The sequence below is a fragment of the Xyrauchen texanus genome, chromosome 23 (assembly GCF_025860055.1).
Source record: "Xyrauchen texanus isolate HMW12.3.18 chromosome 23, RBS_HiC_50CHRs, whole genome shotgun sequence".
Taxonomy (NCBI): domain Eukaryota; kingdom Metazoa; phylum Chordata; class Actinopteri; order Cypriniformes; family Catostomidae; genus Xyrauchen; species Xyrauchen texanus.
In genome coordinates this window covers 15,921,775-15,979,092 of record NC_068298.1, presented here as the reverse complement: position 1 = coordinate 15,979,092, position 57,318 = coordinate 15,921,775, and the positions used below count along the sequence as shown (strand labels likewise).

The 57,318-nt window shown below is 38.5% G+C and overlaps 2 protein-coding genes across 2 annotated transcripts in view; both read left to right on the top strand.

The window, feature by feature from the left end:
- fat1b (FAT atypical cadherin 1b) overlaps positions 1 to 15,144 on the top strand; it is a 42,104-nt gene extending 26,960 nt beyond the window's left edge. Inside the window, exons 14-27 of the mRNA XM_052089115.1 lie at positions 1,682 to 2,071; positions 2,165 to 2,379; positions 3,366 to 3,503; positions 3,639 to 3,782; positions 3,918 to 4,106; positions 5,244 to 6,045; positions 6,123 to 6,254; positions 7,965 to 8,116; positions 8,508 to 8,961; positions 9,173 to 9,326; positions 9,441 to 9,551; positions 10,109 to 10,710; positions 11,635 to 11,727; positions 14,279 to 15,144. Coding sequence (XP_051945075.1) covers positions 1,682 to 2,071; positions 2,165 to 2,379; positions 3,366 to 3,503; positions 3,639 to 3,782; positions 3,918 to 4,106; positions 5,244 to 6,045; positions 6,123 to 6,254; positions 7,965 to 8,116; positions 8,508 to 8,961; positions 9,173 to 9,326; positions 9,441 to 9,551; positions 10,109 to 10,710; positions 11,635 to 11,727; positions 14,279 to 14,673 — 3,971 coding nt within the window. The 3' untranslated portion in view covers positions 14,674 to 15,144. The remainder of the gene's footprint in view (positions 1 to 1,681; positions 2,072 to 2,164; positions 2,380 to 3,365; positions 3,504 to 3,638; positions 3,783 to 3,917; positions 4,107 to 5,243; positions 6,046 to 6,122; positions 6,255 to 7,964; positions 8,117 to 8,507; positions 8,962 to 9,172; positions 9,327 to 9,440; positions 9,552 to 10,108; positions 10,711 to 11,634; positions 11,728 to 14,278) is intronic.
- A 16,755-nt stretch (positions 15,145 to 31,899) lies between these two features.
- LOC127617095 (melatonin receptor type 1A-A-like) lies at positions 31,900 to 57,054 on the top strand. Its single transcript, XM_052088979.1, has 2 exons — positions 31,900 to 32,089; positions 56,186 to 57,054. The coding sequence occupies exons 1-2, from the start codon at positions 31,900 to 31,902 to the stop codon at positions 57,052 to 57,054; spliced, it is 1,059 nt and encodes a 352-aa protein (XP_051944939.1).
- Positions 57,055 to 57,318: the final 264 nt, after the last annotated feature.

Below are 57,318 nucleotides of genomic sequence, written 5' to 3'. Positions count from 1 at the left end.
GTCAAAGGCAATTACAACGGACGACTGGGTAACACAAACAACTAGGTCCGCTTTCATTGCACTAATGAGCATATGAAGTATGCATTTGTGTATAAAATGCAAATTAAGGCAACAAGAAGCAATCAGATTTCCAGCGTCCTGACATGGAATAGACTAGAGGTCTGCGTGGGATGTCATTTTCCATCCTCTTCCCGCAAGTGCTCTGTTTCAACCAACTCACAACTTATAATGATATGCTCTTCCTCAATTCAGGTTCTGAGCAAAAATATTATCATTACTATTATTATTAATATTATAATAAAAGAAAGTATGTGAACAAAATAGCAAAGGGGAGACAGGGGATATTTACTGTAGGGATCAAATCTTTTACTTACTACATTGAATATTTCTCAGGGCAGGTTAGAAATAAAGAAAGTTTTCTTCATAGCCACATACCTTAAAATATTGGCTCCAAAAAAAAGCTATTAAATTTTACCAAGGAAAAACTATACAGTTAATTAAAAACACCATGTGACAACACGCCCCAATAGTGTGGTATGTTGTCACATCATATGGGACAAGACGTCACAATTGAATTTGCAACTAAACCCATGGCATTGGTTTAGTGTGTACTTAATGTGAACCTATTTCAGACTTTTCAGAAAATGTAAGAATTAAAATAATTATGAAGCATAAAACGATTGATTACAAAAATAAATGTTTTCATTGTTTTTGCCAGCAAATATGAATAAACAACTAATAAATTGCATAGTTTTATGACATTTAAAACATATGTGACAACCTGCTCTGATACAAATGCAACATGCGCTGACCTGATTTTGAACATATTGAACACATTGAAACCTTTTGGTACCCAGAAACTAAACAAACAAAAAATGTATGATAGTGAAAATTGACTTTAGATTGGAGAATTCACAAAAATGTATCTAATTTAAAAGGGGTTTGAATTAGGTGTTTGAAACCAACATACAGAACCTCTGTGTAAGACTGTTAAGGATGGGCAAGGAGGAGGCGAGAACCGGCTTGACGATGTAAATCATATTTTAATAGTAAACTTAAAAGACAGCATAAACACACACATGACGGACATGTCCGTAAACGATCTCTCTCTCCCGCACGGTCCCCTGCAGTCAGACTTTAACCCTCATGGAGTCATAATTAGTCTAATACGGGACTGGGTGCGTAGGATCACGACCCGGCCCCGCCCTCCGCCCTGCCACACTCTGCTAGAGAAAAAACACATTTGTAAAATTGGACTCCAATCTTATCTTACTACAATACAGCCATATGACAACTTCTTCATGTGACAACTAGCCCCAGTCTCCCCTATATGCCTCTTTATTGTATGCTGCATTTTTTTCATTATACATTTACATACATTATACATTTATGCATTTGGCAGACGCTTTTATCCAAAGCGACTTACAGTGCAATTATTACAGGGACAATCCCCCTGGAACAACCTGGAGTTAAGTGCCTTGCTCAAGGGCACAATGGTGGTGGCCGTGGGGCTCGAACCAAGGACCTTCTGATTAACAGCCCTGTGCCTTAGCTACTACACCACCACCAACTATAACACCATGTCATGATTCAAGAGGTCCCACAGAATATGTGATACTCCACAGACACAGATCTTAAAACACACTTTTCTAACTTTTCTATCTTAACTCTTCCTCTCCAGGGATGAACGGTAAAATACATTACTCATTTGAAGACTCTGCTGGAGGTCTGTTCTTTATTGAGGAGAGCTCAGGGATAATCAGTTTAAAAAGATCCTTGGACAGACAGACCAAAGCCACACATGTACTGAGGGTGCGTGCCACAGACCAGGGCTCTCCGCATAGACTCTCCTCACTGTGCTCTGTGGTTGTGACTGTACTGGATGCAAATGACTATCCACCGGCGTTTGAGCACAGAGACTACGTTTCCACAGTCCCTGAGGATGTTGCGATAGGTACTAAGCTTCTGACTGTTTTTGCTGCAAGTAGGGATTGGGAAATTACTTCCCAGACAACCTACTCTATCACCAACGGCAACAAGCAAGGAGCTTTCAGCATTGGCACACAGTCAGGTGACACGCATATACACACTTTTCCCTCTGCTTGACAGTTTTGTGTGACTCTACTGTGGCTATGCGGATTCTAGTGTATCTTTGTGCTTGCAGGGGACATCTTTGTGATCAAGCCACTGGACTATGAGGTTTCTCCACAGCATTACCTGACAGTGAAGGCCACCGCCAGAGGGAAACAGTCCTTCAGTGATACAGCTACTGTTACTGTACACCTCCTTGACATTAATGACAACAGCCCTGAGTTTAGCCAGAACGTCTACTCGGCAGTAATTAGGGAGGACAGCAGGCCAGGGAGCATAGTGCTGACAGTAAGTGCTTTGCATATGTTTGCACTGAAGCAACACTTTATCTTTAAAACGTTATATATAGTGTGGGAAGTTAAGTTTAAGCCATGTTTTAGGTTGTCTCAATATTTCATTTTTGTTTGTTTTAAGTATTTGTGGACCTTAATTGACAGCAAACTAATTTTCTCAGAAAATGCAAATCTCATTCCCAAGAAAAAAACAGTTATTATTTCTGCAGAAGTTAAGAGAGTTTGCTGTCAGCCAAGGTTCCCTACAAAGAGACTACACCAGCCTGGTCGAAAGTATCCTATTGTTCAACATAACAGTTTGGTATGGACAACTGACTTTGGCAAATAAAACAAAACTGGGTAGGATTGTTAAAATAGCAGGAAAAATTGTGGGTGCCAGAAAAAAATCACAGGGTGACTTATACATTATTATGAGTGCACAGAAAGGCCTTGTCAATCACAAATTACGTAACACATAATCTTAATCATGAATTTCTGGTTCATCCATCGGGATGACATTTTAGGATACTGAAGTCCACAAATTTTATTTATAAAAAATCCTCTGTTCCATGTGCAAAAGACATCCTTAATAAAATAAAGTAGAATTCATTAGAGTATCATATTTTCATATTATGTATTTTTTTCCTAACGATTGTTGTATTCTATGTACTATACCTGGAATGTATTTTCATTGGTGTGTTGTAAATGTAATTGTTTGTGTTTTGTCGAAACCAAAGACACATTTTCAGCCATGGCTGGACTAAACTAAACTAAACTAAACTAAACTAAACACAGCAATGCACTAAAACGCATTACATTGTTGCTGCTGCATAGTAACGTCCTGGCAGCCACCCTAGCATTGTGGTGGTGAGTTTTGGGAAAGCACCACTCAAAATTCTAGTTATAATGATACGATTGTATTTTGATTATGTCCCTAAAACAACATAAATAATTAAGACATATGGTTCATGTGAGATAAACCTCAAGTCTAATGATCCACAGGTACTAGCAAGTGATTTTGATGGACCTTTAAACAACCAAATCTACTACTCCATTACGGACAACAACCAGACTTGCCCATTCATCATGGACACAGGCAGTGGTGAACTGAAAGTTGCCCATCAATTGGACAGAGAAAAGGTAAAACTTCATGACATAGCATCCCTTGGCATGATCTTGAAATTATGTGTCTTGTCAACATACTCCTCATTCCATGCAAAAGCAAGAATGGCACCTGAAGTTTTATCATTTCCATCTGTCTTCTCATTAAATTAGGTAGCGGGGTACACTCTGACAGTGCTGGCCTCTGACAATGGAATTCCCCCCAAATCCAGCAGTGCTGCAATCAACATGGTCGTGTCTGATGTGAATGATAATCCCCCTGCCTTCTCTCAGGCTAACTACAGTATCATCATCCAGGCAAGAGAACCCTCTCCTATAGAGTAGAGCAAATTAAATTATACACACTCTTTTACTTAGTGCTTAGCCTAGACCCTAAGCTTAGGATATGATCATATAGGTCTGTTTGAAAGACTCTGTTTCTTTGTTCTGTAGGAGAATCTGCCCTCAGGTGTCAGTGTGCTACACCTGAATGTGACAGACAATGATTCCCTCCAAAATGGGCCTCCTTTCTCCTTTAGTTTTCTGAGGGGTGATGAGAGAAACACCTTCAGTATTGACCAGCAGGGTGTGATCAGGACTGCAGTACCATTGAGAAAGGGCCAGCACATACTGCAAGTGCAGGTTTGAGCTCAATTTGGTTCTTTTAATTTCTCTATGGGCCTCTTTGCTTCTTTTTGAATGTGTTTTTGGTATACATGGATAAAGAATGTGAGGATGGTGGCCTGATTTTCATCAGAATTATTAAAATCTATGTAAACCTAGGAAATGCATTGGTGTTTAAGTAAAAACACTTTATTAAAATCAAAATATACAGTGGCTCCCAAAAGTATTTGGACACTCAAGTAGTACTTAAAATGACATAACGTCATTGTGTTAGATAACAGAATCTCAAACGAAGTAGCATTTGCAAATAAATGACAACTTTTAGCCAAATGGTGTCAAGGTAATTTTTGGTGAAGTTATAAAACATATGTTTTATTTAAAATGCTAGGTTGGGCACTTGGTTTCTTATTTTTATATCTAATACAATGACATTTATACATGTTTGGATTGTGGCTTCTTCCAAATAATTTTTTTAGCTACTTAGTGGAATATTTCATTGTAGAATGGGACTCAGATTCATGTGTTGAAAGCTCCCTCTTGTGTTAAACAAGTGTCATGGCCAGTTTACATTGCCTGGTTCTTTAGCTGCTCTAAAAAATGGACAGAATTTAGAAACTACCCAACGATTTATAATAATGATAAATATTAATAATAATTACAACCAATTATAATAATGGTAACACTTTACAATTAGGTTCTATTAGTTACAATAATTAAAGCAATCTAGGATGATGATTTATTACATTGTACATTTAGTACATTGTTAATTAATGTTCATTCATAATACATTAAGTAATGTTAATTTATACAACTTTTTGAATAAATTCTGTAAACGTATTAATCATTTGTATTTTTATGTTAGCTATTGCATGTTATATTAAAGAACCTTGTTGTAAAGTGCTTCCACAATAATTCGAATTGATTGTTCATTAAAATGTTCTATTATGCTTAATATATATGTATTTTATGTACATTTAAATACGGATATGAAAATCGAGTATTTTAAAGTTTCATGAGATTTCTAACTATTTGATTGTACATTTGTACAACATAATCTCTTATGCATTATGTACCTCAATAAGGTTTGTTATTAATACAAATTATCAAAAAAAATTTAATTAGTTTCAAAGTAAAAATTCTGTATGCTGATTTCAGGTGTCTGACAATGGCTGGCCCCCACTGAAATCAACTACATCTGTCAGTGTGCTTGTAGTACAATCAAGTTTGTATCCCCCATCTGTGCATTCCCTGGATGTTTTTATCACAATCTTAGAGGATGAGTACTCAGGAGGCATGCTGGGAAGAGTCCAAGCCACAGATCAAGATGAATATGACACACTCACGTTCAGTCTGGAGCCTCAGTCAAACAGCTTGTTTACTGTGGTTGCCACGGATGGCAGATTGCTGGCCCTCGAAAGCCTGGATGTTGGTCATTACCAGCTCAATGTCTCAGTCAGTGATGGCCATTTCTCAGCCTCAGCCAATGTCACAGTGCATGTGCAGCAGGTCACCCAGCAGATGCTGAACAATTCTATGTCTGTACGCTTCACTGACATCACCGCAGAGGATTTTATCCAGAACCACTGGAGAAACTTCCAAAGAGCGGTCCGCAGTGTTGCGGGGGTCCGTAGAGGCGACATGCAGCTGATCAGTCTGCAGACTGAAGAAATCAGTGGCAGTCTGGATGTTCTTCTGTTCTTTGAGAGATCCGGAAAAGGTGCCAGCTCACTAGAAGCCCTCTTTCAGAAGATCAACTCTTCCTGGGAAGCTATCAGAGAGATTACAGGACTACATGTAGAGAGGGTTTTAAACAGCCAGTGCTCAAGCTTTAAGTGCCCTGGTAACATGTGCAGGCGAGTGGTTTTGCTGGACCAGACCAGCATGTCTACATTCAGCACTGCCTTAGTGAGCTATGTCACACCTAGACACCACATTACAGCCAAATGTCTGTGCAAAGGTAAACTATGTTTACTTCATACATTCTATATTCTTTTCATTAGATGGACAAAGTTGTGACATTTTATGGTTTTTCAGATGGAAAATGCCCAAATCTCAAAAAGGGCTGTGTGAACAATCCATGTCCAGAGGGATATGAGTGTTTGTCAGGCATCACAGAAGACAAGCACAAATGCATATGCACGGATGGTACCAAAGGCAAATGCTCAGGTAACCTTAAACATCACATTTACACACACACACACACACATATATATATATATATTAGGGCTGTCCAAAGATGACAATAATTCATCACAACACAATAATTTGTGTGGATGACACACATACGGTAGCAAACATATTGTATATGTATTTTATAAATATAATATGAAGACACTGGACAGAGATACATGTCTTGTAAAACATTCTTACTAAATTAAGAAGAAGATACTTAAGAGTCTGTTTTTCAGCCACTGCACCAATGTTTTCAGTCCACTGAGTTATTGTAACGATGACCACTATTTATAAGTATTAATAATAATGCTAGTGTTCTCCAGTAAAATTACATTTCTGATTTGGTGTCGGAAAGGTACTTGGAGAAAAGGTTTTTTTAGCATTACTAATGGGGCTGTGGGGGTAAATAAGGGGGTAAAAAAGTTTAAGAGACACTGAAATAGAGTACCCGTCATAAGTGTAAACTGATTTGTTCACAGCTCTCTTAATTAATAATTATTTGTAAGAATTTAGTGGTTAAATTGTTGTAGTAGTGTAAACACATTTATTAAGTAAAGAAATAAAGGGTTCATTTAATTATCAACCATTTGCAGATTTAATATTTATGTGGAGCAGTGTTTACACAGGTAATTTATGATACAAGGATGTTTCCATAATTAATGCATGGAATGACAGCTTCTCTTGAGTATGATAAGTGAGATATTTGAACAGTTAATCAACTTGAAGTAAAGTGTGTTTCCTCAGCTGAGAAATAACTACCCTCCATTGTATCCTTAACAACAATGTCAGTTATAATTATCTCTAGTTCCCACAACCACATACAGTATGTCATTTTTTATTATTATTATTATTTTATTTTATAAAAAAAAACAATATCTGCCAAAATCCTGGACAATATCTACAACAATTATTACTCTGTTAACTATAGTAAATTCATATTGGATCTTCTTCGAACAGTATAAGAAGCTTTCAGAAACGTTTTCACAACTTTCTTCCTTAAACAAACATGAAGGCTAATACCAAGTTTCCATATTTTTATTGTGGTACAGTAACTGTAGTTGTTGTAACGGTGACTTTTATTCTTCTTCAGAACACAAGTGAAGATTTTTAGAAGAGTATCTCAGCTCTGTAGGTCCATACAATGCAACTGAATTGTGACCAGAACTCAGGAGGACCAAAAATGACATAAAGGAGGCATAAAAGTAATCCTTACAAGATCAATATTTAAGTCCTTTTTTGCTATCAATCTCCACATTTGACTAGCACCAACCAGTGGGTGGCTAAATGTGAATGTCACTTTCACACCAAAATGTGAAAGTGAACATGTAGATTTACAGTTAAAAAAGGACTTAAATATTGATCTGTTTCTCACCCACACCTATCTTATAACTTCAGAACATATGAATTTGACCAGTGGAGTCTTATGGTTTACTTTTATACTGCCTTTTGGGCCTTCAAAGTTCTGGTCTTGCTTTTTGAGGACCAACAGAGCTGAAATATACTTTTAAAAATATTTGTTTGTGTTTAGCAGAAGAAAGAAAGTCATCCATGTCTGTGAGGGAATGAGGGTGAATAAATGATAAGAGAATTTTCTGGGTGAACTATCCCTTTAATGTTTTAAAGGTGTGAAAACCAGGATCCATACTTATCAATATGTTATTTTAATTACTCTGGTTCTTACTTTATTTTACTCTTTGCCCTAAGGAGGAACTTCAATGACATTTAATGAGAGCAGCTTCATTAAATATGGCCTGAGAGAAAGCACTAGAGAAGTGAAGCTGACGCTTTGGTTGAAAACTCTCTCAAGAGTAGGAACAGTCATGTTTGCCAGAGGAAAAGGCCACAGCATTTTAGAGGTATATGAGAATGTTAAATGACTAATTGTTTTATGTGTTTAATAACAAAAAAAGAGATTTACATAAATATTTAGATTAAGCCTTATCAAACCAGTTTTCCTGAGAAGTCAACACCCTGCTGAAAAATCTGCTTAATCGAGCCAAGGTGGTTAGCTGGTCAGGCTGGTCTATTATAATGGTTTTAGAGGCCAACCAGCTAAACACCAGTTTGGCCAGGCTAAATGGTAGACCAACTAAAACCACTTAAAACCAATACACCTCCTTAAGATGGTTTAAGCTTTTTATTATTGTAGGGTAAATGTTTTTGTATCTATGAAATGTTTTGGTGATTACATTATTATTATTTAATTTTTTCTAATCTGAAAATGTTCTCATCTGGTTTATTTTGTAGATAGCGGGAGGCAGACTGCAGTTCCAGTTTGACTGTGGCTGGGGTCTCGCTACAGTTTCTGTACACAGTGTCCTGGTGAATGACGGACAGTGGCACATGGCAGAGCTTGAGGTGAAGGGTAACCATGCCAGGTTGGTCCTTGATCAGCTCCATTCTGCATCGGGCATTGTGCCCGGCCCTCTTCACTGCCTTAACCTGGGTGACCAGGTGGTCCTGGGTGGACACACTCACCATTCCAGACGCAATCTGCCTGTATCAAAGAGCCTACAGGGCTGCATGGATTCAGTCGTGTTAAACGGACAGAGACTCTCCTTGGACTCAAATGGTTTATCAGGGGTTGCCATTGAGGACATGGTTGGAGTGTCTCCTGGCTGTGTCTTCTTCCAATCATCTCCAGACTGTTCCAGCAATCCCTGCCTCAATGGAGGGAGCTGCTTAATGAGGCAGAATGGAGGTAGATCGAGCCCCACATAGATTAATTAATTTGTATAAAAGAAATAGTCCACCCCAAACATTTTATTATGTCATTTACTCATCCTCATGTTATTCCAAACCTATTTTTTATTTCTTCTGTAGAACACATTTTAGATGTCATATTTGATAAATCCATATCTTACTCTCCATATTATACAGTATGAAAAAGTTATTTGGATTTTCCCTGGCAGGTTATTCCTGTAAATGCAGAACTTTATATACTGGGACTCACTGTGAGGTCAATATAAGTCCTTGTGACTCCAATCCCTGCCTGTATGGAGGAACCTGCATTCAAAATAACCTGGATTACAACTGTAAATGTAGAGGCCAGTTCTCAGGTCAAAGGTACTGTGCTTTCATAGTGCAAGTGATTTAAATTTTTTGTAATTTGTTTTGCATACAGTTGACCTGTAGATGGGACAGAAGTATACCCAATACTGTAATTCTGTGTGACTGCAGGTGTCAGATAGGACCATTCTGCAAAGAGAACCCATGCCGTAATGGTGGGAAGTGTATAGACAGTCTTGATGGACCCATCTGTGAGTGTGAGCCAGGATTCAAAGGAGAAAGGTCTGATATGATTTACTCAGCATCTGGTACATATAATGGTATTTTGCTTATTGTTGGGGAATAGCTAAAAACAAGACAATAACTGACTGACCAAACAACATTTTCAGTAGCGTGACAGTAGTTCAGCAGTTTTCAAAATACTGTGTACCTTTAACATCAATGAGCTACTTTTTCCAATGAGTGGGCAGTACATAATAACACTACATCACTGATTTTGATGTCAGAATGTCAACTCAGTTATACTGTATAAATTAGGTGCACATTACCTAGTTGTATTCAGTGAAAAACTCATCTGTTTAAGTTTGATGATGTAACTCAGAGTGCAATAGTATGGTTTCGGAAGTAAAAATCTCATCTTTTTCTTCCATAGGGGAATTGATTATTAACAATAACGTTTAAACCTTTAAAAACAGGACTTGTGTTGAAGTACTTTATGTAATCCCTACTTCCAGAATCCAAAAAGCTTTTTAAAATATATATATTGACTGAACTAATAACACTGAATTTGTTCAAGTGTGCTTAACACAGTTTTTCTAAAATATCTGTTAAATTTTCAGGTGCATGATTGATTTAGATGAGTGTGTGGACAGGCCTTGCTTTAATGATGGCCGTTGTGTCAACACGCATGGATCCTTTAACTGCTCCTGCTCGGTGGGCTTCACTGGGAGACTGTGTGAGGTGGACACAGAAGTCAGGAACCAATTTGTGACATCGTCTTGGAATTCTTGGCTTGGAGAGCTGGTTGGAATGCTGGCCATCCTGACAGCCATCTTTGTATTGGCACTTCTTTTCTTAATAGTGTGGAATGGCACGTGCAAGCCCCGGGAGAAGGATAAAGACCCTGACAAGTACAATGCTGTTGATTCTTATATTCAGAGGTCCAATGTATACAGCCAGGCCCAAAAAGGCTCCTGTGTGGTTGCTCCACCACAAGTCCCTGTACAACTCATCTCCTACACACCCAGCATTCCTGGAGAAACCCGAAACAACCGATGCTCCATTCCTGAGATTTCAGGCTTTACACCAGATCCACTCTTTGGTCTTCGGAAGACTGTAGCTGTGTGTAGTGTAGCTCCTAACTTACCCCACTACAAAGCTTCCCATTCTTTATCTGAAAATGATTCCATACAGCAAACAGACTGGGAGGAGGAGTATGATGGTAAGTGCAATATGAACCTTTGTTTGGAGGCCATTAGGCAACAAAAATCTGTTTTTCTTAAAATTAATTCATAATAGTGAAAATAACCATCAGTTTTGCAATTTTGTTTGGTGGCCTTAGTGGCACAAAAATGAAGCACTTTACCTTAAAGGAATGTTCCAGGTGAAATACAAGTTAAGCTCAATTGATAATATTGATGAAGGCTCTTTAGCCGCAACATGTCGGTGGTAGCTTTTTTAAATGTAAAAGTATCCCATTGTTTTAATAAATGTTTTTTATCCTTACCCTAGATCCCATGTGAGTGCCTTGCATTTGTTTTTTCTTTGTGAATGCCTATCCCTTCTCCATAGGAGAAGGGGCATATGTAGCCGTCACACTTCCTGCTACAATTTTTATTTTTATTATTCAAATACTCATTGTTTCAAAAGTATGGCCACATGTTGAAAACATTATACTTGGTTTAACTTGATTTAAGTGTTATATATCACTAACTAACCTTATAAAGTTATCTACAATATTGCAACTTTGTTGTCATGACAATGTAACACCGGTAAACTCTGTAATCCGTAGTAGCAGAGGTAAATCCCTAAATTTATCACTCTGAATTCATGTTAATGTGTTTAATGCTTACATTATGTGGCTAGACCTTTGAAGCCATGTGTATTTTAATGTTTATGTTCTGTCCACATTCACTTCTATTTAAGTGCCTTACTGAACCCCACATTTTTGTCTTTTTATATTTTTTATAATTGATGTACAATTTATAATTTTTTTTTTGTTGTGGTAATCAACATTATGCCACAAATGCTGTCGATTGAGCATAACTTGTATTGAACCCAGAATATTTCTTTAAATCTTAGCAATTATTCTTCGTCGTGTCTCTCACAGAAATACTGTTTAATGGTTTTATATTTATTCTTTCAGAAAAAGCCTTTTTAGCAATGGACGACAGTGTTTCTCATGATGATAGAGGACTTCGGTCGGTGCGCTCTCAATCAGAATTCATGGATGACAACAGTAAGTTGCTAAATGTTAGCAAAACATTTTCTTTTTCAATTGAGCAATGTTTTCTTTTGTGCAACACACACTGGTGTATTAACAACCTGTAATGACATCAGCCCCCATTTGGATTAACTCTGGGCACAGACCCTGAAATGACTCAAAGAGGTACCACAGTGTACTGTAAGTCTTATTTATGCTGTCTTGAATTTTCTGAGATTCCTGCTATTAAAATGAGTCTGGTATGTTTTTGCTAGAAGTGACATTTATGAATTAGAGAAGTAGAGTATTAGATACATTTTCCACCATCGGGCTGGACGGTTCTGAGCACAGCATTTCCACATTTTGGCACAGCATGATTATAAACCATTCCCTGCCTTGAATTCTCTGTATGGTTAGCTAATCGTACTTAACAGTTCTCAGCCATGCTTGTTGAACGCTTTAGTACATGGCACTCGTTTAGTGTATCTTCGTGATTGTTTTATGATGGTTTAACTAGTATTGTAGACTACATTTATTTTTCTACATGCCTTTTTCATCAGGGAAGTAGATTACTAGCTCATTTAAACTTGAAATACATCACTATATTCTCATTTACTATTTTCATATAATACTTCTAAAATATATTGTCAATAAATATCCTTTGTCTGGGAACTATTACCTTTCTGCGCATTCATGTCTGGCATACACAAGCCCTCAGCAAATTATGGTAAACCTCGTGCCTTTTTCTCTTTACTTTACTTTTTGCAATGTGGTCTGTGTCTTTGCTGTTTGTTAGCAGAGTAAACTCAGGGGAAAATGCAGTCCTAAAAACTGGAATATGCTATCATCCTCCATTGCACGCTGCACTCGCTGCAATGTTCACCTCTCACGGTGTCTCCAAATGATGGATCTGTTAAGTATCACAGTGGAAAAAGAAATCTTAACCATTTCAGCTGGCCCGGATCAGTGTGGAACGGTACAGTTTGCGATGAGAACTGTTTGGCCCGATGGTGGAAAAATGGCTTGTGTTGTCTTGTGTGTGTTTCCTTTAGACTTTAAACTGTATAGTCTTTTGTCAGATACCCACAGAGTCGTTAACAAAATATCTTGTGAACATTATCAAAATCTGATTAGATACTTCATCAATTAGTATGTTTGATCCATGAGGCCTTTTGTGATTTAATAAATGACTTCTTTATTCTTTATTTTTTCAAGCCTCCAAAGTTAAACACCCAATCAAACCATAGTTTTGACATGGTGACAAAAAAGGTATATGTTACATTTCATGTCATGTTGGTGGACACAATTATCAGCAATCTGCCTGTTACTCAAACTCACTCCCTGCTTCGAACCCTAATGCAGTCAATATGTTTTATTACTCAATGTTTGGCACCTTGCAGGTTCATTTAATAATGTAAGAATATCGTTTGTTGACTTGTCAACAAAAGATTCTCATGAGAATCTCAGTTTTCATTTCTGCATTTATACTTGTATATCATACCTTTCATGCATGCTTTATTACCTTAGCAAACTTGGTTACACTTCACAACTTCTGTGTGAATAGAAGGGTCCCTATGAATAGGCACAAGTTCACTTCTAATGCATTGCCATCAATCCCAGGGGCACTTTGATGTTTAATCTTCTTTAGCTTGGAGATTAAAACAAGTTCTTTAAAGCCAATGCACTGAGATCTTTCTCACAATTAAAGATTAATGAGCTTCAATTTCAAAGCATGCCATATTGTCCAACAATATATGTGACCTGTACTGAAAAGTGTGTGCTGTGCACCTGTTAGTAGCTGTGAGAAAGTGCATGATGTAACAATTTAAAGTGACCTCAAAAGGTATTTGGAAGTCACTCTAAAAATGTCTGAATGACATTGCAATAGATATCAAAATATTAAAGCAAGTATCATTTATTTTTAAAGAAATATAGCACAACCACTCTTTTCAAGCAAACAACTTAAAGAAAATCTATCATTTATCTATCTATCTATCTATCTATCTATCTATCTATCTATGTAACAATTCAGATTTAAATATATTGCATTATTGCAGCAAATGTGTAATGCATGGATTAGGCAATACAAATGTGGATTTAGAAGTTAATATATTGTTTGTTGTCATTGAACATAAGCTTACAGTCATCAGCAATCCATTTTGCATCTGAGTTGCTCAGTCTGTTCCGTTCTCACATTACGCATTTTGGCTTTCCGTTTGCGCTCTTTTAAAATTTGTTATTTTGTCATAGTTGTCAGTTTACATACAAATGCCTCAGACAGACGCTTTGGAACATCTCACTATTATATAGCATCATTATATAGCTGCAGTACTTGTGAGAACAAACACTTAGAGACTTGAATTGCTCCGATGGCAGGCAATCATTTTATAACAGAATTACGTAAAGGTCAGGGGGCATGATTTATCATGTAAATTTTTAATGCATTATTTATTTTATAATCTAAATTAATGTGTTAAATATACAGTCCTTTTTATATTTATTAAATAAATGTGTAAAGTTCTATATGATTTTGCCTTAGTGTAACTTGAAGAATCACATTTTGAAATTGGATATGTTTGTTAAACAGGCTATCACTGGGACACCTCAGATTGGATGCACAATGTTTACTCTCTTGGAGCCCAAGGTTTTCTCCAGTATGAATTTGTGCAAATGCACACCACACCAGACTTTCTTGACATGGAGTATCTTTCTGGAGGCGATGATATTGAGAACTTCCTGCCAATTCCAGATAATCCTCTTCATGATGAAGGGCCTACAGTTCCAGAGTACGTTGAGCATTATGTCAGGCCAGAGGTTGACCAAGTCATCCACCCAACAGCAAGGCCAAACTCCATGCCCTTCACTCAACACCATAGCTGTGACTACTCACATGAAACAACCATTGAAATGCCTCAAGGCACACCATTAGCACCTGTTGAATTTCGGGCAGGAACACCTGATTCCTCAAAAAGTCCTGTGTGAGAACCCAGGCACCCTGCACATTTCAAAACTCTATCCCACAGGTATGCCAGCCAGTGGTTAGAAATGACAGTGAAATACATGATTAAGCCTAGGCTGGTACCATCACCACAGACTGTGGGGGGTTTTTGTGCTCCTATTTGAAACCAAAATTAGTTTCTCATGCAGCACCATCTGTCTTAATTCCTCATGTCAACACTCATATGGTAAAATATGTCACTCTAACATGCCATTCTAGATTGACTAGAAAGGTGCACTCAGTTATACTTTGATTTATATTGCACTAGCTGACATGACAGTGGTCTTCTTCTGACACCTATTAATGTGAATGTTTCTGTAAAAATTTTAGATGTGTGCTATTCACAGTCAGCCATGATTAATTTATTTAACGAGAAAAGGTTTGCAAAAAAAGGGGAGATGAAGTGAACAATATATAGCTGGTTGTATGAGATTAATATGTCAGCCTTAAAGGAACAGTTCACCCCCCCCCCAAAAAAAATCTGGATTTATTCATTATTAACCTTGAAGAATGTTCACATAGATAGATTGTATTTTCCATACAATGGCAGTTCATAGTGACCAAGAACAGTCAATGTTTCAAGTTGGGTGTAATTTACATCAAACGTCATTGGTTCTTGCATGTCTCATAACCAGAACGTCATGAGGAAACAAAAATCACAGAGTTCACCTTTGAATGACTGAATGACTTTGTTAAGGCTGACAAGAGTAACTGAAATTTTGTCATAAATACAAATGTTATGGTCAATGTGATGATTGTACAGGATTTGGTATGAGTTGAGAGTGAGACAAACATAACATTTCTAAATAATTATTGTTTGTAAATGACTGGTGTTCATACATTTGCTTCTTCTTTACACAGTTGGCAGTTATGTGTTGTCCTTTTAGTGCTGTGTTTATTCTGCTCTCTCTGCAGAAGTGACTTGTGTTGATGTTACAGTATATACAAAAAATAAAATATTTTTTAAGACATTTGATCAAAATATGTCTAGTCTTTTTGTACTTGACCATGAAGTTTCAAGACTGTACTATTACAACAATTACAAGCTGAACAATTACAATACACATCAGGCAACAGTAGCAGAAATCCATCTCTTTGTCCATATGATCACATCTGATGACCTTTTTCCTACATAAAACATAACACGGTTCACCTTGTCCATGAGCTCATTGAATGCAAACAAAGAGTCTCATGAGGGGCGTTTGAACTTTTCTAAAGCTGTGAAATTTGCACTTGCAAAGGTTGATGATCTGTGGCTAATAGCAAAATGTCTTCAAAAGGGTTGTTTAGGCAATAATGACTAGAAGGTAATGTACTGCCATGGTTGCCTTTTATTGCATGGCTAAAACAGGAAAGCATGTTACTCTTTTAGAACACACAACCACAAAGTTTTACATATTTTAAAAGTTAATGTTTTAGAATTCTCTGTTCAAATTAACAGCTGTATGATGCACAGATGTTCTACCTTCTAAACTAAGAAAAAAATGAATAAATCAGTCAACACATTTATTGCATACAACAGAGAGTAATTCAATATCAGTTAGAGAGGTACATGTTGGTTAATTGTAGGTAAAATTGGGAATTTGTTCTCATTGACGGGAAACCCCATTTGATAAGCTGTCATAAATATAACTGCAATATTTGTAAGACCGCAGGGCTGCTTTGGTAAGACAATTGTCAGTTATTTTAGTTTGGCAAGTTAATGCACTTCAACAATTCACTATTTGTTTGATTCAGTTAAAATGTCATTAGCCAAAATGCTTCAAATGAGGCAGAGACCTATATTTATGTCACACATCATTAATGAATGGTCTGTGAAGTTCATGGGAGGCAACTTAATCTCTTTTAAACACACTTTTGAACACTAGAGAGCAGCATACTCCAATAAAGCTGCATGAGCAGCAGTGGCAGTTCTGGCTTACATGGTGCCCTATGTGAGATCCAATGTGGCGCCCCTCCTTAATATCAACAACAACCGTTTCAGAAATAGATCAATATTTAAGTCCTTTTTATGCTCTAAATCGCCACTTTCACATCTGAAATTCACATTTGATGCCTGTTTAGTTTCACTTTCATGTCTGAAGTGGAGATTTAGAGTAGCAATTTATTAAATATTGATCTGTTTCTCACCCACATCTATCATGTCGCTTCTGAAGACATTTAACCACTGAAGTTTTATGGATAACTTTTATGTTACCTTTATGTGCTTTTTGGATCTTCAAAGTTTTGTCCAACATTCACTTGCATTTTGTGGACCTAGAGAGCTGAAACACAGCTCTGGGGGGTACTGTAGGCCGATCAGGTACCCTCTCCTGCCGCCCAAGGCGGCTGCCTATATCACCCATATCAGGATCTGCTACTGATGAGCAGGTACGCTGCCATGACAAACAGCCCACTACTATATGGAATATAAGTAGAAAGAAACAGCGTAATCATCTAAATTAGTTGATTAAAAATCCAGATCCTTTTAATTTGATGATAATAGGAGACATGCTATAATGCCAACAGCATTACTTATACAGTATACTTTAGGGAAGACAGGTCTGCTACTACACTTGTGCTTCTCTTACAAATCATTGTATGAGATAGTGACAGCACTTAAATGCTTAGGCAAGTTGTGACAGGCTGCCTGAGGGAGAGAACAGTATATGTGCGTGTAACAGTGTAACAGACTGACCTTGCCTGATGCGGTCATGTGATTTCATAATTTGGTCCATCCTGATCCTAATTACTTTGGGGTCAATTAGTTAAAATTAATTGCAAATATGGTTCAGAAAATTGCAAAGATGGCTCAGAAACCTAAAATGTATTTATTTATTTTTTTGCAGATGACACTTGATTTGATCTTTTGTTTCTTTTACTCAATGAAATGCGTACATTTTGATGTAAGTTTCCAAAAGTGCCAGAATACTTTTTGGGGCCACTGTGAATGTGTAAAATAAGCTACTTAAAGGAATTGTTCACCCCAGAAATTAATATTATCTCATAATTTACTCACCCTCATGCCATGGACTTTCTTCTGCTGAACACAAATTAAGATTTTTATGAGAAAATCTCAGTTTTGTAGGTCAATACAATACAAGTAAATGGTTTTGAAGCTCCATAAAGCACATAAATGTAGCATAAAAGTAATCCATACAACTCCAGTGGTTAAAGCCATATCTTCAGGAGCAATAAGATAGGTGTTAGTGAGAAACAGATCAATATTGATGTCCTTTTTTTATATATATATCCCCAATTTGGAATGCCCAATTCCCGATGCACTCTAAGTCCTTGTGGTGGCATAGTGACTCACCTCAATCTGGGAGGCGGAGGATGAATCTCAGTTGCCTCAGGGTCTGAGACCATCAATCCACGCATTACGTGGCTTGTTGAGCATGTTACCGTGGAGATATAACCCGTGTGGAGGCCACACACCCCACCGAGAATGAGAACCACATTATAGTGACCACAAGGAGGTTACCCTATATGACTCCACCCTCCTTAGCAACCGGGCCAATTTGGTTGCTTTGGAGACCTGTCTGGAGTCACTCAGCATGCCCTGGATTCGACTTGTAACTCAATGGGTGGTAGACAGCATCTTCACTTGCAGAGTTACCCAGGCCCCATTTATATCCTTTTTTACCATAAATCTCTACTTTTGAAAAACCCCGATCAAAAACCCCGATCAGATGGCGATATGCAGCACATTTACGGATGAGCCCGATCAGATGGCGATAAATTATGCAGCACATTTACGGATGAGGCACTGAGGTCTTTCAGATGAGACATTAAACCAAGGTCTTGAAGAAATGTGTAATGCATTATTAATATTATTATTAAATGCACAAAGAATGTGAATTGACAAAAAAATATAAAAAATAATAATAAGGTGGAAGTAAAAGTGAAAGTGGAGATTTATAGTAAAAAAGGACTTAAATATTGATCTGTTTCTCACCCACACATACTATATCGCTTCTGAAGACGTGAAGTCGAATGGATTACTATTATACTGCTTTTCCAGTGCTTCAAAGTTCTGGCCACTATTCACTTGCATTGGAAAGTCATGCACATCTTGTGTGGCATGATGGTGAGTAGATCATGAGAGAATTCTTCTTTTTGGGTGATCTAATCCTTTAAGTTATAACACAATCTCCAGATCACCCTCAAATGTAGTTTAAAGTAAAAGAAAAAGAAAAAAGAAAGTAAAAAAAAGTTGTGTAATGCATTACAATTAAAATTCTTGTAATCAGAGTTAATTTATTTAAAAATAAAAGTAAATTAAAAGTTTTAAGGAAAATTTAAGAAATTAAGTTCTTCTCTGGAGTTACATATTTTTCTAGAATGATTTTATTTATGTAGAATACATTCAAAATATGAATTATGTTTTCTGAAATATGTATTATAAAGTAGCTTAAAATGAAATTAATAATATGATAAATTTTCCCAAAAAATAATAAGGAATTTAATTAACATTTTTAGAGATTTTCTTTTTTTATTACATCTTTTGAGTAACTTTCCCAACACTGATCAACGAACATTTTCATTTTGACCTTTGAGTGCCAAATCACCGCACAGACTTCACACCTTCACACACACACACACATACACACATACACACACACACACATGATGAAATCCTGTTTAAACTCTGTGTTTATACATAAAGTAGTCAGTGTTCTCCTACTTGCTTCAAAGGTGTGCTCTTTTGGGGGAATATAAAAAGATAATAACCGCTTCATTGCAGTTTTGGTTGCTCCATGCTTTTTCCAGGAAAAAATGTAAATAAATAAATGGATTAATAAACTACAAAAGCTGTATTCCAGCCTTGAATACCTATTGTGCTTGTTCAATTCAGTCATTCGAAATGTAATGTACCACCCAGAGAACATAACAAACAAGACAACTGTTCCTTGGGTTGTTGTAGCAATAAAACAATTGTGTTTGTAAAATGAAAATGACCCAACAAGACACACACCCTTCTACCAAAATGTCACTTGAGATGATCCTGTAAATTTTCCATTCAATGCCAAGATTTAGCAACACAACAACATTAGATATTCTGAAAGTTGTGCTTATAACAAAAAGTCTGTTTTATTACTTTGTGACCATAAAGGTATAGTTCACTCAAAAATGAAAATTCTGTCATCATTGAATCACCCTCAGTTAGTTCTAAACACATATGACCTACTGTGGAACACAAAAGGAGATGTTATGCGGTATGTAAGTCTCAGTCACCATTGACTTTCATTGAATCTTTTTCTTTTTCATTCAGTGCAAGTGAATGGTGACTGAGGTTATCGTTCTGCCTAACATCATCTTTTGTGTTCAATTATGTGTATACATATATAATGCGGCTTCATTGCTCATAATCATTGCACAATTATAACATAATGATATTTTTAAATAATGATATGTTATAATGGTTATCTGAAGCCTAATATTTGCATTCCTACTGCATTTCCAGTTTTTATGAACATACATACTGTATGTTTGATTATGATTATTGGTAATGGTAATGATTAATGGTGACTTTTCTCTGCAAAACAACACAAACAATGCTGCAAGTAACTTTTTTTTTGTTTTTGAGAAAAGCCGCTGCAAAGTCAGTAATTTTGGCTTGCAACAATCAGAAAATTGGGCGAAATCCTGGTAGGACTGGGATGTGTGTTTCAAAGCTTTAATCGATACCATACATGTCTTATCCTTACAGACACAACAAGATGAGAAAATGGCAGTTTCGCTGTGCTCAGTTATTGTTAATTTATCTACTTTGTTTAATCTACTTTGTTTGGCATTTCTACAACCTCTCTTCTCTCTCTTTCACTAAAGAGTAACCCCATCCATCTTCCTAGGTGACCCTCTTCACTCTCATTATCTCTTCTTCATTTCACCATGACCTCCTTCTTCCCTTTTTCTATCCAGTAACCGATATCCTTGTCACACTCTTTCTGTCTTTCATTTCTCCTTTCTTTCATACCATTTAGCTTGGCCTAACAATGTTCATTACTACATGTCTTTCTTTAAACTCTACTGATGTAGTCATTGTTATTTCACTGCAGCTTCATTTAAACCTCAAAACCCCATTAGGTGCTCCCGAAGCATTATGGCTTCATCTCTATGCACAGAATATGACATTTCTCTTTTTGGGTTCACTTCTCCAATGAGAATAAGGACTCACAGTTGCAACCTGTGGCTCTGAAAAGTGTTGTGGCTCTGAAAAAAACTCACTCATGGCTATGTCATAACGAATCATATATATAATTAAGCTGAATATGCTGTCTGTTCCTTTACAGATTTGCGGTTGCTCACAAAATTTGGTTAATGCCTGGGGTAGAGAGTTTATGTACACAAACGTCAACATTATCAACATTCACATAACTGCAAGGGCATTTTCTATTTTTATGTGCTCACATGGTCATTCGTTTAAACTGTTTTTCCAAGAAGGTCTAAACGGTCTTTGTAATTTACAAACCAAATGTTCTCTTATCACATTCAAAAAGTTTGTCAACATGATCATATGTCTTATTATCTGTTATGTATACCTTGTCTTGTTCCACTGTTGCCCTTTTGTTTGCCATTTTTGTCACTTTTGCACTCCTTAGTTTTCACTTTTGTCCCTTGTTTAACTCCATAGTCTCCTTGTTAGCGTTCGTGTTCCCTGTCATTGTTTTCACCTGCCCTTGTTAATTTGCCTTTGGTTTCTGTTAATCACCTTGTCATCTAGTTTGTGTTCTGTTTGTTCATTGGCCCCTTTGTCCCATGTTTTTGTATTTATATCCTGGTTTTTGGTTCAGTCCTTGTCTGTCGTTGAATGTTTGTGAATGCTGTTACCCTGTCCAGTGTTCCCTGTCCAGTGTTCCCTGTCCAGTGTTCCCTGTCCAGTGTTCCCTGTCCAGTGTTCCCTGTCCAGTGTTCCCTGTCCAAGTTCTCTATTTATGTTTATTTCCCCACTGAGGGTTTTCCTTTGTGTTTTTGTGAACAATAAAGTAAGCTGCATTTGGACCCTCAACCTTCGTCTGCCTTCATTGCCTTACATTCGTGACAGAACGACAGACCACCATGGATCCAGCGGTCTTACGTGCCAGATACCACCTGCTTTGCCTGAGGCAAGAGGACCGTCCGATTGAGGCCCACGTCTGCGACTTCCTTGGTCTTGCGGCTGTTGCGGACTTCCCGGACACCTCCCTTGTGGTTTTCTTCAGGGAAAACCTGAGTGGCTGGCTGAAGGAGCGGCTGCCGCCGGCATCACGCGGCTGGACTCTCCGCGACTTCCTGGAGTTGACCTTATTGTTGTGCGGATCCCCGTTCACTGTGGGCCATGCTGGGAAGGACCCTACCTCCCCACCTACTGTGGAGACTCTTCAGCCGTCCCAGGCTCTCCCTGTTACGCCTGCCCCGGTGAGCGAGCCAGAGCCCACGCCTGCCCCGGTGAGCGAGCCAGAGCCCACGCATGTCACCGTCAGCGAGCCGGAGCCCTTGCCAGCGAATCTGAAGCCACACTGACCAGGAACAGCGTCCCAGCTTCTCCAGTCGCATCAGCCTGGAGGAAGAGGAGAAGGGGAAAGGTCTCTGCTCTCCAGCCTCCGCCTGCTGCAGCCCCATGCCCTAAACCCCTCTTGGCTTTGCCCTCATCGCCCAGCGAACCCAAGCCGGCGCATACCACGGTAACCCAGCCAGCGCCTGTGGCCTCGACCGTCCCTGAGCCAGCGCCTGTAGCCTCGACCGTCCCTGAGCCAGCGCCTGTAGCCTCGACCGTCCCTGAGCCAGCGCCTGTAGCCTCGACCGTCCAAAGGCCAGCGCCAGTGGTCGCGCCCGTCCAAGAGTCAGCTCCTCTCGAGCTTTCCAGAGCTCCGCCTTCCGAGCTTTCCAGAGCTCCGCCTTCCGAGCCTCCTAGGGCTCCGCCCCTCAAGTCTCTCGAGTCTTCCAGGGCTGCTCCTCCCGAGCCTCCCAGGGCTCCACCCCTCAAGCCTCTCGAGCCTTCCAGGGCTCCACCTCTCGAGCCTTCCAGGGCTCCACCTCCCGCGGCTCCGCCACCCGAGCCTCCCGCGGCTCCGCCTCCTGCGGCTCCGCCACCCGAGCCTCCCACGGCTCCGCCTCCTGCGGCTCCGCCACCCGAGCCTCCCACGGCTCCGCCTCCTGCGGCTCCGCCACCCGAGCCTCCTACGGCTCCGCCACCCGAGCCTCCTACGGCTCCGCCACCCGAGCCTCCTACGGCTCCGCCACCCATGGCCCCGCCGCAAGAGCCACTCCCGGCTCCACCTCCGAAGCCTCCCTCAGCCTCGCCTCCGACGCCTCCTAGTTCCCTCCTGGGCCTCCCTCGGCTCCGCCCCCTGGGCCTCCCTTGGCTCCGCCTCCTAAGCCCCCCACGGTCCTGCCTACGCCTCCTTCGGCGCCGCCTCCCAAGTCCTCCTTGGCTCCGCCTCACGCGGCACCACTGGCCCCTATCCTGCGGCCACCACCCAGGACCCCCATGCCTACCCACATCCCGTGGTCAACTCCCAGGCCTCCTGAACCTGTCCCTGCCCTGTGGCCAGCTCCCAGGCCTCCTGAACCTATCCTTGCCCTGTGGCCAGCTCCCAGGCCACCTGAGCCTGTCCTTGCCCTGAGGTCAGCTCCCAGACCTCCTGCACCTGTCCTTGCCCTGTAGCCAGGCCCCAAGCCTCCTGAACCTGTCCTTGCCCCATGGCCATCTCCCAGGCCACCAAAACCGGCCTCTATCCTGTGGCCTCCTCCTAGGCCCCCTGAGCCGGCCCTTGCCTTATGGCCAGCCCCCGGGCCATCTAAACCTGTCCCTGCCCGGTCGATACCTCCCTGGCCCCCTAAACCTGTCCCTTTGTGCCCCCATAGACTGCTTGCCTGTCCTCTCGGCCTCCTTGGACTGCCCTCTTGCTCTTGTGCCCCCCTGGTCTGCCTGTCTGCCCCTGGTGCCCTCATTTTGTTTTTGTGAGTTTTTGTCCTTGTTTTTTTTTCTTTAGGATCATCTGGAATCCGATCCTTTGAAGGGGGGTGGGGCTCTGTTATGTATACCTTGTCTTGTTTCACTGTTGCCCTTTTGTTTGCCATTTGTCACTTTTGCACTCCTTAGTTTTCTTTTGTCCCTTGTTTAACTCCATAGTCTCCTTGTTAGCGTTCGTGTTCCCTGTCATTGTTTTCACCTGCCCTTGTTAATTTGCCTTTGGTTTCTGTTAATCACCTTGTCATCTAGTTTGTGTTCTGTTTTGTTCATTGGCCCCTTTGTCCCATGTTTTTGTATTTATATCCTGGTTTTTGGTTCAGTCCTTGTCTGTCGTTGAATGTTTGTGAATGCTGTTACCCTGGTCTATGTTCCCTGCCCGAGTTCTTTGTTTATTTCCCCACTGAGGGTTTTCCTTTGTGTTTTTGTGAACAAAGTAAGCTGCATTTGGATCCTCAACCTTCGTCTGCCTTCATTGCCTTACATTCGTGACATTATCATTATTAAAGAAATAGTTAACCTAATTCTGTCATTATTATTATTGTCAAACAACCTCATGTCATTCCAAAAACAATTATAAATCTGCTACAACCCAAACTTCATTCTGTCCTTACTTTTAAACAACAACAGCACTGACTAAGAATTAACCTGCAATATACTTTAATTATTTATTGATGGTCATGGTCTTGTATCATCTTTCTCACTCTCTGTAATATGAGCAAGGATTCCTTGTATTTGAACACTGACAAAGTTCAGAACATAATTAAACCACACAAACCACAAAGTACACACATACCTCAACGTGTAATCTTTTATTTCTATGAGGAAAACCAATGGTAACTCAGAGGTCTGATATCCACCACCGTCCCAGATCAAGCGTGTACTATATATATAATGCTATTGAAACTAATAATACACTCTTAAGTTTGACACTCAGCACATGGCTTTGTCCCTCTTTCTTTTTTGTTGTCAACAAAAGCAGAGGTTGACAAACCAAAAGAGAAGGTTTAAAAGAATTTGGCAATCTGCATCATCATAACTTTGGACAGCAGATCTTCTAGGAATCCAGGCTGTCAGTTCCCATCTGTTTCACAATACGAAAAAGTAGCTAGCATGACATGAAATGATGGCTGAGGTGTTTAAGTGGAAATTGAATTGAAAATTACATAATAGAACTTTAACGTGCAGAAGCTACTATATATTGTCTATTGTGTATATTGTATAGTTTTCTTGAGAATTAAATTTGCAGTAGCTACAGTAGCATGACATTAATTGATGATTGAGGTCTTCATTACATACTACAAACTAACAAATTAGTACCCCTTGAAGTAAATATCGACATTGTTGATGTTTGACTGTGTGTGAGTTTTATATATATATATATGCCTGGTTTCCTATTTGCTCATATCTATAGTATTTGTCACATTGCAGAGATCAAATGCAACCTTTTTTTTTGTTATATAACTGAGCAAAGGGAAATGAATTATTTGTAATTATTCTCTCTCTCTCTCTCTCTCTCTCTCTCTCTCTGTAAGTTATTATCGTAAATATGTATGGTAATACAGTAAAATAATAAAATGTTTAATGCAGATGCACAAAGATGTTGAAACTTTCCCCTCTCTAGTGTGTCCTCTGGAGTAACCAATACCATGGGTGAAGTGTATTGACATCCAGTGTTAATGTGTTCTGATAGGGTACATAAGGGTGAGGGTACATGCCAATAAATGATAAGATCTGCAATAGTGATGAATGAGCTAATGCAAAATTGTATTGGATTCTTTTTCATTAAATTGTCTCCCAGAATCCAACTCATTAATCTGTTCCATTTCAGATAAGATGTTTTTTTTTCCTTCTGTGACTTCAAGTGTACTCAACTGGTCTTGACCTGGATGAAAAACATAGCCCAAAGTGAAAAAGTCAGTTGATTGTTGTCAGTTGTGCATCCAAGTTAAACTGTCAAAAGAGCAGGAACAATTCAGTCAAATGTAATCCTTACTGTTTTATATTAAATAGCAATATAGAAGTAAACAACAGATTTATATAATTACATGGGATTCCTAATATTCACACTGACTCAAGAATTTACCAGATGGGAAAAAGTCTAATTAGTGACGTTCAGTATTTAAACATGATATCTCAACCCACAACCACGAATCATAAAGAGCATGTTATTTATTAAGAGCAAGAGATCTATTAAAGTACTTTTATTATGAAAAACTGAATTTTCCTTGATCTTAGTTAAACAACAAACAAAAAAAACATGTTTGATGTTTGTGTGGTAGCACATGTGGCTCTGCATATTCTTCCAAATGATCCCAACATTAAGAATAAGTGGCTGAAGTTTCTTTTTAATAAGGTTGTAGATCTTGTCAGTCTGACAGTGTAATGATTACCATGTCTTGTCTCACTGTTGCCCTTTGTTTGTAATTTTTGTCACTTTTCTACTCCTTAGTTTTTAACTTTTGTCCCCCTTGTACTTCCATAGTCTTCTTGTCAGCCTTCGTTCATTGTTTTCACCTGCCCTCGTTAGTTGTCCTTGGTTTTAGTTTATCACCTTGTTATCTTGTTTGAGTTCTGTTTGTTCATTGGTTCCCGTCTTCCTTTGTCCATGTATTTAAACCCTGTCTGTTTGTTCACTCTCTGTTGGTCGTTGTTTGTGAATGTTTGTTTCTGGAATGTTGTCAAGCCTGGTCTGTGTTCCTTACCCGAGTTCTTAGTTTTGTTCGAGTTTTGTTTCATCGTGTTTAATTCTGTTTCGTTGTGCTTAAGTTTCCTGTTTTCCCATCGTGGACTTTCCTTTGTGTTTACCTTTTATTTCTTATGTATTTATCTCAATAAAAACCGCGTCTGGATCCGCACCCAGCATAACAGACAGTTTGTGTGGCACAGTACAGTGCATATTGTTGTGTCACAATGTAAAGCAGGCTATGCAAAAATGCTGCTTTGAAGTAAAGCTTAATACTAATGGCAAAGAAGCTATTCAATCATAACGCAGGGGATTACATAGAAGTCTTAATGGCAAAGTAGCAAAAAGCATCCAACTAGTTGTAAGGCTCAGAGAAAGGGTGGGGGAAAAACAATTAAAACAGAATGTAAAATTACATTATGATGGTCTTTGGTGCAACAAATGAAAAAAGTAGCATATTGTGATAAAGGTCATTATTTTCCATAATGTAGTGATAAAAATTAAACTTTCATATATTTTAGATTCATTGCACACCAACTGAAATATTTCAGGTCTTTTATTGTTTTAATACTGATGATTTTGGCATACAGCTCATGAAAACCCAAAATTCCTATCTCAAAAAATTAGCATATCATGAAAAGGGTCTCTAAACGAGCTATTAACCTAATCATCTGAATCAACTAATTAACTCTAAACACCTGCAAAAGATTCCTGAGGCTTTTAAAAACTCCCAGCCTGTTTCATTACTCAAAACCGCAATCATGGGTAAGACTGCTGACCTGACTGCTGTCCAGAAGGCCATCATTGACACCCTCAAGCAAGATGGTAAGACACAGAAAGAAATTTCTGAACAAATAGGCTGTTCCCAGAGTGCTGTATCAAGGCACCTCAGTGGGAAGTCTGTGGGAAGGAAAAAGTGTGGCAAAAAACGCTGCACAACGAGAAGAGGTGACCGGACCCTGAGGAAGATTGTGGAGAAGGACCGATTCCAGACCTTGGGGACCTCGTGGAAGCAGTGGACTGAGTCTGGAGTAGAAACATCCCTGCATTCCCCAGGTCAAGCCACTTTTGAACCAGAAACAGCAGCAGAAGCGCCTGACCTGGGCTACAGAGAAGCAGCACTGGACTGTTGCTCAGTGGTCCAAAGTACTTTTTTCGGATGAAAGCAAATTTTCCATGTCATTCGGAAATCAAGGTGCCAGAGTCTGGAGGAAGACTGGGGAGAAGGAAATGCCAAAATGCCTGAAGTCCAGTGTCAAGTACCCACAGTCAGTGATGGTCTGGGGTGCCATGTCAGCTGCTGGTGTTGGTCCACTGTGTTTTATCAAGGGCAGGGTCAATGCAGCTAGCTATCAGGAGATTTTGGAGCACTTCATGCTTCCATCTGCTGAAAAGCTTTATGGAGATGAAGATTTCATTTTTCAGCACGACCTGGCACCTGCTCACAGTGCCAAAACCACTGGTAAATGGTTTACTGACCATGGTATTACTGTGCTCAATTGGCCTGCCAACTCTCCTGACCTGAACCCCATAGAGAATCTGTGGGATATTGTGAAGAGAAAGTTGAGAGACGCAAGACCCAACACTCTGGATGAGCTTAAGGCCGCTATCGAAGCATCCTGGGCCTCCATAACACCTCAGCAGTGCCACAGGCTGATTGCCTCCATGCCACGCCGCATTGAAGCAGTCATTTCTGCAAAAGGATTCCCGACCAAGTATTGAGTGCATAACTGAACATAATTATTTGAAGGTTGACTTTTTTTTTTTTTTTTGGTATTAAAAACTACTTTTATTGGTCGGATGAAATATGCTAATTTTTTGAGATAGGAATTTTGGGTTTTCATGAGCTGTATGCCAAAATCATCAGTATTAAAACAATAAAAGACCTGAAATATTTCAGTTGGTGTGCAATGAATCTAAAATATATGAAAGTTTAATTTTTATCATTATATTATGGAAAATAATGACCTTTATCACAATATGCTAATTTTTTGAGAAGGACCTGTATGTACTGTATATGACCCCTTTAACCTTGAAAACAGCAGAATGTATAGTTTGGCATGTTTGTGCTGTGCACAGGGATGGGCAGTATTTCAGATACATGTATTTAAAATACGTATTTGAAATACAAAATACTGTTTTGTATTTTAAAGCCTTTGGAAAAAATCAAAATGTAATTTGTATTTAAATACATTTAAGATGAGTATTTTTTTATTTTCAAGATGCAGGCAGTTTTTTGTGTGCGCGATCCGAGACTGAGTGGAACGCTGTCAAATAGGCCTACACTTTTGACTTTAAAGGCCCTTTCACACGTGACGCGGCAAGTGCTGATATCAGCGCACAGTTGCTGCTTTCTCTTGTAGCTTTGTGCAGTTTAAGTCTTGTTTATACTTTCGGAATTCGAATGGCTATACGCCGCGAACCTGCTTACTACGCACGCTCCTCAGTAAACCGACGAGGCTTTTATGCTTGACGTGCTCACCGTTGTGTAATTCTGTGAAACGACAGGGGGCGACTCGGAGTAATTGTTCTCCAAACCACCAAAAAGCAGCAATGAGAGGAAGTAGTACGTTTGCCGAATAATTTGTCAAACACTCGTCTCATGAGAAGTTTGTGAATAAATGGATTTCTTCACATATAAACTGATTAGGTTGTGGGTCATTTTGAAAACACATGTGAAAAAGTACACACACTTTATCGAAAAAGTACACTTCTTAAACCCTCACCAAATAATCAAGTTATTGAAATTGTGTATTAGAACAAAACATATTAATATGTATAACACTAAATTGAACAATACTGTCTTATATGTGTTTTTTAATTCATTATTTTCTTTTAATTAACGATTGTATTAAACACTGACCATTACTTTATTAATTATTTCTGCTATGCAGGCTCATTTTGTGAATGTATTTGTAATTGCCTGCAGGGAAGTAATTGGCACTTAAGAAGAGAGAGAGAGAGAGGTTATGTTGACAGAATGACAGAGAGACCAGAAATGAGGTAAGGAATTAAAAGTCAGTAGGCCTGTGTAGTTTCTTAATTGTAATTGTAGTTTCTTAGTGTAACCCATCCATACTTCAAAATGCGCTGGCTACCCCAACAATTGTCAGAAAGAAAAAAGAATTAATGAACTAGTGCTCCAGTCAGCAGCAGACCTTGGGCTTGTCACTGAAAGCGAGTCAAGTTCAACACCTGCTGATGGTGATGTGGAAGACTTTTTTGTCTTTACCGAAGATGTTGAGGTCTCTGGCAAGTCTACACACAGCAAAGCTGAACTGGAGACATTGCACTTCCTAGAAGATCAGAGGAAGGATTTGGACATCTTGAACCAGTATCCACTTATTAGACAGCTGTTTGTGAGGTTCAACACAATCATTCCCTCTTCAGCTCCTGTAGAGCGCTTGTTTTCCTTTGCGGGTTTAATCAATAGGCCACACAGACGACGCCTTAAACCCAAACTTTTTGAAAAGCTGGTGGTGCTAAAGGGTTTGAATAGATGGATGTCTGAAACATGTCTGAAACACACAGGTACACCACCTGGAGGAGTACACCATCAGTTATTTAAAATATAATTGACTTTGTGTTATTGAGTTCTTGTTACTGAGTGCGAGGTAATGATGGTGATAAAACATAATAAAAGATGTTTGAAATTAGTTTTTTTTTGTAGTTTTGTATTTCCTACAGGGCGGGGGAAGGGAAGAGGTATATAAAATGAAAACGAAAGTTTCTAAGTAGTTGCACACATCTAAATAATTGTTGGCATTCAGAATAGGCCCAGACAGATTTCAGCCTAATAGGGATGCCTGCACTGAATCGCCAATTTCACATGTATTTTGTGAATTTTCAAAATACAAAATACTGTATTTGTATTTAAATACATTTTTCCACACAGTATTTTGTATTTGTATTTAAATACATTTTTCCACACAGTATTTTGTATTTGTATTTAAATACATTTCCATGTATTTATGCCCATCCCTGGCTGTGCATGTGTATGAGAGAGATACAATTGCTACCATAGAGGAAGGGATATTTAAAGATGCTGGCGCCTATCAAATGTCCTTAAATGCAAAGCTAATGCATGGCGCTGAGCCAGAGTCCAAAGAGTATTTGGACCATATTACTCTATGACGAATACCTCTAGCTGCATGTGCAAATGGACAGCTGCATGGTCTAGAGGTTGAAGGGGTGGTTTATTATTGCTTCATATATGCTTCTAAGCACTGCCAGTTCTGCCTGGCAGTTGAAAGATTCCTTATATTTTGAGTCTTTATATTGTGATACATTATTGAGCATATTTCCTTTTACCCTATTAATACAGTTTTGGAAATGAGCATGAAAAATATGGCAAAAGATGGTAAACTCACACTATTTAACCCAAATAATAGACCTTACTAATAAATATATTATGAATTTCATATTTACATTACAAGTATGTTTCAAGACACAGCTAATGTGCTTGATGACAAAGACATGCTGGTCACAATACACGATGCTAAAAGTGAAGAATAAATTAAAATTATGGCTATTCAATAGATAGTTATACGGTTTGCTCTACTTTATGCTCAATCAATAGTGTTCAACGCAGAACACAATAAAATCTCCAAATTGTTCTGTATGTGTGCAAGATAAGCTACGGGAACAATGATAGCTAACACATGATGTGATCTTTGTTCTGTATATTTAATGACCAAAGTTGTTAAAGTTTATTTAAAACGTCATATCGCTTTGTCAATCCAATCTACTTTGATTTTAAATTAAGCCTTAGTAACATAACATTGTTATGTATCAAGCAAAACCCTGATATGACAAACGAATTCCTTTAAATTGACTTTTAACTGACACTTTTTGTACAAAGTGACTTACATTTATTTACATTTACATTTATGCAATTGGCAGACGCTTTTATCCAAAGCGACTTACAGTGCACTTATTACAGGGACAATCCCCCAGAGCAACCTGGAGTTAAGTGCCTTGCTCAAGGACACAGTGGTGGTGGCTGTGGGGATTGAACCAGTGACTTTCTGATTACCAGTTTACCAGACTTACAGTACACCTATTACAGAAAAACTTCCCTGGAGCAAATGTCCTGTTGAAGGACAATGGCTATACCGCTCGACACTTGTTTTATCTCTTGAATTGATCGATTCAGATGTAAATAAACCACGAAGGACCAAAAAATAATGAATGAACACGTATAAATAATCGCAAGTCGATTTGAATAAAGAAACAGCTCATCCTTCTCAGACCCAAACTGAAAGCCGATATCGTTTGCGTCCACAGGGGAGCAGCATTATTTCAGCAATCTCCAGACAGCAGAGGAACCCAACAATGGGAATTTGAGAAGAACTTAACTTGCTGCCTGATGCCACATACCAACAATCTGATGTAGATAGAAAGCTATAGAAGTGTGGACACATGTCTGTGCTAAGACCTCGAAGGCATCCGCACCATCGATGAGCATAGCATTATAACAGACCTTCATTTTACGCACGTTTACGCAAACGCAATAACAACCCACAAAAAGTTTTTCCAATGGAATAAAATACTGTGATTTATGGCGAGGATTATTGAAGTGAAGATAAAATGAAAATAAATGGCAGCCGATTGATGAACAGTTCTTCGCTAAGCCCTGCCGAGATCACTCTGAATCATCATCCTCCCTGGGTTGCCACAACTTTGGGGAGCTTTCTGATCTTCACTATCGTGGTTGATATATTGGGGAACCTATTGGTGATCTTCTCCGTGTACAGAAACAAGAAACTCAGGAACGCAGGTAGGCTAATAGTTTTTTACCTTCAACCTCACACAGATTTCCAGTGGACATAAATCAGTGCTGCGTTAAAAGAAGAAAGATGCACATAAAAAAACGAGCGCAGCTTTGAGATGAACATTTGAGATGATCAGACCAAACTTTCTGAAACTGAACTTTATCCGCTTAAACGTTCTAAATGTTCTTTCTTTCGTGAATGCATTTCTATTAAGCAATCGCTGCTAGAGATGCACACACAAACGCCTTATTAAAGATTTATTTTACTCATTTGAAAGACGCTACTGTCTCACTCGATCGGTATTAAACATCTTAATTATGTGGGCCTTTTTGTAATCAGTAATGTTAAACAACGCTGAAACATGAAGTGATATCTTTCAATAAAATTCCAGAGATGCGTTCACGACATGTGCACATCTGAACAGAACGATTCCAGTGAATGTACTAATCAAATCTTATTACAGTCAGATTCATAAGAGTCTGTTCAGCACATCGTCAGCTGATTGTGTGTGATATTAGATTTTCTATAACTAAAGCATATGGAATAGATTGGACGCAAATGTTTTGTATTGACAATTTAGACACACTGGCAGTACAAAGGGCCGTTCACACCAAACACGTTCTTGAGCTTAAACAATATAATAATGATAATAATAATAATAAAACGTAACGCAACACCAGAACGCAGGTGTCGCGAGAAAAGCTGATGCTCTTTAAACTTGACGCTGAAAATATAGCGAAATGCGGTCAAAGACGTCAATTTAGCCTATGTTTACATGGCGAACTAAGAACGCGTTTGATGTGAACTGCCCCCAACACGTTATTTACACGCTGTTTACTATTAATGGTTGTGGGAAGTGCACATTTCTTAGTCATTGTTACTGCTCCACAATGTCATAGGCTAAGTATTATGCAGTGCATGTGTTTTACTCAGTATTTACAAATGTAAATACACAGCAACATTTGTAACATGGTGTCGTGTTTTATTCCTCAAATCAGAAAGATTTCTGACTCATACAGGAATCTCTGGCTTCTTACTCAGTTAGCGTCGTGTCATCTTTTCTGTCATTCCTGACAGGGTAGCCTTTTTTATTGTCCTGAATCATATAAGAGATTATTTTTAGAGGCTTCAGGTAATTGGCCCAATATCAAACAAAACTGAGTGGATGGAGTGCTTATCATCGATGTGACACTGATACAACTGCCACTGTTTTTGTGTGTGTGTGTGTGTGTGTGTGTGTGTGTGTGTGTGTGTGTGTGTGTGTGTGTGTGTGTGTGTGTGCGTGTATGTTTTTTTGCCAGTATGTTCCTCAACCGTAACGTCTGTGGCACTTGGGTGAGAACTACAACAGCACTACTTTTTTTTTTTTAATGGTGAAATTGGTAATGATGTAGATTGTCCAATGCTTATGTACCTACAATACCTACAGTTGCTTAGTTTACTGTTAACATTCTAAGTTGTCAGTGTTCAGTATTGAGTTATTCTAATGAAAAATTAAATGTGTCATTATAAAGTGAACCTTAAAATGTGCTTCATGAGGTAGCATCTAAATAACTTGTTTGATTCAAGTCTTAAATATTATTTAACATCACTGAATCAACCTGAAAACATAAGCATCAAAAGACATTTAAAGGGTCAGGTAGAAATAACTCCTTTAGGTAAACATTACAGGTTGCCATGTTTTACAGTGCAGATTACATTTGCATATTGATGTTATTATTACTGCAAATGTAATTAATTATATTAAACTGTAATATGTGAAACACTGACATGTATCGTATTACACTGCAGTTTAGTGTATGCCTTCCAGTCAATTATGACAACTTTTCTTCTTGTTTCTCCAGTGTTACACATCTTGGTTGTAATGTTCTCAGTTATGGAGTTGTGGACATAACAGCTGCTTTAATAACACTTTACAATAAGGTTCCATTTGTCAACATTAGTTAACATGAACTAACAATGAGCAATACTTTTACAACATTTATTTAAGTTCATGTTAATTTCAACATATACTAATACATTTAAAATATCAAAAGTTGCATTTGTTAACATAAGTTAATACACTAAGAACTAACATGAACTAACAATGAACAATTGTGTTCTTATTAACTAACATTAACAAACATTAATAAATGCTGGAAAAAATATATTGTTCATTCTTTGTTCGTGATAATGTATTAACTAATGTTAACGAATGGAACATTACTGTAAAGTGTTACCGCTGCTTTAAATAAAAGGGTTAAAAGTTTAAATGTTAGCATATTATAGTGTAAACATATATGCATTATTATAATATTTCAGTCTAAAACATTTAGGAATTTGAATGTCACGTGCGCTTAAAACAAAACAAAAAATAAAGTTATACATTTATGTAATTAGATCATGTTAAAGTTACTGGATATAGTTACAGTACATAAAGAGTTATATTGCAACAATTATTATTAAACTACTATGCTAGTTATCTTAAGTAAAATTCATCATCAAGTGTAATTTTGTAATTCTCCGGCTACAACGATTTATCAATTTCAAACATTCTTGGTCAAACTGATGTAACTGTGCCAGAAAATGCAGACAATGCTGAATTAGAGAGATTAGTGTTCTGGCATTGACATATGTTTTGTGATGTTTGCTCCCACTGAGCACAGTGCAGTATGCACTCTGATTAGTGGGTCAAATTAACCCAGTAATTGTTCCATTAGCATCATTTAATGTGTGCTTCATTATGTTTCTCACTACTGAAAAAGCCTCCCATGGCCTATTGTGAAGCTCACTTACCCAGTGGGAATATTCAGTTTGCAATCATTCCGCCATAAATGCAAAGTTATAGTAATTTACAAACACACATATGCACAACTACACAAGCGCACACACATTCCCCCTTGACTGTTCTTCTGTGCTGAAACAAAGTGGTTCCTCTGCCCCATTATGGGCTATCTGTTTTATTTAATCCTCTCAACCTTAAAGACTTGATCTGCTATGGCACCACTGTCTGTTTGGATTATTCAGACCAACCATTCCCTGCTGATAGGTTAGACCCATTTCAACACAGCCAGTGTACCTACATTATCCAGTTGCCAATGAGACTGTACCCCTGCCCCTGATGTTGTACATTATGCATATGATATGACACAAGACAGGCAGACGGTCCCATATCAATAATCCCAATGTTTAACGTCGTCTTTACTGAGACACAGATAGTTCCCTTTTGACTTTTTTTAAAGTCTCTGACAGTGTAACAGAGCCCGGCTTCTTTGTGCAGCTCTCATCTATAACTACTGTTCTTTAGTTGCACTGACTTGGCTTATGAGATGATGTTCACTGTTATTCACAGAGGCTGTATGAGAGGAAGAAGAGCACTTTCAGCTGGCACTTTATGGGTGGAATGAGGACAGGAGTCTTTACTGTGAACACTTGATTTAAAAAAGCTTCTAAAAATCATGTATATGTGTTTGTTAGGGCACATACTGTAGATATAGACCTATACAGAAGTCTGATAAATGGCAATATATGAACATAAAGATATGTGCGTATTCAAATTCCACTAATATTTGTGAAACTGATATCTTTGTAGAATTTTTTAAATAAATGTTGCATATATGAATGTGACTTCTTTATATCTGTGAAAATGTAAACACATTTTCTCTTGTTCCCAGTCAGCCCCTGCCTACTGTAGTTCAAAACCTGCAAGATTCTGTTTTAACACAAAACGAGATATTTAGCAGAATATCAGTATTGCTTTTTTACAAAAAAGGTGTTTGGTGATCCGGATTGTCAAGCTCCAAAAAGGACAAAAAGTAGTTAATATGACTAATGCACTGCATTCCAAATATTCTGAATCCATGTGACCAAAAATTAAGACCATAAGTGTGTATGAACTGAAAATGCTGCCAAATCTCATTCAAGCAATTACACATTCAAACCAGGTTCTTTTGTCATGTGTGGTTAACTGAAGGAAAAAAGTACATTGGTTTGGAACGTCAAGCTAATGTATGCACTAGACAGTATTATCAAACATCATAATTTTTGATGGAAATCAATATAATAACTATTAAAATCACAAAGATGTACATGCACATATACTGTAAACCCTTTTTTAACCTCACATTCACAAGTCCTGATATCACACTGCATTGGCCCATGGGAAGCTCACTAATGTTTTGCTTTTTGAAATGATGCTTAATTTATTCTCTTGGAGTTCATGTCGTTTCGGCCTGCCCTTTGGTTTGTTTCGTTGTCTTAATGAATGGGCAATTGCTGATGCACTGCACTGATGCAGAGCTCAGTTACAGACTGACTCACTTTTAAATCGGGATGCACCGATCCGATACCTGGATCGGTAACACTCTGATACTGAAGCTTTTAAATGGATTGGGTATTTGTCCAATGAGCCCGATCCTAATCCGATACTGTGTGTTAATCATGTTCATTACTATCAAGCACCAAAAATTATATAATAGAACCATAAAAACACAATTAAAGTAGTTCATATGACTCGTGCATTTTATTCAAAGCAACTTTAAGATGTGCGATAGCTCTGTGAATCACAAAAGGCTGTGTTTTAAGTAAATATATAAAATGCATGCGCATCTCCAGCACGTTAGTGAATGGTGCTGCTCTGTTTACACATACACACACACACACACACACACACACACACACACACACACACACACACACACACACACACACACACACACACACACACACACACACACACACACAGCGCAATATTTGAGTGCTACTCACAATTCACGAACAACATCTCAGATGTAGATGCTCAATAGTTCGGTTCACTTAAAATATGCATTTAGAACGGCACTGGAGGTGCATTTTACCAGAATTTGAGTAAGAAGCGAATTAAACTACTGTGAACTTGCCTACAAACAGACACATACAGGACTTCCTGGAGAGTTCAAATTGTCAAAATAAAAGCATGAGGGTTTAAAAGTTACTATTATGATATTTTATTAGTTGTTTACAAATGATAATAATATTTAAGTTGAATGGGTTCCATAAAATAACTGTGTGAATGAAAAGTACAGATACAAGCTGAAAAAAATAATTAAATAAAAAAAACCAGATGATTTCTTCTGATGATTTCTACTGGAATTACTGTTAATATTGCTGCTACAACATCCAGTATACTAGTTAATATTAAAGTGTTTCTTTATAGGCTATACATTTATATTGAAATAATGTGTAGTTATTTGGGCAGCTGTGGCTCAAGTGGTAGAGTGGGTCGGCTATTAATTACAGGGTTGGTGGTTCAATTCCTGGCCCACACGACTCCACATGCTGAAGTGTCGGATCGGAAGAGAAAAAGTGGTATTGGTGCATCACTACTTTTAAAGAACCACTCTTGGCTCATCCACTCTTAAACACAGCCAGTTGAAATGCCTGCTCTGCCAATGTGTCAGATTTCAGATACAGATTTCAGTGTAGTATCCAATTGATAGAACAAAATGTGAATGTTCTGTGTGCCAATTGTGTGGCCCATACTATAACCTTTTGTCAATGCAGGTGAGCAATATGCCTACTTATGCATACTGATGTTCAGTTTGCTTCTATTGGCTTTGAATTGGTTTCAGTATTTCTGCAATGTTTTTTGCGATGCCAGACTGTAATCCTTTATTAGGGGTTGACTGTGGCAGATGACTTAATATCAAATGTCATATCTCTCCCTGATTGCTTCTGCACTGGTCATATTATCTACAGAGATAATGTAAATGTTATGTGGCTCTATATTTGTCACTGAGGTACAGATGAACACCACTGTTTTCTTGTCACTTGCCTCTCTGAAAAGTACTTTTAGTTATTTTTCTTTTTTACTTTTAATACCTTCTCAATGTATTTCCATACAGTACCTTACAACTGTGTCACTGTCCTTCAGTATCAGCTATGCACAGATGTGAGCTAAATTTGAATATGCAAAATACAAGAACTTGCCAAATTCTTCCTCACACTCTTTTTTCCACTCTGCTTGTATTTAGATACAGTATCTCACAAAAGTGAGTACACCCCTCACATTTTTGTAAATATTTAATTATATATTTTCATGTGACAACACTGAAGAAATGATACTTTGCTACAATGTAAAGTAGTGAGTGTACAGCTTGTATAACAGTGTAAATTTGTCCCCTCAAAATAACTCAACACACAGCCATTAATGTCTAAACCGCTGGCAACAAAACTGAGTACACCCTTAAGTGAAAATTTCCAAATTGGGCCCAATTAGCCATTTTCCCTCCCTGGTGTCATGTGACTCGTTAGTGTTACAAGGTCTCAGGTGTGAATGGGGAGCAGGTGTGTTAAATTTGGTGTCATCGCTCTCACACTCCCTCAAACTGGTCATTGGAAGTTCAACATGGCACCTCATGGCAAAGAACTCTCTGAGGATCTGAAAAAAATAATTGTTGCTCTACATAAAGATGGCCTAGGCTATAAGAAGATTGCCAAGACCCTGACACTGAGCTGCAGCACTTGGCCAAGACCATACAGCGGTTTAACAGGACAGGATCCACTCAGAACAGGCCTTGCCATGGTCGACCAAAGAGGTTGAGTGCATGTGCTCAGCATAATATCCAGAGGTTGTCTTTGGGAAATAGACGTATGAGTGCTGCCAGCATTGCTGCAGAGGTTGAAGGGCTGGGGGGTCAGCCTGTCAGTGCTCAGACCATACGCCGCACACTGCATCAAATTGGTCTGCATGGCTGTCATCCCGGAAGGAAGCCTCTTCTAAAGATGATGCACAAGAAAGCCTGCAAACAGCTTGCTGAAGACAAGTAGACTAAGGACATGGATTACTGGAACCATGTCCTGTTGTCTGAGACCGAGACTTATTTGATTCAGATAGTGTCAAGCATGTGTGGCAGAAACCAGGTGAATAGTACAAAGACAAGTGTGTCTTGCCTACAGTCAAGCATGGTGGTGGGAGTGTCATGGTCTGGGGCTGCATGAGTGCTGGAGGCACTGGGGTGCTACAGTTCATTGAGGGAACCTTGAATGCCAACATGTACTGTGACATACTGAAGCAGAGCATGATCCCCTCTCTTCGGAGACTGGGCCGCAGGGCAGTATTCCAGCATGATAACGACCCCAAACACACCTCCAAGATGACCACTGCCTTGCTGGGTGAAGGTGATCGACTGGCCAAGCATGTCTCCAGACCTAAACCCTATTGAGCATCTGTGGGGCATCCTCAAACGGAAGGTGGAGGAGCACAAGGTCTCTAACATCCATCAGCACTGTGATGTCGTCATGGAGGAGTGGAAGAGGACTCCAGTAGCAACCTGTGAAGCTCTGGTGAACTCCATGCCCAAGAGGGTTAAATCAGTGCTGGAAAATAACAGTGGCCACACAAAATATTGACACTTTGGGTCCAATTTGGACATTTTCACTTAGGGGTGTACTCACTTTTGTTGCCAGAGGTTTAGATATTAATGGCTGTGTGTTGAGTTATTTTGAGGGGACAGCAAATTTACTTATACAAGCTGTATACTCACTACTTTACATTGTAGCAAAGTGTCATTTCTTCAATGTTGTCACATGAAAAGATATAATCAAATATTTACAAAAATGTGAGGGGTGTACTCACTTTTGTGAGATACTGTATATAAAGCAGAGGGACATGAGTGATGATGTTGGAGAAAATGGCAGTATCATCAGAAACAGGATCTCATAGCAGTAAAATATTGATTTAAGCGTAATGTTTCTCTGAACTCAGTAGTTATCTGGAGCTTCTCTCTAGTGCTGAATTCATACTCAGCAGGGTTGATAGAATTATATCAAAGTTTATTTTACTAAATAAACCTTAATAATTAGAAGCCTATATTCCACAATTTGACCATTGTCTTGATATTTGCTTTAATATCTGGTTGCTTTGATTTGGAGGGGATTCATTAAAGGATATTGGATACATTTAACTGGCACCTATGAGACCAAAGATCTTTGGGGTTTGCGAAAAAAGAAAATAGGTTAAAGCTAAGATTGCTTTAGTTCTGTAAACAAAGACTCACCATAACTTGCATTCATCAATCCATGAACTGCAGCTGATTTTTTACATTCAGTTGGATGAATAAACACACAGCATTATGGAAATGTGTTCTTATTTAGATGCATTTGACTGTTGAAAATCAAGGGCACAGTAGAATGAATGGAAAGAACAACAAAAGAATAGAATCCCTATTGCACAACCATGTACATGATTTATATGGAAAGAGACCTGACAACTCAAAGATGAATGTATCTGCAAACTTCCAGGCTCTGAAAATTACATTCACAGTATATGTCACAGAGACCTGAATGACTTCTGAATACTCAATTACTTTCTGAAACCATAAGATTAAAGCTCTATTACCTTTGCTCCATTTGAACAATGTAATATTTGAGCAATTTCACTCAAGCAAGAGTCTTGTTGTGCTAAATATTCTGTACGAAAGTATGATTTCATGAAAGCATGATATTGATTTTATAAACAGTACTATAAACAAGAAGTTTTCAAGTCATTTTTATTTGTATAGTGCTTTTCACAACACACATTGTTTCAAAGCAGCTTTACAGAAAATCATGCATTAACTGTAATACTGTAATATCTATAAAGTCTTAGAGCAATCATTGTGTAGTTTGATTAAATATTATTGTAAATTGTGTATACAAATTTAATTACTTAATAATAATTGTATTTATAACCCCTGTGAGCAAGCTGCAGGTGACTGTGGCAAGGAACACAAAACTCCATAAGATGTTGGCTATTGGAGAAAAATAACCTTAGAAACCAGGATCACTGTGGGGGCCAGTTCCCCTCTGACTAACCAGCTTGAATGCCAGTATTAGTTATTTATATGCAGTGCAGGTCATAGTTTAAGATTAGTAAACTAAGTAAGTGTTAAGGTCCATAATTGTTTTTATGAACTGTAAGATTAATCACTAATGTCTTTGAAGTCCATCCTGGATTAATTGCAGAAGTTCACATTGATGCATTTTCCTTTGTTAGTTGGCTGATGAAGACTTTTATTGGCAATTAAATGATAGCCTATTGTAAAGGGATATAAACGGGCAAGGAGGAGCCGAGAACCCGCTTGACAATATAAATAATAGTTTAATGAGAAACTTAAACAAAAGACACAAACACACACTCCTCCGCCCCTTGCTGTGTCCCTACCGCTCCAGGTGGTCGGGGAGTCACTTCCTTCCTCCCCTCACGGACGGCGGTCTTCTTTTTACCCCTCCGATTTTCTGGGGGATGGCAGGACTCTCCTCCGCCCGTGGCAGCGGCTCCATCGCTCCAGGCGATCGGGGAGTCCAGTCCTCACTCGCCTCGCGGACGGCAGCCGTTTACCGCATCCGGGCAGTCGGGCTACTCCATCCCCTAGCGGATGGCAGCGGCGCTCCCCCAGGTGGACGGCAGTGTCGATTATTCCGCGACGGTCATCCCTCCTCCTTCACGGATTTCGGCACCGGTGTAAAGGGATTTAGATGGGCAAGGAGGAGGCTCGAACCGGCTTGACGATATAAATAATAGTTTTAATGATAAACTTAAACAAAAGACACAAACACACACGACGGACATACCAGTAAACTATCTCTCTCTCCCGCACCATCTTCCGCAGTCGGCCTTTATCCCTCTCGGTGGCTTGATTAGCCTGATAAGGGACCAGGTGTGTAGAATCACCACCCGGCCCGCCCTCCACCCTGCCACACCTATGTACTCCATTTCAAGAGTGTAGTCCATCAATAGTCAATAGTCCATTGTAAAACACTGGAAAGATGTCTGACTAGCACCGGCTGCATTTAGTCGTCATCACTCAGAGACATGTAGCAGTGGATTCCGATACCAAGAAGGAACGGAGCTGGATCTGGCTAGCTATGGTAACCTCAGGGTATGAATGGAAACAAATAGAATAATATTCACTCAGTTTAATAAGACTTAAACTGAGTGAGTCCCTAACAGTGTTAGGGAAACTACTCCATAGTTTAGGAGCCAAATAGGAAAAGGATCTACCTCCTTTTGTGGATTTTGATATTTTACGAACTATTAACATGGACTCTAGCATGTCAGAAGGTCACTTAAGTACTGTGGAGCTAGACCATTCAAAGCTTTGTATGTAGTTAACAGAATTTTAAAATGAATATGAAATTTAACAGGTAGCCAATGTAACGACGATAAAAAGGGGCTAATATTATAATATTTCTTGGTTCTAGTCAGCACTCTGGTAGCCAGTAGAAGTTTATTTATTGAACTTGCTGGACATCCTCCCAGTAATGTATTACAATAATCCAGTCTTGAGGTCATGGATGCATGAATTCGTTTTTTGGCATCAACAGCAGAGAGCATGTGTCGTAAGCATGTGTCGTTAGCAATATTTCTGAGGTGGAAGAACGCTGTTCTACAAACATTGGAAATTTGTTTTTCAAAGGACAGATTGGTATCAAATGTAAAGTTCTTCTATTCAAGTTCTTCACTAAGAAGACGAAGTAACAGTACATCCATTGAGAGTCATATTAGGTTTTAGCGGCTTATTTTTAAAAGTTTTTGTCCAATAATTAGTACCTCAATTTTGTCAGAATTGAGTAGAAGAAAATTTCTGGTCATCCAATCTTTGATTTCATTGATACACTGCTAATTTAGAGAATTTAGAATTTTCGATGGGTTTAGAAGAAATATAATGTTGGGTATCATCGGTATAACAGTGGAAATGTATACCATGATTCCTGATAATATCTCCCTGGGTAAGCATGTATAAGTAGAAAAGAAGAGGCCCTAAAACTGATCCCTGTGGCACTCCATACTTAACTTTAGTTTGATTTGACAATTCCTCATTTACACATACAAAGTGGTAGTGATCTGATAAATAGGACCTAAACCATGACAATCCAAGTCCACTAATGCCAACATAATTATCCAGCCTATTCAAGAGAATGTCGCAAGCTATCGTGTCTAAGGCAGCACTAAGATCTAAAAGCACTAGAAGAGAAATACAACCACAATCAGTTGATAAGAGCAAGTCATTTGTACTCTGATAAGTGCAGTCTCTGTACTGTGATGGGGTCTAAATCCTGACTGAAATTGTTAATATATATACCATTTCTCTGTAGAAATGTAGAAAATAGTTGGGAGGACAATAACTTTTCTAGTATTTTCGACATAAATTATTGATTTGAAATTGGTCTGTAATTAGCCAACTCTCCAAGATCAAGCTGTGGCTTCTTAATATGTGGTTTGATAGCTGCCATTTTAAAGTTTCTTGGGACATGTCCTAAAGATTGCGAGGAGTTAATAATATTAAGAAAAGGTTCTGCGATTACAGGGGAAACCTCTTTTAAGAGCTTAGTTGGTATTGTATCTAACATACATGTAGTAGCTTTTGAAGTTTTGTAAGCTCTTCATGACATATGACAGCAAAGGATTTTCCATTTATCTAGCTGCTCTATTGAGAGCATGAGTTTGAACATTGTACCATATAAAATATTTATATTTTCTGTTATTACATCCAGTTTTTCTAGACTTTTTGGCTTACTGAGTATGTGAGACAATTCTGGAAGATTATTAGTGAAGCTATCTTTAGTGATCAAAATAATAGTTTTACCTGAATGATAGTGTGGTGTAGATTAAGTAACATTAGCTGATCATAGCAAACAAGAGATGAGGTAATGATCTGAGATGTCATCGCTCTGTGGTAGAATTTCTATAGTATCAACATTAACCCCATATGACAGAATTAAATCTAGCGTTGGTCTTGTTACATTTTGTCTGCTTCAAGAGAGTCGATATCGATAAATGCTAATCCCAATTTCATTACCTATGTGAATGTTGAAGTCACCAACAATTAAAGTTCTATCTACATTAACTACTAGATCTGATAGAAAATTTGCATTTTACCAAAGAAATCTGATTACGGCCCAGGTGATCTATATACTGTAGCAAGGGCAAAAGATGACAGAGATTTTTTTATTTATATCTGACGGTGTCACATAAAGAATTATTAGTTCAAAATACTTAAATTTATATTCTGTACTCTGAGTAACACCAAAACGTCACTGTAAATTGTAGCAACACCTCCTCCTCGACCCTTCAGGCGAGGCTCATAATTATTACAATAACTTGGGGGGAGTAGATTCATTTAAACAAATATATTCATTCCGTTTAAGCCGGATTTAATTTAAACAGAGCACATCCTAACTACGATCTGTAATAATTTCATTAAGAATTAGTTTTTTGTTAGAAAGAGATCTAATGTTTAGTAGCCCTACCTTTATATGATTTTTTTTTTTCAAGTTTGGGGGATTTAATTATCAAGTGAGGGGATTGTGTTTGGTAGTTCGGGGAACAGACACAGACACTATGTGATATCTTGGTGATACAGTCCCTATGTGTTGTAATTTATGTGACCTGTGTTACATCTCAAGGCAGCTAGCAGATGTTTGGACGAACCAGTTTGTCTGCTTCCTGACTTGGGCCCCAATTAGTCAAATACTTTCCCTTTTAAGACTATGAGCCAAATTACTAGAGAGGAGAGCAGCACCTTCCCTGGAAGGATGGGGTCTGTATCTCTTTAGCAGGTCAGATGTACCCCAAAAACTCTTCTAATTGTCTATAAATCCTATGCTATTCTCCGGACACACTCAGATATCCAGCCTTTCATTGACACTAATCTACTATAGACCTCATCACCACAATGAGCAGGGAGGAGGCCAGAACAAATTACAGTGTCTGACTTTGATTTTGCAAGTTCACACAACTCTTTAACATTATCTTTGGTGATCTCCGACTGGCAAAGCCGGACATCGTAGGGGCAGACATGAATTTACAATTTCAGAAAATTTACTTTTAGCATTAGTCAGCACTTGTAAATTTGATCTGATTTTAGACACCCTAGTCCCCGAAATGCATTTAACAATGGTGGCTGGATTCTCTATTACCATGTTCCTTACAAAAGAATCACCAATTATAAAGGCTCTTTCAACAGTATTCTTAGTGTTTGCATCACTGTGTGGGGAGAATCGATTGGAAACCGTTACAATTACGGGAGTGTGGTGTCACATTGCTGAGTGAGTATGCTGCCAAGACATCACCCAAATGCACTAATGTGGTGGCTGATCAGCCAGAACCAAGGTGTGTGTATTGCTCATTGTTCTACCCACATCCGAAAAAGTATCTACCAGCTGCTCTTTCTCACTGACCTCCACTAGTGTGTCTCTAGCGAGTGTTTAAGCTAGCAAGCTACAAACACTAGTGCAGTGTGCCAGCAGCAACAGGAACAGGAAGGGACACAATTTACATTAACTTTCAACTTATTCACTTTGGACACATTCTGAGGACCTACAGAGCTGAGATATTCTTCAAAAAAATATTTGTTTGTGATCAGAAGTAAGAAAGTCATACACATCTCTGATGGCATGAGGGTGAGTAAAGGATGAAATAATTTTAATTTTGAGTGAACTATTCTTTTAACCATTTGAATTGCTAGTGAACAGGGGTGTGCCTTAGCTTTAAATAATCAAAAATTATTTGCACTTGGGTCTACATGCCTCCAGCACTGTCATGGCACATCTATGAATCCATTGATCATAATCAGATTAATTTAAGCATCATATTTGATTAGAGTTCCTTGCTGAATAAACAAACCCTAACGGAGAGCCTCATGTAGTGTGCTTGGAATCTTTCAGTATGTGAAGTGCACAGAGGCTAGTTATCACACTTTTATTACTGTATATGTTTCTCAGGGTAGATGTGAAGGATATTCAAATTTGCTGATGCCAAGCCAAGCTAAAGGGGTTGCTCACAGACACCATTCAGTTGGTTAGGAGTAAGGCAACTGGCACATTCATTTAATCTATTCTCTTTTAATTTGCTATTAATAAAAATGTATGTTCATTTGGGAGTGATTTGCTTACTTTCATGCTGTAGTTAGACATGATATCATATCTATCTAGCAACAAAACAGTTGAATTGTTTGCCAGGATGACACTAAACAGTGATAAAGCGTTAAAGCAGTGTTTGATGTATAAGAATGAATGTAGTGAGAACTACTCTTTGCACTCCTCTGGCTCTCAAAGGATCTTGTGAATGTGGCCGTGAATTTCTCCCACTGAATGTGTGTTGGTGTGGAAGAATCATACCCAAAGATTTGCCCTGCAGTATACATGCCATTAGTGGCACAAACAAACTCTCTAGGGAGAAGTGACATGATTGTAAGGATGTTTGCTCTACATGTGCTGAGCCATTCTACTAATACTGTATGTTCCTATTGGGTCAGTGTTCAGAGAGTGTTGCACTGACTGTTAGTTTTAAGATGGTGGTACATACTTTGTATTTGCAGGGAAGATTTACATCATGGTAAAAGTTTTTATATTCATAATTTTTTTTCACATTAGTAGTGTTTAGTGACCAGGCGAGGTTTTGTTTATTCAGATATTCGCGTAGAGACAGCGAAGCCGCTACCCTACCTGTTAGCACAGCAGGGCACACGGAGAGAGCGACCCGGAAGCACAACACAAGTTCCGTCACCGACGAGCAAGAGAGGGTGTTAGAAAAACTACTCGCTACATTTATAGGACAGAGCCTCACACGGGGATTGGCCAAAAGCACGCCAGCTCATTACACATTAACTCGTACTGCTACATAAGCATTCAGTCTGATTTGTGAACTGTGTAAACAATGTTTACGCCCGATCAAATCTTCGTCCAGCGATGAGTTGATTGGAACATAAGATTAATTCTTACAATAATATTACTTTTATGGCCAGTGAAAATTATAACACAAATAAACTGAAATACAGTTTATGAGCTGTTTATGACAGATCTCAAGGAACCAATGTAATTTAATAAAATACACAACCAACTTCTCTTTGAATACAAACAAGACTTTATTAACTAATCTACTACAAACAACTAAGCTAACACATAGACAAACAAACAAACACAGATTAGTAAGTGAACTTTTACAGAAGATGAATGGACAATTATCTGTAACAGAAAAATGAACTTTATGCAGTCTATAGACCTTGAACAAACCCTGAGAACTTAATTTAGTATGCCGTTATTTTAGATCGGGTTACTCAAATTATATTAAAGAAAGCACCAGATTTCAACGAAAGTCTGGAGGTCTGTAATTGCATTGCATGCGTTGTTTGGCGTGTGGAATTCTTGAAGTCCTTTGGCTTGGTTCAGTTCCAGGAGGCCCATGTTTGGTTCGATGGAGAGCCCCGGAGGAGAGGACTCCCGCAAGGAAGAACTCCGGACTTCCCAGGACAGAGTTAAAAAAGTGTGAAGGTCGTATAGCAGAGAAGATAGATAGATAGAGAGAGAGAGAGAGAGAGAGAGAGGTTGTCCAGGCTGGTCTTTTAACCCCTTCGGTTTGTTCACACCCCAAAGAGGCTCTAAGCTAATCAGGGGTGGATTTTAGAGGGCCTGTGGTTAAAGTGTCCTCACCTCAAGATAATACATTTATGGCCTTTGTTCTAAGGTTTGGCATTTTCCAGCTCATGAATTTCATGTGAAAATTATAACTGCAAATGACCCGAATATACTTCACACCATCATTTTGGAATTTAAGAGACAATCAATTAAATACCAAACACTTGTACTTTCATATTAAATTACATTTATAATTCAATTATAATGCATGATAAAGATTTCTACTAATTAGTTTGCTAGTTTTAAACACGGATACTTCATTACATGAGAAACATATTTGTCAGGGTTATCATCAGCATAAGATGCATTTGTCAATTTTTGGTAAAATCCTACACACGGCTGTATATTTGGATAGTGATATAAGAAATGCCCAAAGTCCATGTCAAATGTTCATGAATTAAGCTTCATGTGAGATGGTAAGCTAGAAACATGCCTCATGATTAGTATAATAATTTTGAATGTAGAGAGTTGTTTATATTGAAGAACAACATAATGTCTTTGTTCTGAAATTCCCATGGCAACCATGTGGAAGTTTCTTCAGCAAATGGTCTTGTCAGTCTTATCAAAGAGGAGAGGGGTTTTGTTGTGTGTGTGTGTGTGTGTCTCCCGCCCCCTCCCCCACACCCCTCCATTCTTAACCCTCTGGGGTCGACGGACGCGCCGACGCGTCCTGCTGGATATTTTCGTCATTACAGCAGAAACAACTTAAAATACTCTGTCATTTTTGGGTATACAGATAAGTGTAAGACATCATTAGAGACTATAAAGGGTCTACTTTTATATGTGTACACTAACAATAACAACAAAATCTTGTGCTTTTGTAAAATAAAGATAATAAAAAGGGTGAGCTTTCAGCAGTCTCTGTGTTCAAAAGCATATTGCAGAAACACATCACAAAAATGAACTGAAACGCCGCGAATTCTTATCACTCAAACATGAAACGTATGTCTAAAGAAAGCTTAAAATGTCTACTTTTAATTAAAACAATTCAAATTTAAAACAAATATTCTCCTACAATGTAATCTGTTTGAAACAAAGCGAGGTACGGTTTTTACTAGGCTATCTAATTATCTGTACTGTGATCCCACCCACGAGCAGAGTGCGCCATTCATACGCTAATGTGCGGAGACGATCAATGCAAATGTACACGCCCCGACCATGAGGTCTGATGTAAACACAACACAATTCAACTTTTCTGCGTGTTTGCAACGATACACAGACGAGAAAGCTCCAGGATATTATGGAAGAGTTAACATTTTCCTCAGAAGAAGAGCAGGACTCCAATGAACGTTTGAAGCAGGTATTTAAATTGTATGCTGTATAATATAAATATATGTAATATGATATAAAAATATATGAATGTTTAGAATATATGTTATCTAGTGTTTATGCTGCCTCATTATCATCAACAAAGCTTGTGCTTGTAAATATGTGTTCAGGTTAAATGAGTAAAATGCACTATATGCTAGAGGATCATCATCTTATGATTTCTGAAGGATCATGGGACACTGAAGACTGCAGTAATGATACTGAAAATTCAGCTTTGATCACAAATTGCATTTTACAATATATTTAAATAGAAAACTTCTTTTAAATTGTAAAAAGAGTTCAGAATATCAATGTTGTTTCTGTATTTTGGATCAAATAAATCCAGTCTTGGTGAGCAGAAGAGACTTCTTTTAATGGTAGTGTAGGTCTAAAATTAAGTAAAGTCTTTATGTAAAGAAAATATATAGTCAGATTACTTCTTTTAACTTAAAACTTCATTTGGATCATTAAGTCTCCTCACATTCATTCTCTATCCCTCATTGATAGTCCCAGGGGAGGGTCTTTGTCTCTCATGTGTTAATTACAATGGTAAATGGTCTGCACTTATATAGCACCTTTTTAAGCCTTAACGGTATTCAATTGTTTTACACTGCGTCTCATTCACCCATTCATACCAATGTAAGGTGCTAGAAACTTTGCCTAGCCATTGGGAGAAACTTGGTGTTCAGTGACTTGCCCAAGGGCACTTCGGCATGTGGAGTCATGTGGGCTAGGATTCGAACCACCAACCCTGTGATTAGTGGCCGACCCGCTCTACCAACTGAGCCACAGCCGCCCCACTAAAATTGTCTTACAAAAGTTAAATGGTTTTCATTTTGTAGCAAAAACTCTTGGCTACAAGATCCAGTTCTCAAAAGTATTGTGTACAAATGGTAAGTATGTGTTATATTACCTTATTTCAGTGACTTAAAATGTTAGTTTTTTCAAAAACCACGCATAAACGTTATTTTCTCAAAAATATAAACCTGTACATACATGTTGCTCACATATTATTGTAGCCCAGTTTGTCCTGAATACAGTGTTATCATACATTAGCCATTAATATGTGTTTAATCAACTGAAAAAAGCTCAAATGTCAAGGCATGTCAAAACTTCTCCAGGGCCCAAAATACCCTCAGACTCCAGAGGGTTAAGGCAGTTAAGGGTTTTCCAGATACGAGAAACTCAGACTTGCTGGCACCAGTCCGAATCTCTTTATAGCTCAGGAGTATGTCAGAGTAGATTCTGTATTTAAGTCATTCTGTGTATAATTGTTCAATTATATGCAGGAGAATGAGGTGACACTAGCTTCTGAAAATTCAGGTGAAGTAAGATGGTGCTGGTGTTTGTGGCATGCCGTCTGGTGCTCTCCATGTTTGTGTTTGTTTATATGTGTCTATGTTTATATGTCTCTAACTGCTGGTCGCTTCTGACATACGATCGCCAGACGCTCCTGAACATTCAAACCACATTTCTGGATAATTATCAGGCGGATTTGGATTATTTTATTAATAATCATAGGGAGAACAACTTTGAAGTGTATGTTCCAGACGAGTTATGCCGGTGGCCACTCGATGTTTCCCGCAGAAAGCGCAGAAGACGTGGGAGAAGACGCGGGAAATGAGTGGGGATCACAATCAGACTGAAAGCACATTTGCTGGCTAGTTATTTATCTAGCCCTGCTTCCTATGCATGGAAGAGTGTCCTTAGCAGCACTTTTTTATGGCACCCGCTGGATTTACCCTTCCATTGGCTTCGACCTATTCTCCCCGAAATCCTGAACACGTCCTCCCGAGACCCCTCTCCCCGGATCGGTCTTCATTTCCATCGTGGTGGAGTAACTCCTGCAAACCTCCGCTCCTTGGAGAAAGGTGCTTTAATCAATGCACACTCCCTGGTCAACAAGACATTTTTCTAAATGACTTCTTCTACACGCACAAGTTGGACTTCATGTTCATTACTGAAACCTGGATAAAGGTGGGAGATTTAAGTCCTTTTGCTGATCTGTACATTTGTTAATGTCCCCTGACTTATTGGACATGGGGGTGGATTAGCGGTAATTAAAAAAAACTCTTAAGTCTCTCTGCCAGACCGTATCGTGTACTGGGTATTCTAGCTTCGAAGCGCAGCTATTATGGCTGGAGTGGAATGGGCCAGTGATGCTAGCTGTGGTTTATCGACCTCCACACTCAGTGAAAGACTTTATACATTAATTCACCGAATTCGTGGGATTTATTACTACTAAATTTGACCGCTTTTAACTGGTTGGTGACTTTAACGTCAGTCAAAACCTTTAGCGAAGGAGTTTCTCAGCCTTATTGACTCTTTTAATTTAGTCCAGTGGATAAAGGACCCCACACATATTCATGGTCACACTCTAGACTTGGTTCTTTCATATGGTTTGTCCGTTGCTGGTTTAGCAGTCTCGGATACATTGTTATCTGATCACCTGTCGATAATATTTTCTATGTCTCTCCCTATGCTCACTCAAAGAGCAACTCTAGCTGAAGAACTGGTCCATTATTACTCTCCTCATTTCTGTGAAGATTTTAATCAGTGTTTTAATATGACCAGTACATCACTGTCCCTCGAAACTCCGCTACCTGATTTGGATGCTGACCACCACCTCAGGTTGCTAAATTCTGTATGGTTGGGTGTTTTAAATGCTACTGCACCTCTTAAACAATGTAAATCTAAATGTAGATCTGAACCATGGTTCAACTCCATTACTCACTCTTCTAGACAAGCATGCAGAAGAGCTGAGCGAAAATGGACAAACTTCAAGTTTCTTTCGAAATACTGAAAATACTGCTTATTGGTGTATCAGAGAACTGTATAATCAGCAAAAGGTGCTTAATATTCAAATTTAATTACAAATAATCACCATCGTCCTAATGTTTTGTTTTCTATTATAACTTATGTTTTGAACCCCCTCTGTTAATGTTATACCTAATCCTTCTGTTGTATTATGTGAAGGTTTCTTGAGATTTTTTTAGTAACAAAATAACTAACTTACGATCACAGTTAATGCCTTGCACTGAGGATCAACTAAATTCTATGCAGTCACTAGCCTCATGGGATGCCTTCGACCCTATCACGTTACACACAGTTATACAAATAACTGCCAGTCTTAAACCCTCCCTTTGCCCCCTTGATATTCACCCTCAGTATTTCAAACAAATAGTAGACTCAGTAGGTCCTGGTCTGGTATCCTTTTTGAATAAATGTCTGTTTACAGAGTCCATCCCCGAATCCCTCAAAATGGCAGTTGTCACTCCTTTACTCAAGAAGCGTTCACTAGATGCATCTGTTTTAAATAATTTCTGACCAATCTCTGTCTTACCCTTTATATCCAAAATAATGGAGAACATTGTATCTCCAATGAAGTCAGGTATTTCTTAAGAACAACCAAATCTTTGAAACCTTTCAGTCTGGTTTTAAATCTTCACATTGTACAGAATCTGCTCTTCTTAGAGTTTTAAATGACATTTTAGGAGCTACAGATTCAGGTGATACTGTGATTTTAGTTCTCTTAGATCTGACCTCTGCGTTTCATACTGTTGATCATGATATATAGATCTCCAGACTTGAATCGTGTGCGGGCTTAAGAGGGAATGTTCTGAAATGGTTTAAATCCTATTTTGTTGATAGAACATTCTGTGTTAAGCTCGGCAAATTTACCTCTTCTGTGACCCACCTCACCTGTGGTGTGCCTCAGGGCTCTATTCTTGCACCAGCACTTTTCTCTCTTTACATGCTCCCTCTGGGTTCTATTATCAGAAAGCATCTCCTATCACTTCTACGCTGATGACACTCAAATCTACATACTGGTTAAACTAAATGATCACACTGCATTACAATCTCTCCTAGCTTGTCTGGAGGAAACAAAAGTTTGGCTAACCAAAAACTTTTTGTTTCTGAATAAAGACAAGACAGAGGTGATTGTGTTTGGTCCTACAGAAACTTTTGATGTCAGTAACGCTGATTGTGGAAATCTCAATGCTTTCCTCCTGCCTCAAGTACGAAACCTGGGTGTTCAGTTTGACAGCCAGATGAAATTTGACAAACATATTAGTGCTGTCTACGTCTACTCAGTAAAGTTAAACCTTTTTTGTCTGAGAAAATAGTGGAGATAGCAGTTCATGCTTTCATCACGTCTCGTCTGGATTACTGTAATTCTCTCTATTGTGGAATTTCCAAATCACTCATTGCTCGACTTCAATTAGTTCAAAATGCAGCAAAATTTCTAAAATGATGTCGGAAGTACGATCATATTACTCCCATTTTAAAATCACTTCACTGGCTGCCGGTTCAAGCAAGAATTGATTTTCAAATTGTATTGTTTGTTTACAAATCACTACACAACCAATCTCCCAGTTACTTGTCTGACTTATTACATCCTTACAATCCACCTAGAATCTGAGATCCTGTGATCAATATCTCCTCGATATCCCATGCTCGAGGCTAAAGCATAGAGGAGGGAGAGCCTTTTCTGTTGTGGGTCCTGTTTTATGGAAAAGTTTACCTATCAGTATCAGATTGTCACCTTCATTATCTGTTTTTAAATCTTCTCTTAAAACTCATCTCTTTTCACTGGCTTTTAATACTATGTTATGTCCTGGTGTTAAATTGTTGTGTGTTTTTATAATTTTGTATTGTACAGCACTTTGTCAGCCTTGATGCTGTTTTAAAATTGAGCTTGATTTCTCTTAGTTCTCGTTTGTCTCCAAGGCACTACAATTCATTCTGATTTGGTGAGCTGGTTCAACTTGTTCCCCCGAAAAGAACCGGTTCAAAAGAACGATTCGTTCATGACAACAGTTAATAGTGACCAGAGGCTGTCAAGCTCCAAAAAGGAAAAATAAGTAATTAATATGACATGTGCACTGCCGTTCATGTCTTCTGAAACCATACAATTTGAATCATGCATCTACAGGAGCGCATGTTTAAGAACGGGTTCCAAAATGGCATTTCGATGCCATCAATGCCAAAAATGGCACTGATTCTCACATGTGTCATAACCAAACAGTATATATATATATATACACATACTCGCTCTCTTTCCGCGGCTTTATCCCTCTCCCAATGATTGTGCTGATACAGCAAGGAATAATTGATGACGGACCATCGAATTATTGAAAAATAATGAACACCCGAAGTGGTAATGCAGCCACGACGTCCAGCGGAGTCAATTATTCTGCTTGTACCACAGTTAACACACCTTAAGACATCATTCATGGTTTTATCTCAAGAGATTTTCTGGCTTTCATCCCTAAAATGCTCTTGTGAGTGGAACTACTTTCTTCCGCCTCAGATTCAGAGTCTTGTTTTGATAAACTCTGAGCCTTCGTTGCTAGTTCAAAAACGTCACTTTAGAACTAGCACCTTACAGTATACCTGATCCCAAAACCTCAATGGGGTTAAGATCCATAACACTCTTTTCCAATCATCTGTTGTCCAATGTCTGTGTTTCTTTGCCCACTCTAAACATTTATTTTTGATTTTCTGTTTCAAAAGTGGGTTTTTCTTTGCAATTCTTCCCATAAGACCTGCGCGATTGAGTCTTCTATTTACTGTTGTACATGAAACTGGCGTTGAGTTGGTAGAATTCAAAGAAGCTGTCAGCTGAGGACATGTGAGGTGTCTATTTCTCGAACTAGAGACTCTGATGTACTTATCCTCTTGTTTAGTTGTACATCTGACCTTCCACATCTTTTTCTGTCCTTGTTAGAGCCAGTTTTCTTTTGTCTTTGAAGACTGTAGTGTACACCTTTGTATGAAATCTTAAGGATTTTCCAGTACCAAATTAGCAATTTAGCATAATTTCTCAAGGAGTGATCATGCTAAATGGGATCAGTTTGGTGAATTAAATTACCAATTTCCTTCCGAAACAGCAAAATCTGTACATTGTTCCCAAATTTTGGCCGACCAGTGTATATATTTAAATATTTGCAGAGGCTATTTACACTAAGTGTAAAAATATCGTTAGATACTATTTGCACTCTAGTGCACTCTAGTAGCAGATACTCTTACACCCCTGTTTAAATACTAACATACAGTGTAGTGGCATCACTGCAGCATTTTTATTGTGTTTATTTGGAGTCCCACAGACACCCTACACCAACCCCTACCCTAGAAAAAAATTTGTAAAATGATTCTACTACAGTAACCATAGTATCAGCATAATATTTTTCTAGTAAAATCATAGTAACCACAAAATTAAACATGATTACTATTAACTAATATTAACAACATTAATTACATAGGCACTACAACATTAACATAGTAACAATATTACTACAGTAAAACCATGGATAATTTTACCCAGATCAACTCCCGACCTTCACTATGACCAAGTCACTGTGAGCAATCTCTTTTATTTGTTACCATAAGAAGTATTATATGAAATATTAAGAGTAGAGACATGAAAAAAGTATGTCAAGGGGCGGGATTTGAGCCCAGATCTCCATTGTGACAACACATTCACATACTGTCATTGCCCCCAGAGCTACTACAGCTGCATGTGATGGCACATTTTGTCATATAATCCTGCATTTCCAATAGATTATTGGAGTGCAAATACAAATATTCACTTAGTTATCCAATCTCTTAATCCACTAAATGTCTAACCTGTTAACCAGTTAAATATCTCTGCCCCATAGTGGAAAAATTCAAATATGCCTGCCTTCATTTCATCAGCAGTTGACCCCTAATAAATCTGTCATGGCTGTCTTGTGTTTGGTCTGAGCAGTGGTGAGCAGAGTTAGTGTAAATAGCCTCGGTCAACAATATATCATTTTCTGTCTGTGTTCTAGATCTTTACAAACATCTGACAACATCTATATAGTCACCATAATATACAAGATTTCAAGGACTGAACTTTAAATCCGAAAAGGCCCCCATCAACTATTATGTCTCCAGACATGGGCCCCACAAGTTTTAAAGGGTTGCAATATCATGTGACAATAACAGATGTAACCTAAATCCTTTTATTAGTGAAAGCATCTGACAGACTTGGAAAGATATCATTTAATTAGATGTGGTAAAGGTCATGCTGTAAAAGTAAACTGGCATCCATCCTGAACAGGACAGGAGATATAACGGGCACCAGGTTTTTATTAATTAGTCATTCTCAAACCTCATACAAATCTAATCTGATGACTTTAGGGAACCAATAGGCTGCCTGAAAAACTTTTTTTATTCACAAGGGATGATGAATGCATGGCAGTTATATAAAACCTCTTTATTTGACTGGACATATATTGCATTTTGGGAATTATAATAAGCCTTTTTGCTTGATTTTTCCCCCATTGTTTCAGTTTTATCTTATTTATACCTGTAATTGCATTTATTGTATTTACACTGTGTTTGTTTTGCAGGGAACATATTTGTGGTGAGCCTGGCAGTAGCTGACCTGGTGGTAGCCGTGTACCCTTATCCTCTGGTGCTGGTGTCTATTTTCCATAATGGATGGAATTTGGGCTTTCTCCACTGCCAAATCAGTGGATTCCTGATGGGACTGAGTGTGATTGGATCTATATTTAACATCACTGGTATCGCCATCAATCGCTACTGCTATATCTGCCATAGTCTCAAGTATGACAAGCTATACAGTGACAAGAACTCTCTTTGCTATGTCATTCTCATCTGGATATTGACTGTGGTCGCTATAGTACCAAACTTTTATGTAGGCTCCCTGCAGTATGACCCCAGGGTTTACTCTTGCACATTTGCGCAGTCTGCAAGTTCGGCATACACCATCGCCGTAGTGTTTTTCCATTTCATTCTTCCAATTATGATTGTGACTTTCTGTTACTTGAGAATCTGGATCTTAGTGATTCAGGTGAGGAGACGCGTCAAACCAGAGTTCCGACCTAAGCTCACTCCACATGACATAAGGAATTTCGTCACCATGTTTGTGGTGTTTGTACTTTTTGCTGTGTGTTGGGCCCCTCTCAATTTCATCGGCCTGGCGGTCGCCATGAATCCCATTCGGGTCGGGCCTCTCATCCCAGAGTGGTTTTTTGTATCCAGTTATTTCATGGCCTACTTCAACAGCTGCCTTAATGCCGTAGTTTATGGACTGCTAAACCAGAACTTCAGAAGAGAGTACAAAAAAATTATAGTTTCTCTCTGTACTGCAAGGATGTTCTTCCCAGAGAGTTCAAATGATGCTGTTGACCGGATCAAAAGCAAGCCATCCCCTTTAATGACAAACAACAACAGAGTAAAAGTCGACTCAGTATGAAACCCCCCCAAAAAAGGCACTGTGAAAACAACACATACCAAAAACACATCTCAGCTGTTTCCAGATCAAAGCTTTTATAACAGATACTGTATGTATAATGTATATACAATACAGGCGTATTTGTTGCTTTTAAAAGGTGTTCTGCAAATATCTTGCTTGTCTTAGTGTTTACAAGTTCATAATGTAAGGAAAATGTTTTGATTTTATATACACATTTATACAGGACATTATGCTACAAACCAGTGCACACACTGTTGTACACAC

Coding starts and splice junctions, on each gene's coding strand:
- LOC127617095 (XM_052088979.1), top strand. CDS start 31,900: ATGAAAATAAATGGCAGCCGATTGATGAACAGTTCTTCGCTAAGCCCT. Junction 32,090..56,185: donor CAAGAAACTCAGGAACGCAG/GTAGGCTAATAG, acceptor TTTGTTTTGCAG/GGAACATATTTGTGGTGAGC.